At 43.6% G+C, this 72,089-nt stretch overlaps 2 protein-coding genes across 2 annotated transcripts in view; both read left to right on the top strand.

The window, feature by feature from the left end:
* Positions 1 to 2,145, top strand: part of hivep2a (HIVEP zinc finger 2a) — a gene marked incomplete at its 3' end in the record, with an annotated part of 134,001 nt that extends 131,856 nt beyond the window's left edge. Inside the window, exons 26-27 of the mRNA XM_080744793.1 lie at positions 223 to 504; positions 1,669 to 2,145. Coding sequence (XP_080600919.1) covers positions 223 to 504; positions 1,669 to 2,145 — 759 coding nt within the window. The remainder of the gene's footprint in view (positions 1 to 222; positions 505 to 1,668) is intronic.
* Positions 2,146 to 39,360: 37,215 nt separating this feature from the next.
* Positions 39,361 to 53,803, top strand: LOC308300896 (uncharacterized protein). Its single transcript, XM_080744792.1, has 7 exons — positions 39,361 to 39,578; positions 42,530 to 42,638; positions 44,767 to 46,234; positions 47,303 to 47,466; positions 47,751 to 48,888; positions 52,314 to 52,474; positions 52,587 to 53,803. Exons 1-7 carry the CDS (start codon positions 39,423 to 39,425, stop codon positions 53,405 to 53,407), a joined length of 4,017 nt encoding a protein of 1,338 aa, XP_080600918.1. The 5' UTR covers positions 39,361 to 39,422; the 3' UTR covers positions 53,408 to 53,803.
* Positions 53,804 to 72,089: the final 18,286 nt, after the last annotated feature.

Here is a 72,089-nt window from a genome sequence, read left to right as displayed (position 1 = left end):
CTTGTGAAATGGACATTCTGCATAATGACCACTTTCTACTTTTGGTACTATAAGTACATTTTGATGCCAATACCTTTTGTACTTTTACTCAAGTAAGACTTTAACAGCAGACAATTTACTAGCCATAACAGACTATTACTTCATTGCAGTATTGATCCGCTTACTCATTGTATAACACTTGAGTATTTTCCCACCACTGACATTGTCTCCCCCCCCACGCAGGTGCGCTCGCCCTTCCCCATGATCCCCATCGGCGGGATCCAGATGGTGCACTCCGTCCCCACCTCCGTCACCTCCGGCCACGCCCACGTGCCGCCGGGACACGCCCATAGCCACGCCTCCTCGTCACAGCAGCAACGCCAGCGGCAGCCGCCACCTCACCTGGCGCTGCAGAAGAGCACATCGGAGGAGTCCAACAACGCCAGCGACATCACCATCGGATCCTCCTCCTCGTCCAATGAGAGGGGGCCGGGAAGAGAGAGGCCCTGTAGGGACCCCTCGCAGGTAGGAGATGTTAATGATTAAGAAATTATTCGATTAACCCATTTAGATCGGGAACGCATTATGACGCATTGTTACTTTAACCATTATTGTATAGCTTTAGCTATTGAAAAATAGCAGATATACAAGCTCACAGCGCGGCACAGAGTGCCCCGCTGCGAGCTTGTAGATCTGCTATTTTTGAAAAATCTTTGTGAAAATGTATTTGAATATTTTTCACCCGTTTCTATAAATGTCTCCTATAGCAGAGCGGCACTCCCTGCCAGCTATTTTTCATTCACCATTTTCAGTCACCACATATCCATCTCAAGTACGATCGTGTACAGCCATGCATATCCACACCTACGCCGCGGTGTCGCAAAAAAAGTGTTAAGGTGGTTGCACACTGCACTGCGTGTTTTCGTTGCGTTTTGGAAATCCGAAATCCAAAAGCCAGGGAGAGAGAGAGGAAAGAGAGAGAGAGCAAGGGACTCAGTGCAACAGCTGCGAAAATCGGAAAAAATCAACCCTGGTCCGAAAATAAATACGAAACCGGCGGCAGTGTGCAAACGTGATTGACATAACGTGAGGTTGATTTTTTTATTCACGCGCTCCGAAATTCACTCCGATATTTGGCCCGAAAAACGCAGCAGTGTGCAAAGACCTTTAATCCGCCGTTCTAAAGATATTTTGTTAGCATGTTTACACTTGGAGACTTTCCACAGCACAGGAAACAGATAGCCTATGGGTGTTTTCCTGACAAATTTTACATGGGACTGAATGGAGATCCGGATCCGATTCTTTTGCTTGAATCCTAAAAGCACCCCGGTTTAGTGTGGTTCTTGTAAAGGAGCGCTTGTTTTTGGGGGAGATGACGGAGGCGCGCTGTCTCAGGCAACCTTGGCATGAAGGGGGCATGAGCCGACTCAGTGCCGCTAGAAGTTGTAAATCAGGGGGCCGTAATAGTATATCTTGCCCCCCCCCCCCCCCCCCCCTCCAGCATTTCAGCATTTCACCAGGTTAACATTCACCCTCGTCGAAATACTGGGACGTAGAACAAATGCTCCCGAATTTTCCTTTTGGTCCTAAAAAAACCCAGCTGCTTATCAAATAACCGATGAATCGATCGATAAGGTCATCAACTTTCAATTAACGAATTAACGGATAATTCACATCCCCTACTCGCAGGAGGAGAGGATGGCGTCATCATCGTCGGGACGGGAGGAGGAGTGCATCCGGACGTGCACGGACGCCATCGCCTCCCTCTGCATCGACCCCTCCGAGAGAGGAGGAGGAGGAGGGGTCTCCTCGTCATCAGCACCCTCTCCCTCTTCGTCCTTCGAGTCCCAGCGTGGCGGCGGTGGCTGCGGCGGCCCCCCATCATCCCCCTCCCCGTCCCCCCAGGGTCCCAGGTTAGGGTCCCCGGGGCCGGGGGTCCAGCACTTTATTAGGTCTCCCCACCACCGCCACCCTTCGCCCGACGTTCACTCCTCGTCCTCCCCACACCCCGACAGTCCCGGGACCCCCGGGACCACCACCCAGACCACCCATCAGCCGCCGCCACAACCACAACCACCGCCACCGCCACCACCCCCGCCCCCACCACCCGCCACCTCCTCCAAGCCCCACCTCAGAGGCCCCAAGTCGGGCGCGGCAGCCAGCTAACCCTCCTTATAGCAATGCAACGCACAAAAAGAGGAGCTAAAGAAGAATGGGGGGGCGGCCCCTTAAGAATGGACGGGGCTCCCCCTTATAGAACGTTATATATTGTCGTTGTCGGGTGGAAACCTTGTATGTCCAAAACCGTTTGTTTTGTATTTATCATTTTAAAAATGATTTAAACTAGTGAAAACAGCCGATCTACAAGCACACTGTGCTTGTAGATCAGCTGTTTTCACTACTTTTGTGCGATGGCCATGTGATGAAGCAGGGCTTTACTTTGCGAAAAGATTTACAAATTTGAAACTTGGAGATAGGAGGTTTCTGCCCGACACTGACGTTATCCAACATCAGGTGAACGGGTCCCTTGAAAAAAAAAAACTAACATCAGGTGAAATCTGGTGGAAGTTTTGACTCTTTTCTTTCTTTCTTCTTTCGGATAAAAGGGAGGAACGGATGAAGTGCAACGGAGAGAGGAGGAGAAGTGACTTATTTTTTTGCACACATGCACGCGCCCGTTGTATTCCCCCTACGTAACATGAACGTGTGAATACTCGGCCCGACGCATGCACGCGCACACACACACACACACACACACACACACACACACACACGCGATCTTAAAGGAGTAGTTCACCCCCAAAATGACTTTTTTTCTATTGATTACTCATGCCATGGAGACTTGAGTTCAATCATATTTTTTTTGTTTTAGTCACATTCCTAAGACAATAATCTTATTACAAAAACTCCACAAAGACTCCCATTGATTCCGGAAGGGGACCCGAATGCATTTGGGTCCCCATCCGGAATCAATGGGAGTACATTTACTATAATACATTTTTTGTCTTAGGAATGAGAAAAATACAAAAAAATTATATTGAACTGATGTCTCCATGGGGTGAGTAATCAATAGAAAAAAAGTCGTTTTGGGGGTGAACTACTCCTTTAAACAAGACACTGACGAAAAAAGACATCCCCTCATAGAGAAACACAACCTTTCAGAAACACCCACGTTCTACAGCAGCACACAAACTCAACCCCAGCTGGGTTCAAGCCACGGTAGTTTTGGATGTACGTATGTCTGTCTTACGGCATGCCTTGTTTTTTTTCTTCTACCAGTGGGGGGCGCCCTGCTGTCGGAAAACATTTACGACGAAAAGACTTTGTTAAAGAGAGGATCTGCATTATTATTACGGTTCTACATGTAAAAAACGTTAAAACGGATTCTACGAGCATAATAACGAGCCTGACCAAAATCGCTACACGGGACATTTTATTGGGGTGCGCGCGGTACGTTTTCAATGGACAACGATATAATGAATAATGTGTGTGCCTTTTCATTTACTTTTCTGTTGTTGTTGTTGTTTTTTTTGTTTTTTTTTTTTTTTTGCTTATATTCTAATAAGCATACAAAGCAGGAAGGTTTAAAAATGTAAATAGGATGTTATCACGTTTTGCGAATCAGCTTTGTAATAAAAAAAAATGCAATTCCCCCGAGCCCCCACCCCTCAACCTGCCTCCCCCCTCCCCCACCCCAACTTTTTTGGACACTTTTGAGTCTTGACGAGCGATGTGAAGTTATCAAAAATTATTATTATGACGATGTAAGGTTGCACTAAGACATATTTTTATATGAGTGAAATTAAATGGCTTTTTTTGTGTACAGCAGCGGTTCTATATATATATATATATATATATATAAAAAAACTATTTATTATTGTTACCATGTTTCATAAACTGTGCATTTTTTCTTAAATGTCGTGGATGCCTTTTTCTATGTAAAGCATGTTTTTTTTTGTTTTTTTTTTTGCTATCGCTTTGAATTAGGGCGAGGACGTGTACACTGTAAAAATAAATTGCTATTTGTTAGACCTATTCATATACGTCTAAGTGAGCGCACTTTACTTGGAGGTATATACAAAAATAGAATAAAAAATTTTACTAGAATATTTACCCAGCATATGAATACATATACTATAGAATCTGTCTATCTGTCTATCTATCTATCTATCTATCTTGCACTTAAACATTAAGAATGACATTCACGTAAACGGGATGGTTAGATCGCTTGTACATTCTCTCTGCAGCTCTTTGCATTTTTGCCTGTTTCTATCGTGATTTTTACTTTGTTGGTTTTTTCGTTTTCTTTTTTTTTTTTTTTTTACAATCAAGGCTTTTATCTCAGCATTATGTGAATGAACATGGACGTCGTGCATTGTTGTTCTTTTTTTGTTCCTTTTTTTTTTTTTTGCAGCGTTTGGCTTGCTCCAGTAGTGGTGACATACTTATGAGTATTGTTGTTATGACAATTAAAGTTACATTTGCTAGCCATTGTTGAGGTTCCCCTTTGTGTGGATTCATACGTCCTTCATCAAGACAGTTCCTCGAACATCGTGGATATAGAGTTGCTCCACCGGCTTTCGGTCAGTCAGTCAGTCTGTCCGTTACGTCACACTTTTGGCCCTACTCTTATCTCCGGCACCGTTGCCCCTATCCATGCCAAACTTTACACACACACACTCCTTGGCTGGCAGGGAGCGTGTCGCTGTTACTGCATGTCATCTTTTCGACACCCGACTCTAACCCTCATCCTAACCCTAACCTCCGTGGAGTGAGTCGCTAACCCCCCGGTAGAAATGATGGTCGTTCGAAAGAGCGCAATTTCCTCGGCTGGCAAACCACAACCTCCGCCCCTTATTTCTCACATGCCCCTCTTCTAGCGCCACCATGAGGCTGCTTTAATGGACAGTGCTCCTACAGATCTTGCCTAACAACCACGCAAAGTGGTACATACCATCTCGCAAACTCAATACATGCGACCTGGCGGTCGCTTATCTCCAGATTAGGGAGTCTTACTGGTATTGATAGAGGATATTTCATTGCTGTCGAGCATAAACCTGCCCAAATCCGTTACGTTTTCAGGAAAGGTGGGGGGCGTTATTGCTTAGTTAATTTAATTGTTAATTATTTTCCCTGCGTGGTTCGATAATTCATGAAAACCCACAAACACGCTTCAAAACACCTGGTTGTCCCTATTTCGGGTATTGGCATTATCGGTGAAAAAGGATGAGAATTTGTTGAAACGTTTCTAAATGTATTGTGAAAATAGCAGATATGTGGCAATTGTAGATCTTCTATTTTTTGCTACTTTTGCGCAGCCCTGATGATACATAAAATAGGGCGTTCATAAAAAAACTAAACGTAAAACCATAAAAAGATTAACCGTGGTAACGTTAATCGCTTGTCAATCGGCTCCTTTTCTCCTGCAAAAGCTTTCCCAACAATAACAGAAAACAGAAAAGACACTAGTATAGAGCCCTGAGGGACTCCGGTCAACCATAATAGGGTTCAAGTGGTTCAGTTAAATATGAAGATGCCAAGGTTTCTGCCCGATGGCAACAATATATATATCATAGTTCAAAGCTCAACATACATACAGGGACTCAAACAATGGTTAACGCTTGTATCTCTGCTTTCTGTGAGTTGCATTGCTTGAAGTATTACTCAAAAAGAAACGTTATCGGTTATTATAGCAGGGAAACATTCCAGTCGATGTAAATACATAATGGCCATTGGCACACGCATGCACCCGTCGGAGAAAAAAATAAATAAAATAGCGCGCTTGTGGACATCCATGCCCAGTTGCCCACGCACATATGGACGCATTTTGTGGCACATTTGAGCACATTATGGCCATAGCAATCAGTCCATCAAATCTTGATTTTTTTCCCCTCCTTATTTCTTTTAATGGCTTGCAGTTGGAATGCACACAAACCAAATAAATGCACCTTAAACGATCCATGAACTTGGCTATAGGACTGTCCCGGCACTCTCTCTCTCTCTCTCTCTCTCTCTCTCTCTCTCTCTCTCTCTCTCTCTCTCTCTCTCTCTCTCCCTCTCTCTCTTGCGCTCTCTCATATATATATATATCAGTTTTGCAGCATTTGTCTGAATGGCGTTTTAAGCACAGCACACAGCTACAGTAGTTTTGAGTGACAAGGAGATGTTTTTTGGGGGCTGGAGGAGGACCCAGGGCGGTCGGTCTAAGACCAGAACAAATCGTCTTTGTCGGGTAGAAACCTTTTATGTCCAAAGTCGTTTGTGTCGTGTTTATCACTCTAAAAAGCTAGTGAAAATGGCTGATCTACAAGCACACAACGCCTCGCACCGCGAGGCGTTGTGTGCTTGTAGACCTGCTATTTTCTCTAGTCTGGTGCGACGGTCTTGTATGATGAAGCAGGGCTTTACTTTACGAAAAACATACACATTTGAAACTTGGAGATACAAGGTTTTTGCCCGACAGGGACTCCACAGATATTCTGTCTTTGTCTTTTGACACTTCTTGTGATCCTGCACCTTCTGGAACTCCCTCCCGTTTTGTAGCGAAGCAATATTTAGCCAAAGCCCTCTGCTGCTTTTTCCGTACAAACTGGGCGGGGGTAAAAAAAGCAACGTTAGCTTCTTTTCTCGTTTTAATACTGGGAAGAGTATCGGGACACCGGGAAGGTGTTTTCAGTGACGGCAACTCTTTTCCGATTGGACAGCGTCGGGCTTTAGCCAGTCAGAATGCTCCGTGTGTGTGTTTCTGTATTCTGTATCGGTGTGTTAAACGACCAGTTTGATCCAATCTCCTCTTTGGAATTCTTTTTTTTTTTTTTTTGTTTGTTTTAGTAACTCTATCCCTCTTATATTCTGCTTATCATCACGACGATGACGATGATCATGTCTTTAAAATAAAAACCTGTCTTTCTCTCTTTCAAAAGGTATCAAAGCACAAAGTCATTGTACAGAAACGAGGACAACTTTTAAAAATAAAAAAGGACAAAAAAAAGGTTAACATGCATTATGAGAAAAAAGGGTAACTTTGTGATGGTGTTCTGTGGAATTACTACAAATATCATGTATGACCCCCAGTTTCAAACAAAGAATCGCAGTAGAAGTGGGAAAATAAAATTGATTGTTGTTTTCAAATAAATATGTCTATAATAATATTTCTCTTTTTGGTCTATTTATTGCCTTGATCATCTCATCCGTTTTCACTTGTTCATTCTCTTTCCCCATTACTAACCCTATCCCTATCTCTAACCCTAACCGCACGCGTAACCACGTATTCGGGAGTAATGAGACGTGTATGAGGCCTCTCTCCTGACTAGGGATGGAGCTCGTTAATTTTTATTGATAATGAGCACCTTATCGATCATGCTTATCGAGCCGGGCTTTTTAAAAACACAACACTCAGCTGTGTTTAGCCATTAGCTTACTATGCCTAACTCTAATCCTAACCCTAACCTTAACCTCAGTAAAACTATGCCTAACCCTAACCCTAACCCTAACCTCCGTGGGGTGAGGCGTTATCATTCCTGCCGACACTACGTTGTTGTCATTGTTGTGGATCAAAGCGACCGCAATTGTTCCGCCCCGCGCCGCACGACGAGTGCTCTGTTTCTCGATCTAACAGTTTCTCTATCTAACCGTGACATATATATATATATATATATATATATATATATATATATATATATATATACTATCTTAGCCCAAGTCACACTCTTGATATTAGACCTATACTAAAAGGGGCAGGATCAGCATGATCCTTTTCAAATATATAAGATATAAAAATATAAATGTCCTAAAAAACATATTTTAATAAGGTACCAATAATATTATAGAGTTTGGAGAGATTAGAGAAAGGATTTGTGCAGGCATGAACACATAGACATCAAAGGGGGCTTGAGCCCCTGCCCTTTTACCCGTCTGTAAAAGTTCCCTCTCCAGACCATGAATGAAGTTTTTACTCTGGTGAAATAAATGCAAATGCCCATTTTCCATACCTGATTCAAGAGCATTGCCTTGTCCAATCTCTCCTGGATTTGAATGCAGCATCTTAAGTTGAAAGAATAGCCCTTTCTCTGTAGAAATTATGCTTATGACTATGCTTAGTTCAGTGTGGTATAACGCACCGAAAATAGCCGACCTCCAAGCTCCGCTTTGGGGTCCTCGTGCCTACTGTATGTGTTCTCTCAGCCCTATAGCACATAGAACGTATAGGGCCCTTTAAGTGTAGGTTACAATTCTGTGTCAGTGCCATATTCAAAGTATTAGTGTCACTGCGTGACTGTGTATTCCTGTGGGTGGGGATTCCAGTCACAGCAATCAGCAGTCCCTGACCGTGACCGGTCACAGCTTGGTAAAAGCAGTAGTGTCTGCCTCCAGTAGTGAGGTGCATGCTGTGGAGCACGCAAGCACGCACGCACTCCTGTACAGTCTGATGGATTAATGGCTGGGAATGTGTTGAGCATACATCATTGCTGTTGGGCAGAAACCTCTTATCTCCATATTCAAACTTTTGGTGTTTTCTTTTTAGGCATATCGTTTTACTGAGGTTTCGTTTAGGAACAAGGTTAGGCATAGTAAAACTATGCCTAACCTTGTTCTGAGGTCACCGGATTTGACCCCGGGGCGAGCGAGTTATGGGGCGAGCGCTCTTGCATTGGTCCAGTGTTATTAATACAATTTACTTTTGGAATTGCTTTTTAATTTAGGCATTTAGCAGATGCTCTTAATCCAGAGCGACTTACAATAAGCAAGCATCAATGCAATAAGCAAGGTAATACGTCAATACATCAACAATAATACATCAAATGCATAGAAATATCAATCTAGAAAAAATAACGTTCAGTAAGCAGTATGCTACTGTAGGCCTACCTACTGTACCTACTGTACATCTGCTTACTTAGGTTTGGGGGTGGTGTTAGTTTTGTGGGGACATAGGGCTGAGGGGGGAACATACAGTAGGTACGCTTCCTCCCGCTCTCCCACTGATGAGTTAAAAGACAACTTGACAACTAAAGAAGTTTAAAATAGAAAGAATTTTAACAGAACAAGCCAGGGGTCTTCAACGTTTTCTGGCCAAGGACCCCTTAGTTGAGAGAGAGATGAAGCAGGGACCCCCACAACCTTATCACAGATTCCATATCGTTTCATTGTTTGACAGCACAATCATCAGTGTATTTTGGATTCATGTCAATTTGTGTTTTCAGATATTTAACCATTTGAACTTTCACTCTGTACTTAGTCTGCTCTTTTTCCCATCTACACCAAAGCTATTTGCTAAAAATAGCCGGTCTACAAGCTCACAATGCCTCGCGCTGCGAGACGTTGTGAGCTTGTAGATCTGCTATTTTTGGCTAAAGTTCTCAGAATATGGACACTAGGGTTCAAGTGGTTAATATAAAAAAGGAGAACAAAATGTTCTGTCACTCAAAGATATGGAGGACCCCCTGTAGTAACTCTGAGGACCCCCTAGGGGTCCCGGACCCCCTGTTGAAGACCCATGGTATTTACTCTTCTAAACCAAATCAAGCCCCCATTGGGGTGTTTAAATCGTATACGGCTGGATTTTGGATACCTCCTCTTGTGGCTTTTTGTCACTCATTCAGAGTTCATCGCTTCTTCCAGACAGTGCCTCTCAATGAACAGGCCTTGGCAAAGAAAAGACTGTAACCTAAAACAAACCGTTAATGGACCGTTCAGACAGCAGTGGAGTGTGTGTGGTAAACAGAACCAAACGATACCCTTCAGTGTTAATGTAACTGACAGTGTACAAACATTTGGTTCCGTTTGTATACACTCTGAGTTACAAAAGGATAAATTAACATTGAGGGTTTTAACCTTGTATATCTGGGGTCTGGGGTCTTCAACAGGGGGTCCGGGACCCCTAGGGGGTCCGGAACCCCTAGGGGGTCCTCAGAGTTACTTCAGGTGGGCCGCCAAATCTTTGTGTGATAGGATCATGTTTTTTACATGAACCATTTGAACCCTAGCATCCCTATTCTGAGTGGAACATTAGCCAAACATAGCAGATCTACAAGCTTACAACGCCTCGCGCTGCGAGGCGTTGTAAGCTTGTAGATCTGCTATTTTTGGCAAAGAGGTTTGTAGAGGGAAAAGAAGAGCAGACTATATTTGACGGTTCAAGTGGTTGAATGTCTGAAAATACACATTACTCCAAGATGATGACAGAGCTGTCAAACAAGTCTAAGCTGTCTAAGAAATCTTTTTAATCTCCAACACAAGTTTATACAATATGTAGTGGGGGTCCCTGCTTCATCTCTCTCAGCTAAGGGGTCCTTGGCCTGAAAACGTTGAAAACCCCTGTTCAAACACGTCTGTTAAAAACATCCAAAGGCACTGCGTGGCTCTTTTCTTACAGTACCCTATATTGTAGACTACTCGTACAGTATGTTGCAAAGTCCACGGAATCTTGACAACTAAAGAAGTTTAAAATAGAAAGAATTTTAACAGAACAAGCCTGCCAGCATAGTTTGACTGGAGTCTTAATACTTGCAAGTAATACCCTTTTGCGGTGCTCGCTCCTGTCAATCATGCTCTCTCTCTCTCCCGCTCTCCCTCGCCCTCCACCCTCTCTCCCCCTAAACCGTAATTTGAATGTCGGTCCTGTCACCACAGTCACGTCCCATGTAGGAAGATGGAATAAACCACTCTCTTTCTACGCAGGGGTGTCGCACCAAATTCTGGGCCCTGGGTACAAGGATTCACTGCGGGCCCCCCATGAATGTTCTTCATAGGGGGAGGGGGTCTAACCCATTTAGACTGGGAAGTGGGAACGCATTATTTTATGCTTTAACTATTGAAAAATAGTAGATCTGCTATTTTTTTGAAAAATCGTGAACATTTGTGCAAGTCTTTGAATATTTCAAATCCTTCTAAGGTTTTTTGAAAAACCTGTTTCCCATCTCAAAATATTTAGTTCCAGGGACCCCCCAGAAGCAACATTTTAGTTACAAATGCAGATCTACAAGCTCGCGGCGCAGCACTTGGTGCCGCGCTGTGAGCTTGTAGATCTGCTATTTTTCAATAGCTAAAGTATAAAATAAGTAAGGCCCCTCCACCTTGGGCCCTAGTAACTCAGTCCCACTCCCCCCCCCCCCTCCCCCTCCTTGTGACGCCCCTGTTTCTACGTATATAATTTCTTTCTCGGCTCCACTTTCTTGTCTTTTTTGACACATTTGGGTTGGTGTCAACGTTGGCTTGTCCCCCCCGCCCCTCCTGTCTGTCCTGCCTGTCTGTCCGTCTGTCCGTCTGTCTGTCTGTCTGTCCCTACGCGCCCTTTGATAGTCGGTGATCAAGAGAGTTATTTTCGTCGTGATTAGGCTTTTCATCCAATCAGCTTTCATCATTGTTTTGGTTGCCAGGGCTGTTTTGTGTGTGTGTGTGTGTGTGTGTGTGTGCGTGCATGTGTGCGCGCGTGTTTGTGTGTGCACACAGATGAGAGCGTTATGGAAATGTCCCCTGGGACTCTTTTTTATGAGGGTTGCGTGTGTCTGTGCGTGTGAACATTAGATGATGTCTAACACAGATGTTAGTGTCTATTCCGACTGCCAGTACAAAGGATTATGAAGTTTGTAAACTTTTATAGAGCGCACAAAAAACCCAGGTTGTAGAACCTTTTACATTTTTGTGCCACGTGCCTGCCATGCAGCTAAGAGATGCTTTAAGTCTTTGATCACCGGCTGCCGAATCTTCCCAAAATGTGGGGTTCAATACATTGGAGAAATGCACAATTTAGTTTTAGCCCAAACAATTCCAGAACATATTTTAACTATGCATGTTTTTTTCTGCCACATAGAGACTAGCCATGCACGCACGCACGCACGCACGCACACACGCACAGGGACCTTTTCCACCGGCAAAGAACCAGTTCGGTTCTTTCTCCCGCCTATGGGATGAACCAGAGGGGAGCTTTTCCACCGGGAACCGAGTTCGTTCCGAAACGTAAAAGTTTGTTTGCGGCCGGTTTGCAAGAGCGGGGAAATCTCGCTTTTGCGAACGCCCATCATTTCGACCGGAGGGTTAGCGACTCCCTCCACGGAGGTTAAGGTTAGGGTGAGGGTTAGAGTCGGGTGTCGAAAAGATGACATGTAGTAACAGCGACACGCTCCCGCAAGAACAAACCAAGGTTCCAAGAAAGTTGCCATCCCATAGGCGGGAGAAAGAACCTGAAACGGTTCTTTAGTGGCGTAAAAGGCCCCGCACAGACAAACACAGGGCCCCTAAACTCTTTTGCCATTTTTTACTATTTTGATTTTTTTTTTAAATATTTCAAATATTTACTCACAACATGTCGATGTAGATCGGCTATTTGAAGTATTTTAAATGTTTTTCAAAATAGTGAAAAAGGCAAAGAAGTTTAGGGATAAGGGGTAAAGGCATGGACAAAAATATAGCTCAGTGAGAGAGACATGCATGTCAACAACATCATGTCTCCATTTGACTTGTGGGAGGCCCAGCCTGTACGCTGTGGCTTTGTAATGTGTAGCCTCTATCACGGTATCACGCAGTCCCATCCACAGCAGTGGTTCTCATCCTGTGGGCCGGGACCCCCAGGGCGGGGGGTCCCCAGATGATTAACTTAATGTGCAACGTTTTCTAAAGTGACAATTTAAGGACAAAAAAAATGTCTAAAATGACAAATTAAACATTGGCCAAATTGTCAAATGTTAGAGGCGGAAATTGTGGAAATAGCCGATCTACATGCTCACAACGCCTCACAACGCGAGGCATGTAGATCTGCTATTTTCACAATAGAAGTGTAAATCCAAAATGTAATTCCTCAACTCTTAGTGCTCGTCAGGGTGGGGGGTCCCCAGTTAAAACATGATTATTTTGGGGGGGTCACAGCCTGAAAAGGCTGAGAAACACTGATCCACAGCATGAGGCTAAGACTCAGGACCCTTTACGGGTCCATGTCCACACCTCTGGGAGTTCAACCAGCGCTGAGGGTTTCCACAGTGCACGGTGGTCTAAAGTAACTACATTTTCTTAAGTACTGTACTTAAGTGCAATTTTGAGCTATTTGTACTTTACTTGGGTATTTCCAATTTCCAATACTTTTACGTCTACTCCGCTACATCTCGGATTCAAATATTGTACTTTTACTGCACTACATTTATTTGGAAACTTTAGTTACTAGTTACTTTGCAGGTATACATTATAATATTATAAAACATACACCACTTTAGTAGCCCTATTACATACCTTGGCTGTTTGAAAATAGCCGATCTGCAGGCAATCTACAAGTTCACAGCATCGCATCGCACCCGTTGTGAGCTTGTAGATCTGCTATTTTCAAACTATTTTGTACTTTTACTCGTGGTAGGCTACTTTAAGAACATTTTGATGCCAACACTTTCATACTTTTAGTACATTTTGAATTCTGGACGTTTACTTGTAACAGAGTATTTGTTTCTACATTGCATTTTGATACTTTTACATGCAATGGCTTTTTCCACCACTGCCGGTTCTGGTGACCTCCCACGGCGAAGGGGGAGGTTGAGTTATCTGGCCTGGAAGTCACGCGACGGCCCGGTGGCCCCCCCTGTGGTTCCAGCGAACAGCAGGCAGGGGGGACTCGTAGTGAACGGCACCCTGGGAAACATGCTCATTTCTGGTTGTGTGACACCCCAAACGGGCTTGTTTTCATGCCACATTGGTTAGGTCTGTGGCGGGACGTCCCAGCGAGAGCACTCTCTGTGTGTGCGTGTGGGTGTGTGTGTGTGTGTGTGTGTGTGTGTGTGTGTGTGTGTGTGTGTGTGTGTGTGTGTGTGTGTGCGTGTGTGTTCGTGTGTGTGTGAGAGGAGACACCATGTTCTGCTGTTTGTTGACTGTGAGCTGTAATTAACTCTAAAGATAAAATGGGCTTTTCTCTCCTCTGTCTGGTTTTAGGAAGTGGTGCAGTGTGTGTGTGTGTGTGTGTGTGTGTGTGTGTGTGTGTGTGTGTGTGTGTGTGTGTGTGAGTGTGTGAGTGTGTGTGTGTGTGTGTGTGGGGGGGGGGGGGGGAGGGGGTAATGTCCTCACATTACTATACTTGTGTCGGGCGGAAATTACATTTGTCCAAAATCGTTCGTTTTGTATTTGTCGTTTTAAGAAACGATTTAAACTAGTGAAAATAGCAGTGACAACATGTAGATCTGCTATTTTCACTAGTCTCGTGCGAGTCCGACAGTCTTGTGTGATGAAGCAGCACTTGGTGCCTATTGAGATCGGATTTCACCCAGGTTTTGTTTTTCATCTCACTCACTTCACGCAGTATACTGTCTTAGGAAAACATAAGCATCCACAAAGCATAAACACCAGTAAGACTCCCTAATCGGGAGATAAGCGACCGTAGGTCTCGCTAGAAGAGGGCCATGTGAGAAATGAGGGGTGGGGTCTCCGCGTTGCCTTGGCGGACGAATAGGTACCGGCCCCGGCTCTCCCGGACGCTCCTAGGCCGAGTTAGGGCATTTTATGTGAGCTGCAGTGGAGGGGGTCCTCCACTGGGGGCGCCACCACTTTTGCATCCGTTCTGGAGTAGCAGGAGTGGGTGGTCCCCGGGAATTCCCCGTGAGCAGCCCCGTGGGGGTGGTCATTTGGTCATTTTTGCACATTTGGTATTTTTTTTACACCTGGGGGTCCCCCAGGGACCTGGGGGTCCCTGGAACTCCGGGGGTCCTTGGAGGTTGTAGTTTGGCAGGTAAGGAGTGTGTGTGCAAAATCTGGCATGGATCGGGGCAACGGTTGCGGAGATATGAGCAGGGCAAAAGTGTGACGTCTGACGTGTGACGGACGGACTGACTGACTGACTGACGCACGGACACCTGGTGGAGCTTTCTGTAGTAAGTGCGACCTACGGTCGCAACTAACAGAAAGTATGTAGGCTACTTACCATTGATGACCATTTGGAATACAAGACAGTAACAAGGCAGCAAATCGGAACTTAGTAGCGGACAGTGGAAAATCACAGTCGTATGAGTGACATGTGATCTGGGCAGCTTTCCCCAGGAAATGTGCCAATCTCAATAGGCTCCAACGGTAGGTCTACACATTTGAAACTTGGAGATACAAGGTTTCTGCCCGACAGCGACAACATGTCCCAGCGACTGCATGCGTAGACATTGAAAAACTAGATATCGTGAGGACCTCACAAGAGAAATGTTTTTTTTGGTTTAAATAAAGATGTTTAGAGTTAGACTTAAAAGATCCAGGATGGGGTTAGAATTGCCATTTGGCATTTCGGGGTTAGGTTTAGGTTAGGGGTTTGCAGTTGGAGGTTTGGAGCCTGATTTATACTTTGTCTCGTGCAAAGAAATCAGCAGATCTGAAAGTTCACGATGTGTCACAGACAGTACGTGTTGTGAGCTTGTCGATTGGTTGTTTTTTAGGGGGTCTATATCTTCAATGCTGTCGTAATATTTTGATGTCCTAACAAGTCTAGTGGTACGAACACGTGTGCGACCATGTGTGCACGCATGTTCGCAGAGAGAGCTTCGTGGGGGGTGTGGTAGGTGTGTGTGTGTGTGTGTGTGTGTGTGTGTGTGTGTGTGTGTGTGTGTGTGTGTGTGTGTGTGTGTGTGTGTGTGTGCCCAGCACAAAGTGTGTGTGTATTTATGGGTGTACAGGATGCATGTGTTTTTACGAGGGATGCACATGTGGGCATGGTGGTCTCTCTCTGAGTGTGTGTGTGTGTGTGTGTGTGTGTGTGTGTGTGTGTGTGAGAGAGAGAGAGAGAGAGAGAGAGAGAGAGAGAGAGAGAGAGAGAGAGAGAGAGAGAAGCATCTGTTCTCTTGGAATAAACAACTTTCCATTTTTAGCTGCTCGGGGGGGGGAAAAGAGGTGGAATTAGCAAAATCCTGGACTCCCTCTGTGTGTGTGTGTGTGTGTGTGTGTGTGTGTGTGTGTGCGTGCGTGCGTGCGTGCGTGTGTGTGTTCCTATGTCAGGTTTGTCTGTGTGCTTTGCGTATGTGTGACAGGGTGAGGACATTTCCTTTGCAGATACCAACATGAGCTATTTTACATTTGGGAAAGAAGTCTTTTAAGAACATAGATGAAAATAGGGGAGAAGAGGAGAAGACAGGAGAGATGAGAAGTCGAGAGGAGAGAAAACGGAGTGGAAAATAAAGGGAGGGGGTGTGAGGGAAGGGGGGGGGGGGGGTAGAAAACACAGGAGAGCCATGAAGTAAACCTTGCCAGCTAGAGCAATGCTGCCATAGATATAGGCCTATACTGACACCTGCTGGTCGGATAAGGTATTGCATCCATTGGAACTGGTAATATGGATTGAAATGATAGATGAGATTTGCCTTCAAAGAAGAGAGTCATACAAGCTGGGGGGAAAAAAATAATGAAAAAAAGAAGAAGCCTTATGATGGTCGCTCGTTTTAGCTGGTTTGAGCTGGTTTTAGCTGGTCCTACGTTGCTTTACCAGGGTGGACAAACTGGTTTGATTGATTGATTGATTGAAGACTTTATTAGTAGTTTGCATAGGAAAGGTACATCATTGAATGGTCATGTGACATGGAAGCAACACCGTTATTTTGGAACAGTCCCAGAAACCCCTTGTTTAAACCATCTGTGGGCATCTACGTCAAATGCATAAAGCACATTGCAGTAAGGATATCCTCCCCAGAGGTAGGCAGTATCTTCAATCAACACAGCTGTGTGACCATAGCGCCTGGGGGGAACCTCAAGGTGACGTTCTCCTTCTCCAGGCGTCACCGGGGGCAACACTGCCCAGCACAAAGACACCGTGTCGAAGATGTGCACACCAATCTGATCACTGCTCGTCACTGACTCCTCCAAAAGTGTACACCTTCTGTCCAACTGTCACCGCGGCGTGCCTGCATCTCTTTATTCCTTTCAGATGGATCGGCCAGCAGAACATTTATACACACCAGAAGCAACACAGTTACAGTATAAGAAGACTAATCAAGTAGTCTTCTACAAGAGAATGCAGTGCTGCTGTGTATCACCGTCTCTTATACTGTATGTGTTCGGTGGCACAAACATCCAGCAACGTTTGACCAATCCCAGATGGGTTGGGTTGGGTTGGGTGTCGGTCAATCAAGGAAGCCTTATTAAATGATCACCATGATAGCAACCCCAACCAGAGGCAAGATTTCAGGGGGGAAAAAGTAAAAGAAACTAGTAAATGAGTTCATGCAGAAACTGCATGGACTCGCTGAAAACACACACAAAGTATACTGTATTATAAGAGTTACTACAGGGGGTCCTCCAAATCTTTGAGTGACAGAGACTTAATTAATTACTTGAACCCTAGCGTCCATATTCTGCGAACTTTAGCCAAAAATAGCAGATCTACAAGCTCACAACGGCTCACGCTGTGAGGCGTTGTGAGCTTGTAGATCGGCAAAGAGCTTTGAGGGGAAAAAGAGCAGCCTTAAGTACAGAGTGAAAGGTCAAGTTTATTAAGTATCCAGTTCAAGTGGTTAAATATCTGAAAACACACATTGACATGAATCCAAAATACACTGATGATTGTGCTGTCAAACAATGAAACTATATGGAAATCTATGAAAAGTCCCTGCTCCATGTCTCTCTCAACTAAGGGGTCCTTGGCCTGAAAACGTCGAAGACCCCTGCTGTAGAAAATGTACACATCCCTCCTCAGATGGACTTTCGATTCACCTCAGGCCCGTAATAGTAGTAGTAGATTAGCAATTGTTAGTGTAGTTGCCTCACAGGGCAACACAATATTGTTATTGCCGTTTTTACTCATAATCTCTCTAGTCTAAGGGGTTTCCCATGGAAGTGCTTGTCTGAGGTACTCATCATTTGATGTAACCATTCACCCAATCAGACATCATGATACCTTGATATTGTGACGTCATCCTTTTCCCGTATCTGATTGGCTCCCTATTAGAGTGAAGGGAGGGCAACCACACTTGCAATTTCCAATTGCACCTTTCTAGTTTCCATTACTTTAGAGATGGAACTTGAAATAGACCGTTTGTCAGCCTTCTGATTGGTCCCTGAGACTCCCTGACTGGCCAACCAGTCAGGGAGTGGAGTTTGTGCAGTGGAGAATGTTGCTTCAGCCTTTCAAAAACTGTCCGCACTGCGCGACACGGCAATCGCCCGGTACGGCCGCGGTAGGTGATAGCGATCACGCTCATCATAATGAATAAGCTTCAACAAACTAGTTCACATGGACCGTATCAATGGTCTAACTATAGTTACGATTGGGTACATATATTTTAAATGGTCAGAATTACGATTATGTGAGGAGAACAGATTATAGTTCTCCTCTTCCTACCCAAGATGTAATGCGCTTTCTATTTCTATACTATTCTCTCTCTGATCCAGAGGATTAAACTAATTAAAACATATATTTTCGGGGGGAAACTACTGTTTTGCTATGTAATTACTGTACCCTTTTCTTCCCTTTTTATTAATATCACGTAGATGTGTTTTTTTTGGTACTTTATATAGCTGTAATGAGGCTATGAAGGGAAAAAAAATCCCATCCACTTCCACTATAAAAGAATCTGCAATAGTGATTCTGTCCCACTGGGATTAAACAAATTAAAACATATATTTTCGGGGAAATCCCCTGTTTTGCAATGTAACTACTGTACCTTTGTCTTCCCTTTTTATTAATATCACCTAGATGTTTTTCCTTTGGTACTTTATATAGCTGTAATGAGGCTATGAAAACATAAAAAAATCCCATTCACTGCCACTATAAAAACAATCTGCCCAGGGAAAATGTCCCATCATAGTAACAGGGCAGAATGGGGCGGGATTTGCAAACTAGTCTATTGGGCGGTAGTTGCCAGGGTCTAGTTTACTGCCTTTTTTGTGCAGGGGGGTTACTTTTGCTAATTTTAAGTCTTGGGGGATGTGACCCTGTTTGATAGATTTATTTTGAGGGTAATTGTTACGACCACAGTCTAGGCTAGGGGAACTGGGGTAGGCTACCACATGACAATGACAATGTGGGACCCCCCCCCCCCCCCCCCAAATGAACCACAAGCAAGACAGGGCTGCAGCCATACCATACACTGTCTTTTTTTTTCTTTTTTTTTTTTAACATTTTTTGTATTATTCTCAGAAGGGAGAGGGAATCGTTACCAAAACAAAACTCTACACAAGACAGCAAAAATAGTTAATATAGAGTCACAATCATTTCAACCACTTCTACCATATTTTATACTTTGGCTATAGAGAAATAGCAGATACACAAGCTCATATATGTCACTTTGTGCCGCACTACAAGCTTGTAGGTCTTCTGTTTTAGAAAGAATAATGAACATCTTTAACACAAATCTTCTCTTCTGGGGGTCCCTGGCACAAAATTATTTCAGTTGGGGGTCCATGCAAGTAGCCTATATGAATTTTGTCAAAACTCCAATGTTGGAGATAGATTAGAATCTCAACTTGCCAGCCACGTACACTTCCCATTCACATTGCTTGTTCATTGCATAAATCACTGCACTACAATGAGCATTATGTTTGAAATACATGGCCAGCGTGATTGGTGAGTAGGCTATATCTTCACGTGTAAAGGAGAATGATGTCAATTCCACCCACCCATGGGTGCACATTGTGAAACATACAGCAAGGTGGGGTCCAGGGACCCCCAGGGGTCCTTGAAGCTAGGAGCCCCCAGCTAAATTATAGTATACAATATACAACTTACAAGTGCCCCTTTAATGTGGCATCAATATAATTTCAACCACTTTATAAACTCATCTTCTATTTGAAAATAGCAGATTTGCTATTTTCAAAAACAAAATATGAAAACAATGTCACAATTTGGAATATATTTTAAACACTTTCTCATTGTCTTAAGGTTTGTGTAAATCATGTTGTTGAAATGTAGGCTAGGCCTACTAAATAAACTTGCCTTGCCTAAATAGCTTGGTCTTTTAGTGAGTTAATTACACGCCTCCTCCACCAGGCGGCGCAATTGCATGCAGGCAAAGGAACCCAAGGATCCGGGTTCCTTTAGAGAGCAGAAATGAGCATGCGCGAAGGAAAGGAAGTACCTCCGTTGTGTAGTTGTTTTCATTTTCATCCTGGCGTGGAACAATAACATTGATTAAAAGCACTCAAACATGTATGAAATACAGGCGTTCAGGTCGTGGGTGAACGAACAGCTGTTGTCGGCGGGAGAGGAGACGCTGCGTGTTTTTGAGAAACAGCATCAGTATCTTTATGACGACGCGTCCAAGCTGAAGCATGTTAAATTGTTTGTGGCACAGAGGCTGCACGCTGCCTCTCAGGTCCTCTGCGACCAGTTCCAGAGAGAGATGGACGAGGTGCACACTCTGCTGGAGCACTACAACACTCTGCTGCTGGAGCTCAGGATGACCACTGCAGGTTGGTTTAACACTACAACACACTGACCACTGCAGGTTGGTTTAAACTACAACTGACCACTGCAGGTTGGTTTAAAACCCATTTTTTAGTAGGGGGAAATATGGGCAAAAAATGGCCAAAACGTTATGCGTTGGATTCAAGCACCAAATTTGGTACAGACGTCCCTTGGGTCATCCTAAAACATCCTAGAAGGGGTGCCCACAAAATCTTAAACAGGAAGTGAGTTATGGACAAAATAAAAAATGGCCGCCCAGGCGCCCAAACTGTTGACTGTTGACTCAAAAGACACCTAAATAATCTCCAAAAAGCATGACATTTGGCACACATGTCCCTTTGGTCATCCTCAGACCCGTAGAATGGAGAGAGTTACGACACTTACGTCGACTCCCATTGTAAGCGTCTTTTCGTCTTTTCCCCCCTTTTAAAGACGTGATTTAGTCTACTTACCAGCGAGTGAAAATGCCTCGGTTATAATGGGGGCGGACGGGGCTGAAGAGCAGCAGAGGCTCGCTAAGAATGAGAACAGGCTCCATGCGACACCACTTTCAGTCTGCGGCGAGATCAAAGCGTGACGCCACTCTCTTCTAAACCATGCTGGTCATCCTAAGACATCCTAGAAGGGGTGCCCAAATAAATCTTAAACAGGAAGTGAATTAATGACAATATTGAAAATGGTCGCCTACAGTGTTGGCTATCGTCTCAAAAACCTAGATTCTCAAAACCATAGAATCTCATAGAGGCATACACTTTGGCACATGTGTCCCTTGGGTCCTAAGACATTCTAGAAGGGGTTCCCAAAGGAATCTGAAACAGGAAGTGAGTTACTGTCACAATTGAAAATGGCCGCCTACAGTATTGGCGATTGACTCAAAAGACAACTAAAGAATCTCATAGAAGCATACAATGTGTCATACATGTCCCTTGGGTCAACCTAAGACATCCTAGAAGGGGTGTTCAAAATAATCTGAAACAGGAAGTGAGTTATTGACTAAATTGAAAATTGCCGCATACTGTGTTGTTGACAGATGAAGCTACATAAAAAAGCTCATAAAAGCATGAAATGTGGTACAAATATCCCTTGGGTGATCATGTTTTGGGGGATTGGAGGTGCCATGCTTTTGGCTGCTTTGAAGGCCAGCATCAGTGTTTAGTCTGTGCGGGCAGCAACATGGAGCCAGTGGAGGGAGCGGAGAATGGGGGAGATGATGTACACAGAAGGTAGACTGAAAAATACACCAGGTTTATGCAGACTTTGCAGTTGTCAACTGTTTAAACAGCCAAATTACTTCAATATGGGTCTCTTCCCAAACAAATAAATAACCCATTCTATAATATGGAACACTTAAAGGTATATTCAGTGATTGTATTTCATTCAAATAAAAATCATTCTCCTTACTAGAATGTGTGCTGACCATATAAGGACTTCCACCATGGCCTGTGTTGCGAGCATAGCTAGATTCGGTTTTCAGAGGTGGCCAGCCAGTCCTCGACCAATCAGGGTAGAGTATGGCCGTAGTTATGTTATGATGTTTAGTTATGATGGTCAAAATAAAAGTTTTGAGAACCACAGTCACTCACCATGCATTTAAAAAGTATTTATGTCATATTGTTTATGTCCCAAAAACGTTTTTCAAAAGGTTTGAGGCTAAATTACCACTCCTGAATAGAGAGCCTCTCTCATTTTTGAATGGCTCTCAGAGCATTTCAGCTGCAGTACCACCTTTGGCCTGAACTGCGCCACCCCCCCCCCCCCCAAATCTTTTTGAAAAGAAAAAAAAAAAAAATAATAAGTTTGAAAAAAAAAATTTTTTTGAAAAAAAAAAGTTTTTTTTTTTTAAATATTTTTTTTATGATGACGTCACAATCGGCAGATGACGTCACAATCGGCAGCAAATCTGGATAGCCTGTTTTGAGAACCCGTAGGATACTTTTAACCTTCGCCTTCTCAAAACCAGAGAAAGACACAACGGTCAGAAATGGGACTTTGTGAGGATAGAAGGTGCTAGTGGGACCCCCAAAAAAGGTTTTAAAATAGGAAAAGTGAAATTTCATGGTGTATCACCTTTAAGAAAGTCTGCTAAATGCCTAGATTGTAAACTACTGAACTCATAAAATGCCACAGTCTCGTAGTAAATCAGTATCATACATATCCTGAAGCTGGAGACGTAGGCCTACCGATATTCAGTGATTGGGTCTAATGACCAAAATGAGAACATTATAATGGTGTAAAAAATCTATAAAAAACTAAACATTTCCACGCTGTAAGGCCAGTTAGGGACAAGATGACCCCCGGCCACTTTCATTATCACTGAATACACCTTTAATGCACAGTACATGCCAAATAATTTCCCTTTGTTTTCTTTTGCGTCAACTGCTTTAGGGGATCATTTTCTAAATTAGACAAAAACTCACTTCCTGCTTAAAGCATATTTGGTCACCCCTTGTTGGATGCGTTAAGATCACAAGCCTGAGAAGGAGGCAGGAGGAGCTGGGAGAGGGTTGGGGAGGGGTGGGCAGGCCTGCTGAGCAGGAGGTGGGGAGGAGTGTGGGGCCAAAACTGGCTCAATAGCGCAGTCCTCCCACTTAGGACAAGGTGGTACTGCAGCTGAAAATGCTCTGAAAGCCAGGATGAAGCTCTGTATTCAGGAATGGTAATTTAGCCTCAAACCTTTTGAAAAACGTTTTTGGGACACAAACGATGTTATATGAATTATTGTTAAATGCATGGTGTAGACTGTAGAAAGTGTAAAGTGCCTTTGTATCATATGTCAACACTGTAGGCGGCCATTTTAAATTAGTCACTAACTCGCTTTTTGTTTCCGATTATTTTGGAAAACCCTACTAGTATGTGTTAGGATGACACAAGGGACATGTGTGCCCGGTTTTGTGCTTTTATGATATTTTTTATTTGTCTTTTGAGTAAAACGCCAACATTGTAGGCAGCCATTTTCAATTTTGTTGACTACTTCCTGTTTCAGATTCCTTTGGGCACAGCTTATAGGATGTCTTAGGCTGGACTCACACATATGCGTGAAACAGCTTCTCCGTATCGTCTGAGAATGGCCACTGGGGGCGCCGTACTAATGCATTGTCATACGGAGAAGATGTTTCACGCAAATGTCTGTACGGCGCCTTAGGACGACCCAAGGGACACATAGGTTTTTGAGTCAATAGCCAACACTATAGGCGGCCATTTTCAGTATTGTCAGTAATTCACTTCTGTCGTAAGATTTCTTTGGGCACCCCTTCTAGGATGTCTTAGGATGTCCCAAGGGACATGTCTTTTGATTCAACAGTCAGCTGTTTAGGCGGCCATTTTGAATTTTGTCCATAACTCCTTCCTGTTTAAGAATTTTTTGGACACCCCTTCTACGTTGTACCAAATGTCGTGCTTGTATCCAATGCCTAACGTTTCAGCCCTTATTTCCCCATTCTATTTGTGGGTCACAGACCATTTTTTATGGGTCACAACTGGAGTGAAAATCTAAATTTATTTTCCTACAAAAAAAAAAAGAAAAATGTTTCCAAACCTTTTGAAATAGGCTATTATATATCATTTAATTGAAAATGTACTTGTTTTTTTTTTTTCTTCTTTTATTTTTTATAATTGTATATATTTTCAAACAAACAGGCAAACACATTTGAGAAATTCCACAATGAATGATGATGATGATTAGGAAGTAGTGAAAATATCCCATCTACGTGTGAGCTTGTTTTGGATTGATTGATTGAAGAACTTATTAGAAGGTTGCATAGGAACAAGTACAGTTTCATGACAGTACAAATCACTGGTACAAGGTCAACTGAAAGGAGATCCTAGTAAGCTTTACAGCTTATTTACATAGGAAACCTTTATGTATCATGAATGACAGTCGGATAGAACACAGTACTATGCAGAGGATAACATCAATAACAAAAAAGAAAAACAAGAAGCAGTTATAAAGAAGGAAAAAAAAGAGAGAAAATAATAATATTTACCGTGGAAAAGGGAAGGTAAGAATGGGCATAGTCTATTTAAGATAGTGCTTTGTTAACTATCACTATAGCAACCAAGTAAGTAAGTAAGTGGTTCCTGTGTAAATAAGCCGTAAAGCTTACTAGGATCTCCTTTTAGTTGACCTTGTACCAGTGATTTTGTGCTGTCATGAAACTGAACTCTATTGCAAACTGCTAATAAACTCAATCAATCAGTCAATAAAACCAATATACCAGAATAAACATACACATGTCAATATTTCAAGTGGGGAACATCAACATTTGTTTACATCTTGAAGATTGTTGTTGACAGGACATGCTGATCATTTCACATTACATGACAGTGTTGTTTGCTATTAAATGTGAAAATATCAGTCAAGGTCCATAATATTTAGCAAATATGTATTACATTTGATATTAGCATGAAAGAGGAGGATACTCTTCATCACAAACATTCCCCTTGGGTAGGGTGACCATATTTTCTCGCAAGTGCCTGCTTATCTTAGAGTTTGTGCGCTCACGCGCACATGCACAGCTGCTCCAAGCCATCACACGCACATACACATGGTTAATAATGTTATATTTGTGTTGTTGTACATGCCACATAAATGAGGGGAATATTAACGTGACTCGGCGGCCAGACGATTTAGGTGAAACAGAAAAGAGATAAGTAGAAAGTGTCTAACTATTAGCTATTTGGCAAACTGTTTCCGGGGCAATGTGAGACTATTCTATACTAGGGTTGTCGCGATACTCGGTGTTATCGGTATTACCTGTGTGTGGGCTCGCCACCTTGATCACCGGCAACACCGTTTTATTATAATCATAGGCTTTTACATGCAGTGAGACCTGAGTGGACAAACAGCGGTGTCAAATTTCACTCCACTACTTACTTGGTGGTTGATTGATTGATTGATTGAAGACTTTATTAGAAGTTTGCATAGAAAAAGGTACAGTTTCATGACGGTACAGTTCACTGGTACAAGGTCAACTAAAAGGAAATCCTAGGAAAGCACTTGGCTTATTTACACAGGAAACCATTGAACATTGAATGACAGACGGTGGGGGGGGGGGGGGGGGAAGGGGGGCTTGCCTTCCAATCCAAAGTTTAGTTGAAAGCTACAGCTTACACTTCCATGTGTAGGCTATGTTGTGCGTGCTTTAATTCCCAACAACCTGTAGACCATGTGCTCTCAATTAAATAATTAGTCCATGGTTGCATCTTCAACAATGCAGATGAAGGCTGTTTGAGCTGACACACTTCCCTTTACTTCCTTGTTGGTCTCGGGGAGGAAAATAACTAGAAAGATGCAATTGGAAATTGCAAGTGTGGTTGCCTATTTATTGAGTAGCCAAATTGCCATGTGCAGCTTGACCAATCCTCAAGCTAGCACCTCTCCCCCTTTGACTCAATTTAGTCAGAGGCCTTAGGGTTTTTTCGTGCTAATCAGTCTAAAAGCGCCAAATTTTGCACAGATGTAGCCCAGGGCTTGCTCTAATGATTTAGCGAGGGCGCCCGAGTCGGCGACCTTCGGGGTCGCCACAGCGGCCAAATCAAGTTGGGCTCCCATCGACTTTCTATACAGGAGGAAATTACCCAAATCTGGGTATTTAAGTAGGATGTGAGGGGTCTAACTAAGGGTTTGTCATGATGCTGAATCTATTGCAAGCGTTTGTTTTGCACAAAAATCATTCCTTGGGCTACAAATGGCCCCAGAAAACGCCCACAAAACCAGGGAGAACTGTGAAAAGTGATGACTCATCACTTTTCATCACTAAACCATAATTTTCTTGATTTGGCCACTGTGGCAACCCCGAAGGTCGCCGACTCGGGCACCCTAGCTAAATCATTAGAGCATGCCCTGAGCTACATCTGTGCAAAATCTGGAGCTTTTAGACTGATTAGCACCAAATTACCATTCTATCTCCATAAGGCCCCCGACTAATTACTCACAAATCAAAAACTTACTCACAAATAAAGTTTATCTAGAATAAATAAAGTTTCCCCTCTCCCCCTTTGACTCAATGGTCTTACTCACAAATAAAGTTTATCTAGATTAAATAATGTTTTCCCAGGACTAGTGTGTTGCCCTGTTGGGCAACAGAGTTTTGAGGTCTGCACTCTGCTCTGCTGCCTCGTTTAATTTCTCTGTGCATACAGTATGTGCTGTTTTTACTTTCGGTTTCGCTTTGGTTTAGATGCTGGATATTTGCCAGGCATGTCAAGTCCTGACACCTAGTGGGTTAGAAATGTAAAACCGCGACAACCCTATTCTATACAGAGGCAACATTTGGGCGAAATAATGAATACAACTGTATACTGAGGAACGGAAAGTAGACTGTGACATGGGTGTTCTAAATGTGAGGCTACAGGTAGTACATTTTGGCCAAGTGGTGTGGTGGAGCGGCCATAAAATGACATACCAATGACCAGAAGAAATGCATTGGTTAGGCGATCATATTATTAGAAGTTAAACTAAGTGTTTTTCATAACCACCCACAGATAAAGAAACAGCCTTACAGAAAGATGTAGAGGACAGCCAGCCGTCAGACAGAGTAACACCTGGCAGCAACCTGATGCCAACGACGATGGTCTCTGACGTTCCAGAGACATCCGCCTCTCATGACTGTAACTCAATGGGAACCCAGGAGCAGTCCTCTGCTCTCAGCATGGACTCCAGCATCCTGGCCAAAGACTCTAATAAAGAGTCTGGAGGTAGTAAGGATTCCCAGTCAACCTCCTCTTCCAAAAAGGTTGAATTCTACACAGGAAGACTGACAAGCGTCGAAAAGGAGCTTCCAGTGGAGTGTCCCGCAGAGGTCATGACCCCGCAGTTGTCCTCTGCTCTTACTATGGACTCTGGAGTCCTGTCTGTACGCTTTAAGGCAGAGCCTGGAGATAGCAAGGACTCTCAGTCCTCTCCCACCAGGCAGCGGTCCTCTCCCAACAAGCAGCGGCTTCCAGCTGAATCTCCGGCTGAGGTGATAACTCCGCATCCGCCTCCTGCTCTCATCATAGACTTAAGCCTCCTGGAGGAAGACTCTGATGCCGAGCCTGGAGGTAGCAAGGACTCTCAGTCCTCTCCCACCAGGCAGCGGTCCTCTCCCAACAAGCAGCGGCTTCCAGCGGAAACTCCGGCTGAGGTGATGACCCCGCCTCCGCCGCCTGCTCTCATGATAGACTTCAGCCTCCCGGAGAAATATTCTAATACCGATCCTGGAGGTAGCAAAGACTCCCAGCCCTCTTCCACCCAGGGTGAACTCTACTCAGAAGAGACAAGCACTGAAAATAAGCTTCCTGTAGAATCTCCCGCTGAGGTGATGACCCTGCATCCGCCGCCTGAACTCCTCTACTCATTAGGGCTGAAGAGTTTACATCAGAAGCTTCAGGTAAAATCTCCCAATGAGGTGAGGAACCAGCAGCCATCCTCTGTTCTCGGTATAGACTCCGGTATCCTCTGTAAAGACTCTACTGCCGAGCCTGGAGGTAGCAAGGACTTCCGGTTCTCCTCACCCTCCACCCAGGGTGAATTCTACTCGGAAAGAAGTGCGGAGCAGCAGCCTCCAGCAGAATCTCCCGCCGAGCCTCCCGTGGACGTCCATTCCGCACCATTCACCCACGTCGCCTCCAACAACAAGGAGTACCGCCGTCCCCGAAAAGCCTCCCAGGGTGGACTGTACTCGGAAGGCCTGACGAGCATCAAGCAGCGGATTCCAGCAGAATCTCCGGCTGAAGTGATGACCCCGTATCGGCCACCTGACACAGTAGGTAGCAGTGGGCAACACTCAGTCGCAAAAAGGGCGAGGGGAAGACCGAGGAAAACTGCAGCAGCAAAAGCAGCAGCACCCAGCGGGCAACCCCTTGTCGCAAAAAGAGGTAGGGGGAGGCAGAGGATAACTGAGGCAGCAAAAGAAACAGCACCCAGCGGGCAACCACTTGTTGCAAAAACAGGGAGGGGGAGGCAGAGGACAACTGAGGCAGCAAAAGAAACATCACCCAGCGGGCAACCCCTTGTTGCAAAAACAGGGAGGGGGAGCCAGAGGATAACTGAGGCAGCAAAAGAAACAGCACCCAGCGGGCAACCCCTTGTTGCAAAAAGAGGGAGGGGGAGGCAGAGGATAACTGAGGCAGCAAAAGAAACAGCACCCAGCGGGCAACCCCTTGTCGCAAAAAGAGGGAGGGGGAGGCAGAGGATAACTGAGGCAGCAAAAGAAACGGCACCCAGCGGGCAACCACCTGTCGCAAAAAGAGGGAGGCCGAGGATAACTGCAGCAGCAAAAGCAGCAGCACCCGTTGTCAGGAAGACGGAGAGCCTACGGGACTTCACATTGCTGAACCCACACCTAATGACCGTACCTCGTGTCACCATCACGGACTGCATGGAGCGCAGGATGGAAGACCTGGCCAGAGAGTCACTTGAGAAGACCAAGTTGGGCATCATGGCCAGACGGGCGAACAAGAAGTTGTTGCTTGCTCCGCTGGTCAAACGCACCCGGTAAGCGGCACAGTCTCTTTCTGATCTGTCATGTCATGTCTACTTTTGTAATACTATATATACTATATACTTTAACATTAGCATGACGGTGAAAACACCATCTACCACACAGATGGACTTAGGTCAAAATGAACTGTTGTGTTCCTGCTATTTCATTGGCCCAGTCGTTCCCATCTGAGCTCCGCACAGATCAACACCCTCTCCTCCGCACAGCAGGGATACCATTAACCTTTCAACCCCCCACTCAAACCTGACATGTTGAAGCCACGAGTACAGACAGAAAAAGGATAGTTGCGTGTATTAACCTTTGATAAAGTCGTTAATACCTGCAGATTCCTGACATTAAATAATCTGTACTTTTGGTCTTTTTCAACTTAAAGGAGCTATAGTCAACTTTTTCATTGTAGGGCCGACGATTTGTTTACATCCTAGTCTATAGACTAGAATGTAAACAAAGTGTCGGTCTGACAATGGCCAAAATGATTATTTTATCATTATTTTACGCTTTTTGTGGTCATTTTTGAATAGAAACACATATATGAAGCTTATTTTTTTATAAAATATTTTCGAAACATTATTTTTATTTTAGCATCCGTCTTTCAAAAAAAGTTCACTATAGCTCCTTTAAGACATGGTTCTTGGTAATTTCAAACTATTTCTTTGAGTTACAGCTTGGCTGTCCAGGATAAGAAGGGCTTGGATGGCGGAGTGGCTGACGGTGGCGGCAGCAGCAAAATGGAATACTCTGGCTTTGATCACCTGGGCAAGAGTGACAACGACAAGGAGAGAACCCAGGAAAAGGTGTCGAGGGAGGCAGCCGCGGCGACTGCTGCTCTGAGCACAGGTAGGCCTGAGACCACATGGACATAAAGATATCTAACATCTGTTGTAGAATCTATTTTAAAAATGTGGTTCAAACATTTAATAACTCTTTAAATGTCATATTTTAATCAAGTTTTGTTGTTGCTGTGCCAGCCATTTTCAACATTTTGACACCTCTGGGACCCCAAATAATATGTTGTACTTAAACTACAAATGTACATTTTAGCTCAAAAGATCTACTCCTCTTCTTTCCAACAAAAAACAATAGTAAGTTCCTGGCATGTTCCTATCTTTAGTTTTCGGCTTGAATAGAGCATAAGCAAAACCTGCCTTCTAGTCATATATAATCAATGTTCAAATTAACATTAACATTAAATCCAGCTGCAGGATTTTTTTTATACCACCAGAGGGTGTTGTCTACATGTTTATCCGTTGGGGGGAAAAGCCACAAAGAAAGTTCTGTACTCCCCCGGGAGTCCCTCTTTTGCAGGTATCAAAAAAGCACCTCGGTTATGGTGGAGACAACCTCCCCAGGTTAACATTCACCAGGTTAGCATTCACCAGCGTCGGCAGGTTAGCATTTCAACATGTTAGCATTCACCAGTGTCGGCAGGTTAGCATTTTACCAGGTTAGCATTCACCAGTGTTAGTTTTTACTGAGGTTTGCATCGGCTAGGCGGTCGTATTATTAGATGTTAAACTAAGTGTTTTTCATAACCACCCACAGATGAAGAAACAGCCTTACAGAAAGATGTAGAGGACAGCAAGCCGTCAGACAGAGTCACACCTGGCAGCAACCTGATGCCAACGACGATGGTCTCTGACATTCCAGAGACATCCGCTTCTCATGACAGTAACTCTGAACAGCAGCAGTCCTCTGCCCTCAGCATGGACACCAGCATCATGGCCAAAGACTCTAATGCAGAGTCTGGAGGTAGTAAGGATTCCCAGTCCACCACCTCTTCCAAAAAGGTTGAATTCTACACAGGAGAACTGACAAGTGTCAAAAAGGAGCTTCCAGTGGAGTCTCCCGCAGAGGTCATGACTTCGCAGTTGTCCTCTGCTCTAACTATGGACTCTGGAATCCTGGCTGAACACTCTAATGCCGAGCCTGGAGGTAGCAAGGACTCTCAGTCCTCTCCCAACAAGCTGCGGCTTCCAGTGGAATCTCCGGCTGAAGTAATGACCCCGCATCCGCCGCCTGCTCTTACTTTGGACTCTGGCGTCCTGGCTGAACACTCTTATGCTGAGCCTGAAGGTAGCAAGAACTCGCAGGCTTCTTCCACCCAGGGTGGACTGTACTCAGAAGGCCTGACAAACGTCAAGCAGCAGCTTCCAGCAGAATCTCCGGCTGTGATGACCCTGCATCCCCCACCTGACACAGCAGGTAGAAGCAGGCAACCCCCTGTTGCAAAGAGGGGTAGGGGGAGAGGGAGAGGGAGGGGGAGGGGGAGGGGGAGAGGGAGAGGGAGAGGTAGGCAGAGGATGTTGCACGCTCTGCAGGTCTACTCATCAGGGCTGATGAGTTTAGATCGGAATCCTCTGGCAAAATCTCCCAATGAGGTGGGGAACCAGCAGCAAACTCCTGTTCTCAGTGTAGACTCCGGTATCCTCGGTAAAGACTCTGCTGCCGAGCCTGGACTCCCAAGCAAGGACTCCCAGTTCTCTTCACCCTCCACCCAGGGTGAATCCTACTCGAAAAGGCAGAGAAGCACGGAGCAGCAGCCTCTAGCAGCGGAATCCCCCGCCGAGCCTCCCGTGTATGTCCCTTCCACACCGTTCACCCGCAGGGCTTCCCGGAAAGCCTCCCAGGGTGAACTGTCCTCGGAAGGCCTGGAGATCATGACCCCGCAGTTGTCCTCTGCTCTTACTGACTCTAGAATCCTGGCTGAACACTCTAATGCCGAGCCTGGAGGTAGCAAGGACTCTCAGTCCTCTTCCACCCAGGTAGGACTGCACTCGGAAGGCCTGACAAGCGTCAAGCAGCGGCTTCCAGCAGAATCTCCGGCTGACGTGATGACCCCGCATCCGCCACCTGACACAGCGGGTAGCAGCGGGCGACCCCCTGTGGCAAAAAGAGGGAGGGGGAGGAAAACTGCAGCAGCAAAAGCAGCAGCACCCAGTAGGCAACCCACTGTCGCAGGGAGGGGGAGAGGGAGCGGGAGGGGGAGGGGGAGAGGAAGGGGGAGGGGGAGGGGGAAGTTGCACGCTCTGCCGGTCTACTCATTAGGGCTGATGAGTTTAGATCAGAAGCTTCCGGCAAAATCTCCCAAGGAGGTGAGGAAGCAGCAGCCATCCTCTGTTCTTAGTATAGACTCCGGTATCCTGGGTAAAGACTCTACTGCCGAGCCTGGAGGTAGCAAGGACTCTCAGTCCTCTTCCACCCAGGTAGGACTGCACTCGGAAGGCCTGACAAGCGTCAAGCAGCAGCTTCCAGCAGAATCTCCGGCTGACGTGATGACCCCGCATCCGCCACCTGACACAGCGGGTAGCAGCGGGCGACCCCCTGTGGCAAAAAGAGGGAGGGGGAGGAAAACTGCGGCAGCAAAAGCAGCAGCACCCAGTAGGCAACCCACTGTCGCAGGGAGGGGGAGAGGGAGCGGGAGGGGGAGGGGGAGAGGGAGCGGGAGGGGGAGGGGGAGGGGGAAGTTGCACGCTCTGCCGGTCTACTCATTAGGGCTGATGAGTTTAGATCAGAAGCTTCCGGCAAAATCTCCCAAGGAGGTGAGGAAGCAGCAGCCATCCTCTGTTCTTAGTATAGACTCCGGTATCCTGGGTAAAGACTCTACTGCCGAGCCTGGAGGTAGCAAGGACTCTCAGTCCTCTTCCACCCAGGTTGGACTGTACTCGGAAGGCCTGACGAGGGTCAAGCAGCGGCTTCCAGCAGAATCTCCAGCTGAGGTGATGAGCCCGCATCAGCCACCTGACACAGCGGGTAGCAGTGAGCAACCCCCTGTGGCAAAAAGCGGGAGGGGGAGGCAGAGGAAAACTGCAGCAGCAAAAGCAGCAGCACCCAGCAGGCAACCCCCTGTCGCAAAAAGGGGGAGGGGGAGGGGGAGGCAGATGAAGAAGTTGTTGCACGCTCCGCCGGTCTACTCATCAGGGCTGATGAGTTTAGATCAGAAGCTTCCGGCAAAATCTCCCAATGAGGTGAGGAGCCAGCAGCCATCCGCCGTTCTCAGTATAGACTCCGGCATCCTCGGTAAAGACTCTGCTGCCGAGCCTGGAGGTAGCAAGGACTTCCGGTCCTCCTCACCCTCCACCCAGGGTGAATTCTACTCAGAAAGGCAGAGAAGCGCAGTGCAGCAGCCTCTAGAGGAATCTCCCGCTGAGCCTCCCGTGGACGTCTCTTCCGCACCGTTCACCATTAGGGCCTCCAATGTCAAGGAGTACCGCCGGCCCCAGAAAGCTCAACTGTCCTCTGATGGCCGGGAGGTCATGAACCTGCAGTTGTCCTCCGCTCTTACTATGGACTCTGGCATCCTGGCTGAACACTCTAATGCCAAGCCTGGAGGTAGCAAGGACTCTCAGTCCTCTTCCACCCAGGGTGGATTGTACTCGGAAGGCCTAACAAGTGTCAAGCAGCGGCTTCCAGCAGAATCTCCGGTTGAGGTCATGAGTCAATCCTCTGTGTTAAAAAGGTCGAGGGAGAAGAGGGAGTGCCCATGGGACTGCACATTGCTGAATCCACACCTAATGAAAGTATCTAATGTCACCATCCCGGACATCATGGAGCGCCCGATGGAAGACCTGGTCAGAGAGGCAGTCGAGAAGAATAGGTTGGACGACCGGGCCAGAGAGGATAGCGAGAAGAAGAAGTTGCAGCCTCCGCCAGTCAAACGCACCCGGTAAGCGGCACAGTCTCTTTCTGATCTTTCATGTCATGTCATGTCTACTTTCTTGTTGACCTCGTCTGTAATATTGTTGCGACCACAGGTCGCAGTTAACTATGAGAACCGGCACATCTTGTCCGCGTATCTGGCTATCCGCCTATATTAAGCCCATATCTTACAGGTCTTCATATGGGAATGCCCATATATGGAGGCTACATTAGCCACATACCACAATAACAGAATCCATATGGCCAAGACAGATGGCCAAGACAGCCCATATCTGTGTGGCTGGTTCTACAGACAGGGATATCCATGTATGGGCATAAAAGGGTATGATGTCAGATGTCATAGACATGATAGGACTTTCACATAACGGATAACTGAGTAAGCATGTTTGGGCTCTCACAGCATATCTCCATATAAAGTACATGGATCTCCATATATGGGTACCAGGGGTCTCCATATATGGGTAACTGGTTCGATATACATCACTGGCCAGATGGAAAAGAATTGGCGCGCCCTTCCCTGAGGTGTCTTACTAGTGGTATGTACTTTAACACTAGCATGACGGTGAAAACACCAACTACCACACAGACGGACTTAGGTCAAAATGACCCGTTGTTTTCCTGCTATTTCATTGGCCAGTCGCTCCCCTCTGAGCTCTGCACACATCAACACTCTCCTCCGCACAGTGAAGTTCAGTCGCTTTTAGGTTGTAAAAAATGAGGGAATTTGTTCTCCATTGGGAGTGGTAACTGAATCTGAAAATAACTGAAAATTCAGTGAAATAATTAGGCATTTATATGTCCCTAAACTCCCTAAAGTTTGTGACGCCGTCATCACCACAATATAGACCTGCAGACATTCATTACAAGTTGGTGGGTGTTGAACAAAACAGCCGGCCCCATTCTTTTCAATGAACATACCCACACTGGCGGTGTCAGACGCTGCAGGCACATCTTCACGCCTCGTCCGTAGCCTGTGTGCTCCCCTTAGATACCTGTGTGTTATATTCAAGAAGGATAAGTAATCTGGACTTGTCTTTTTCAACTTAAGACATTGTCTTAGGTCAGGGGTCTTCAACGTTTTCAGGCCAAGGACCCCTTAGTTGAGAGAGAGATGAAGCAGGGACCCCCAACAACCTGTTCATAGATTCCATATACCGGTAGTTTCATTGTTTGACAGCGCAATCATCAGTGTATTTTGGATTCATGTCAATTTGTGTTTTCAGATATTTAACCACTTGAACCGTCAATACTTAATAAACTTGAACTTTCACTTACTTAGTACGTAGTACTTAGTCTGCTCTTTTTACCCTCTACACCAAACCTCTTAGCTGAAAATAGTCGATCTATAAGCTCACAACGCCTCGCAGTGCTTGTAGATCTGCTATTTTTGGCTAAAGTTCTCTGGATTTATTTTTTCTATCACACAAAGTTTTGGAGGACCCCTTGTAGTAACTCTGAGGACCCCCTAGGGGTCCCAGACCCCCTGTTGAAGACCCCTGTCTTAGGTAGTTTCAAACTATTTATTTAAGTTACAGCTTGGCTGTCCGGGACAAGGAGGGCTTGGAAGGAGGAGTGGCCGTTGGTGGCGCCAGCAGCAGCAAAATGGAATACTTTGGCTTTGACGACCTGAGCAGCGATGAGGAGAGAACCCAGGCCAAGGCGTCAAGGGAGGCAGCCGCGGCGACTGCTGCTCCGAGCACAGGTAGTCCTGAGACCACATGGACATAAAGCTACCTAACAGAATCCATTTTAAAAATGTGGTTCAAACATTTAATGGTTCTCACTCATTTGATATTTTTTTTCCTAGACTTCCTGAAGAAAGAGGCGGTTTCCACTGAACATCAGGAGAGGAGCCCCATTCCGGTCCAGGAGGAACCAGAGCCTCCTCCACAGATTAAAGAGGAGCAAAAGGAGCTAGTTAAAGGGCCAGAAGAGGCGGGGTGCTCAGCATTGACATTACCAGCACCGAAGAGCGAAGATTATCACGAAGACAGTTGGACAGAGCCTCTATGCAGCACCTCTAGTGAACACATGGAAACACAAGACGCTGGAGCGTCACAACCAACTGGTGAGTCACAGCCCCTCCGTTTACGCTGGTCTGATTCGGACAGTGACGACAGCGACGAGTGGGAGGAGACCAGAGCCAGTACCTCTACCGGAAGCGTGACAATACGAGCCGAAGCAGAGGACGGCGGGGCAACTTCGCGCAATTCCGAGACCAGGGAAGGACAACGAGTGTCGGCCAGCAACAACGGTTCCCAGGGCACGAAAGCATCGAAAGAACCTCCATCCAAGACGAGCGCTGGAGGAGGGTCAAGTTGTACGGTTTGTGGTAAATGGTTTCGTCAAAAGCAGAGTCTGACCAGACACGAATGGATTCACACAGGTCAAACACCCTTTAGTTGTACAATTTGTAGAAAGATCTTTAATCAAAATGAACAGCTTCATAAACATATGATCACGATTCACCCAGGCAGCAAACCATTTAGTTGTGCAGCTTGCGGCGAAAGCTTTACTGTAGATGCATATCTGGAAGATCATATGCTCAGTCACGCTGCCTTTGGTTGTACGGTTTGTGATAAAGTCTTTAGTCTAAAGAATGATCTGAACACACATATGAGGACTCATACAGCGACAGCTGCGAAAGCTGCAACACCCTTCATTTGTACAGTTTGTAACAAAGGTTTTCTCCTTAAATGCCATCTGGCCAGACATATGGCCACTCATACAGGATTAAAGAAAAATAAATTGTAAAGAAAATAGTTTGAATACAGTTTGTTGCAAAGGCTTTGGTCAGAGGGTTCTGAGGAGACAGAGAGTCATCTATACATGGAGGAAACCCTATTTATGGCAATGGTTTTGGTCAAAGCCACCTGGATGGGAAATTTTGATTTAAGAAACTCACTTATTGATTCACTTGGGGATAATTTTACCCCCTGTACCTCCTTATCCTCCCAACACCGATAAGTATATACTTACAAATCCAATATTGTCCAACACTTAATTTCCTATTCCGATATCAACCGATTTGATATACGTCAGTATGATTGGCTTTCACCAAAAGTCAACTAATTGTCAACATCACATATCTAATCCAATATATGGTATCAATATAATATCAATATTATATCTAATAAATCTAATATAATACAGTGATGTTAAGTTTTCAATGAAGTGAGTCGTTGAACACCATTGGTGGTCATTTGAATGAGCCCCACTAATCTTAGATTAGATGTTGGCCTATTTGACAGTGCAGAAGCATAATTGCCTTGATGCATATAACATTAATGAGCATCAACATGTGTCAGCTAGACACAGACAAACACACCTGGCCTCTACAGTGCTCTAATTTGAAAGTGACTGGAGTCTGTCTCATTTCTCTCCAAAACCCTTGTATATGATGGAATATGATTAAGGATTACTGTGAATTATGGTCAACTCACATTTCATTTGCACAAACACCTTGCAGTAAGAAGTCCTGTAACTTTAATTACAGGTAATTTAGCTACCTCATTGTTGGGGTTATTTGTCGCTGTGAAGTTTGTTCTCTACATTTACCCCAACTATTGGGAGCGGTATAGGGGCGCCAAATCAATCAATCAATCAAAACTGACTGGGCGGGCCACAAGCAAATTCTGATTCCCCTTCCCACTCAGCTGCGAAGTTCTAAAATGGTACATCTATATCATGAAAAGAGACCAGAGCTGGTCCGTATAGGAAAAAGTCGACAAGTCGACTTAATTACAAAAGTCGACTCCCACCAGAGAAAGTCTAAAGTCAAAGTTGAAAAAAAGAAAATACTGTATTGTGAAAATAGCAGATCTACATGCGCACTACGCCTTGCGTTGTGAGGCGTTGTGAGCAACAATATGTGTTATGCCGCAAATGTAAGTTTAACATAATGTGTTATTTTGATTAGATTTTTACACTTCATTTGAAGGTGTGGAAGAACATGTAACTGTTTTTATACACCTGCTGGACATTATATACACGTGGGAGAAATAGTCATTTTTATTTTCTATGGATTTCTATGGATGCTTTTTCATTCTCTTTGCTCAATTGCCTTTTGGACTCTCTTTCATTCCTACGTCATTATTACTTATTACTTATTTGTATCTTTAGATGTGTTGTTTCTGTTGTTTTGCTGTGTTTTATATATACTGTACCACTGCATTGTCTGAAGGAAGCTAAACAAAACTAAGTGTTACTCTTATCTACCTGTAAAAAAGATGTAACAATAAAGTACAACCTTGAACCTTGAATGGTAGAGCGATGGTGTTTGCCTGCAAGCTGCACAACTATATTATGTTCATTGAGTTTATAGTTTATTTTTATACATTTTGTAGGCTACTCACTAATAATCAATAGGTCTATTTTCTCTTTTTTGGGGTTTAGTTTAACCCATTCAGGCCGGGAACACATTTTGCTGTTTGGGAGGGGCTTACAGTACATGTACAGTATGTAGCAACATTTGTTTTGTAGGCTAATTTCTGATTTAGCCCTATTCTATAGGTTAGGCCTAAATGGGTAAGAGAGATTAGATGCATGCCCAGTACCCAAAGTATAAATTAGCAGATCTTCAAGCGCACAAAGTGTCGCTTCGCGCCGTGTTGTTGTGAGCCTGTAGATCTTCTGCCATTTTCACTACTTTGTTTTTTAATTCATGGACTTTAAACAAATTTAAACAAAATGGTCCTATATAAAAATGTGTCTGTGACCCACAAATGTGTCCCGACCCATGCAAAATGGACTACAATGAGCATTGAGTTTGAAATACAAGGCCAGTAGACTATAGGCTATAACTTCATACAACCGATTCATACTCCATGAATGGGGATTTTGTGACGAACCGAACCAAAATGTATCTGGCTCTAAAAATGGAGTAGGCCTATTAGGTGTGCCAAATGTAGTTCTAAGAGCGGCCATTTCTTGGGTAAACACAGCCTTACACAGGTGTTATGATTAGACTATAGCATTAGTTCTATGCAATCAAACAATTGAAACACCTGTGTTTTGACCCAAGAAATGGCCGCTAAGGACTACAATGACGTAGCCGCTGGCACACACTATAGGACTATGCATCAGGCCAGAGAACGAATGCTGTCAATTCCATCCCACAGGTGCAAATTGTGAAATATACAGTATCAAAGTGTGCAATGAACAAGCAATGGGAAATGTAGGATACATGTAAAGTCGAGATAAATAATAATAATCAATAGTCAATTAAATGATGAAATTGAGTTATGTGGTTTGACCAACAGTTAAGATCCAATAAAGGTTTAGTCAAAAGTACTTTTTAATACTTTTCATTGGTCCTTGAAGCTATAGGAGTCCCCCCAGATAAATTAAAAGTTAATGTGGCATCGAAATCATTTCAACCACTTTAAACCTCATCTGCCATTTAAGAATAGCAAATCTGCCATTTTCCAAAACACTATTATAGTGTTTTGTGTAGGCCTTTATCATTTTTGAATGGCCATTGTTGTTGTTATTCAGTGAGTAATTACACTCCTCCTCCACCAGGTGGCGCAAAGCATCCAGGCAAAGAATCCAGGTTCCTTGTATCGAGAGCAAAAATGAGCATGCGTGAAACACATCCGGAAGTACCTCCGTCGTGGTGGCGTGTGGTGTTGTTTTAATTTTTCACAGTGTCCAATTTGTAAAGGTTACAGGCCAGCATTTATCTATTTAGAATTAGATATGTATATATAATTTTGTTATTAAAACACAGAAACATAATTTTCGTTGTATGGCTTTGTTTAAATGTTTAATTTATATTTTTTAATGTTTTTCAATGGCTTCAGGGATACTCTTATTCTGAAGTGATCTACCACCGGAAGTCTTAGACTTGCCAGCCTAGATTTGCCAAATGAACACAGCTGTGTGAAACAACCATGAAACAACCAACAAAGTAACTTCAGACAGACCGCAGTCACCGCAGCTCTCATTGACCAAACCACACAAAAATGTATAAAATGCAGTCGTTCAGGTCGTCGGTAAACGAACAGCTGACGTCGGCGGGAGAGGAGACGCTGCGTGTTTTGGAGAAAAGGCATCAGTATCTTTATGACGACGTGTCCAAGCTGAAGCATGTCAAAGTGTTTGTGGCACAGAGGCTGCAGGTAGGGCTGATTATTATGACATTTTTACATGATATGACGACTAATTGTCACTCAAATAATTGCCATTAACGACTTAATTGTGTTTTTTTCATTGACAATTACATTTCTTGTTTGGCTTTTTGGGGTTTGAAGTTGCACATGGCGGAGGACAGAGGTGGCCAATGGCCACTGGCCATTCGTCCGGTTTTAGCCGGAGGACAGTCCGGTTGTTGACCCTGCTATCTGGCCGGACACCTGAGTGATTGATTAGGCTATGGTGCATGTGTTTACATTTGCCTATCTCGGCAAATCTCCTGTTTCATTGTTGGTATAGAATCTTAGCAGATATACATTCCCCACGTCGCCTACGTGCGTGCGTGCATTTCGTTTTGCTCCCTCCAAACTTCCCAAGTAACTGTCCAGTCGCTCCTTTGTTAGCCCTGAATACAGGACGGTAATATATGACCGTCCTATTCAGGGCTATACTCCTTTGTTTGGGTGAAACCGACGACAAGTTGTTTTAACGCAGATGAACTGCAGCAATGGTTTCCTGTGGAAATAAGCTTAGTCCTGTCTAGGATCTCCTTTTAGTAGACCTTGTACCAGTGAACTGTACCGTCGTGAAACTACCCTTTTCTATGCAAACTTCTAATAAAGTCTTCAATCAATCAATCAATCAATCAGCCAGCAGATTTGCCCAAAGGTCTTCGTTTATCCAACATTGCGACCGGAGGGCAGTTTACCATGAGAAATGTCACAGCTTGTCTCCGTGTGATCACTGTGATATCACAGGTGACATCACCTAGCCTATGTAAAAGTCCAAATATGGGTATTCCCCCAGAATCCCTTTCATGACCATATATGGAGATCCCTGATGTCATCAATATTAAGCCCGTATGTAACAGGACTTCATATTGGAAATGCCCATATATGGAGGAATACAGCCCATATCTGTGCGGCTGGTTCAGAGTCAGACAGGGATCTCCATGTATGGGCATAAAAGGGAGGTACTACTGCAGTACATGGATCTCCATATATGGGCAACTAACTGATCCAATATACATCACTGGCCAGATGGCCAAGAATTATAAATTGGCGCATGTCGCCCTGAGGCGTCTTACTAGTAAAGAATACCAGAATTGATGAGTATCATGCATTTGGCACTGTGTGTAACAGACATGGTTGATATCAGCAACGAGCAGACAAAATCAACAGCATGCTTGGGACAGACAATGACTGAATCATGTTCTGCACAGCTGCAGGTTTTCCTCTCGTCGTCTTCCCCCCCGTCGGATCCCCATAATAACCCATTCATTCATTCACCAATTGTGAAAAAGATAACAGCAGCTGAGCTATGCACTCGGTACCCATATGTCTCCCCTTCTCTTCCCCTCTCTGTTTTATTATTTGCCAGTCGTGTGGTTTAGTTTTCAATTGGGACAATCTAACGCAAGAATAATTGCAAAACATATATACAGTGTAGGGCTATCACAAAATAAAATAAAATAAATCAATAGGCTAATTCATGAAGGGTCTTTGGGTGCATAAATAAAGGTTAAATAAATAACGTTTCGAGCTTGCAGATCTGCTACTACTATTGACGCTTTTGTGTGACGCCATAGTATGATCAAGTGGGGCGTTCATTTTCAAAAGATAAACCCACAACAAGTTAGAATAAGTAGATGAGATGTATTTGCCAACGAAAGCAACAAAATATTGAAATAATGTATTAGCAAGAGCTTACAATAATAATAACTGACTACATTGGATCCATTGGAATACATGGTTCTTCTTTTATTTCCATTTGCTTTAAAAGTAACCCTTTTGGACATAGCAGGTTTCTACAGGACATGGATGCTGCTGTTCTGCTCGGGCTCAGAGCTGCAGACAGCCGTGTTGTCTTCAGCTCCATATTAGTTCATGTTTATATATGAGCCGTGACAAACCACTCTGCTCTGTGTCTACACAACCTCTATACAACATCTATACAACCACTCTGCACTGTGTCTGCACAATATACAACCTCTACAATACAACCTCTATATCACTGTAAGACTCCCTAATCGGGAGATAAGCGACCGTCAGGTCGCATGTAAAAATCGGCCTGATGGTGGAGCTAAATGGGACAAAAAATGGGGCTAATGTTGATGACATGAGTCTAGACATACGGTAAACCATCCAACATAAAGTTATCTGCACATTTCTAAAGTGAGAATTTAAGGGCTTTTTAATGCCTCTAACATAACAAATTAAACATTGGCCAAACTGTCAAATATTAGAGGCAGAAATTGTAAAAATAGCCGATCTACATGCTCAAATCGCTGTGTAGCAATTTGCGTGGCTTTAGGGCAAAATGTGTAGTAGGAGCAGTGTCCAAAAATTTGTTTTGCAAGAATCGGCCTCACGGTGGCGCTAGGCTATGTCCAAAAAGGGTTACTTTTAAATAGGCTAATTCATGAAGGGTCTTTGGGTGCATAAATAAAGGGGGTCACCAGTCTGAGTTTAAACCTATTTTACACTATATATTCGAAATAGCCGATCTACAAGCTAAAGCTTGATCCACTTTTTTTTTCAAAAAGTGTACAAATCTGGAATAAGATTGCCCTGGCGGGCACAAAATATTTTGAGAAGGGCGTCTGTGACTAAATAGGCCTACATATTTATTTAGGGGTCCCATACAGCGTGCCTGGATATGACACATAACCTAATTATACAAAGCAATGACTGACATATTTGACAACTTTATACTTAAAAAAGAAAATATCATTGATAGAGGAATTGGCCGATCTACAAGCTGATGTGAGGCGTTTTGAGCTTGTAGATCTGCTATTGCCGCTATATTTGAAAGTGTTTTTGAAAATATGTGAAAGATTTTCAACATGGAAACGATTGTGACAAAATAATTGCCATTATGTCAAATAATTGCCATTTGACGATTATGTGACCCACAATTGTGACCGACCTGACTGCAGGCTGCCTCTCGGATCCTCTGCGACCGCTTCCAGAGAGAGATGGACGACTTGTACACTCTGCTGGAGCACTACAACACTCTGCTGCTGGAGCTCAGGATGACCACTGCAGGTTGGTTTAACCCATTTAGGCCTGAACACATTATGACGCAATATTTTATGCTTTAAATATAAAAAAATAGCAGATATACAAGCTCACAGCGCGGCACCGAGTGCCGCGCTGCGAGCTTGTAGATCTGCTATTTTTGAAAAATCGTGAAAATTAGAATTTTGACCCGTTTCTATAAGTGTCTTTTGAATCCTTCTAAGATTTTTGGAAAAAAAACCTATGTTTCTATGTCAGCAATCTGGCCAGCCATCGTCAAAGAAAAGGTCCTTTTCACTTAACTGGAGCTCAGTTAGTCTGTTCTTGAGAGACTACTATGTCAGTGGTGCTCAAACCTTTTCATGTGAAGGACCCCCAAAATGATATTTATTTGGCCACGGACCCCCATCTCAAAATATTTAGTTCCAGGGACCACCCAGAAGCAAAATTTTAGTTGCAAACGTTCGCTTTGAAAATACATATATTCAAAGATATGCACACACTTTCACGACTTTTTCAAAAATAGCAGATCTACAAGCTCGCAGCGCGGTACTCGGTGCCGCGCTGTGAGCTTGTATCTGCTATTTTTCACTGGGTAAAGCATTCAATAATTTTAGGCCTAAATACAACACACTGACCACTGCATGTTGGTTTAACTCAGTGATTCTCAACCTTTTCAGGCCGCGACCCCCAAAATAATCATAATTTAACTGGGGGACCCAGAGGCATTACGTTTTGTATAACACGGTTCACGGTTGTAAAAAATGGCACTATCTATATATATCTATATGCTCACAGCACCTCACGTTGCGAGGCGGTGTGAGCATTTAGATCGGCTATTTTTTACAATTTCTGCCTCTAATATTTGACAGTTTGGCCAATGTTTAATTTGTTATGTTATAGTCCTTAAATTCTCACTTTAGAAATGGGCAGATAACTTTATGTTGGATGGTTTACCGTTGAGTGAGAAAACAATGTTGCACATTAAGTTAATCATCTGGGTACCCCCCCAAATATTGGCCAATCCAACCAAATCCTACATTCAATCCTTTCGACTACACATACCACACATACACACACATTTGAAATGTTTATTTATGCCCACATAAGCAGAAGTACACGAATGTACAAAGGACATAAACAATATCAGTGCAGTTAGATCACACACGCGCGCGCGCACACACACACACACACACACACACACACACACACACACACACACACACACACACACACACACACACACACACACACACACACACACACACACACACACACACACACACACACACACATTTACAGATACTAGTTAGTCAGTTATTGATGAAGCTGCTTCATGAAGCTGCTTCACTAGACTCATGTGAAAGCTGTTTAATAATTAGTTTTCCAGTCGATGGTGGTTAACATCTGCGTACCACGCCGTTGTAACAATATAAACTACTAGAAATTCACGGGTGTAAGCGCCTGCTCATCCTAGAGTTTGCGCACTCAACACGCACGTGCACAGCTGCTCCAAGCCATTGCGCACACATACACACATGTGTGAGTTGCCTGTGTTTTCCAACTCCGGACAAGCCAGTAGAAGCAGATAAATGGGGAGTGGCGTAACATGCGCAACGACACAGAAGCTTACTTCTGGGGCAGAACCAATGTTTGGTGCAGCGTGTTTACGTCCGGACATTATTGAGCGAAACAGCGGTTAATAAAATGTGGCTAAGGCAATGATGTGGTTAATAATGTTTTATTTGTGTTGTAAATGACACATAAATGAGGGGAGTATTAACATGACTCGGCGGCCAATAGTGGAATACGGACATTACCGCTATTTAGGTGAAACGGATAATAAGAGATAAGTAGAAAGTGTGTGCTAACTATTAGCTATTTGGCTAACTGTTTCTGGGGCAATGTGAGGCTATTCTACACAGAGGTAAAATTTGGGCAAAATAACGAATACAACTGTATACTGAGGAACGGAAAGTAGACTGTTCAGAGGTGACATGGGTGTTCTAATTCTGAAGCTACAGGTACTACATTTTGGACAAGTGATGTGGTAGAGAGGCCAAAGAATGACATACCAATGACCCGATGAAATGCATTGGTTAGGCGATCGTATCATTAGATGTTAAACTACGTGTTTTTTCATAACCTCCCACAGATGAAGAAACAGCCTTACAGAAAGAAGTAGAGGACAGCCAGCCGTCAGACAGAGTCACACCTGGCAGCAACCTGATGCCAACGACGATGGTCTCTGACGTTCCAGAGACATCCGCTTCTCATGACTGTAACTCAATGAGAACCCAGCAGCAGTCCTCTGCTCTCAGCATGGACTCCATCATCCTGGCCAAAGACTCTAATGCCGAGTCTGGAGGTAGTAAGGATTCCCAATCCACCTCCTCTTCCAAAAAGGTTGAATTCTACACAGGAGAACTGACAAGTGTCGAAAAGCAGCTTCCAGTGGAGTGTCCCGCAGAAGACATGAAACCGCAGTTGTCTGCTCTTACAAGCGGCAAGCAGCGGCTTCTGGCAGAATCTCCGGCTGAGGTGATGACCCCGCATCCGCCTCCTGCTCTCATCATAGACCTCAGCCTCCTGGAGAAAGACTCTAAAGCCGAGCCTGGAGGTAGCAAGGACTCCCAGTCCTCTTCCAGCCAGGGTGAACTCCACTCAGAAGGGCTGACAAGCACTGAAATGAAGCTTCCTGTGGAATCTCCCGCTGAGGTGATGACCCTGCAGGTGTTCCCTGCGTTCATGATAGACTTCAGCGTCCTGGAAAAAGACTCTAATGCCGATCCTAGAGGTAGCAAGAACTCACAGTCCTCTGCCACTAAGGGCGAACTCCTCTGCTCATCAGGGCTGGTGAGTTTAGATCTGAAGTTTCCGGCAAAATCTCCCAATGAGGTGAGGAACCAGCAACCGTCCTCCGTTCTCGGTATAGGCATCCTCTGTAAAGACTCTACTGCCGAGCCTGGAGATAGCAAGGACTCCCCGTCCTCCTCACCCTCCACTCAGGGTGAATTCTCCTCAGAAAGAAGCGCGGAGCAGCAGCCTCCAGCCGAATCTCCTGCCGAGCCTCCCGTGGACGTCCCTTCCGCACCGTTCACCCACGGGGCCTCCAACGACAAGGAGAACCACCATCCCTGGAAAGCCTCCCAGGGTGAATTGTCCTCGGAAGGCCAGGAGGTCACGACCCCGCAGTTGTCCTCTGCTCTTACTATGGACTTAGGCATCCTGTTTAAACACTCTAATGCCGAGCCTGGAGGTAGCAAGGACTCTCAGTCCTCTTCCACCCAGGGTGGACTGTACTCGGAAGGCCTGACAAGCGTCAAGCAGCGGCTTCCAGCAGAATCTCCTGCTGAGGTGATGACCCCGCATCCGCCACCTGACACAGCGGGTAGCAGCGGGCGACCCCCTGTGGCAAAAAGGGGGAGGACGAGGAAAACTGCACCAGCCCCACGGGACTGCAAATTGCTGAAAATGACTGTACGTCAAGTCAACATCACGGACTTCATGGTGCGCAGGATGAAAGACCTGGCCAGAGAGCCACTTGAGAAGACAAAGTTGGGCAACCTGGACAGACGGGCGAATGAGAAGTTGTTGCATGCTCCGCCGGTCAAGCGCACCCGGTAAGCGGCAGTCTCTTTCTGGCATCTGTCATTTCATGTCTACACTTGTGTTGACCTCCTCTGTAATATTGTGGTATATACTTTCACACTAGCATGACAGTGAAAACACCATCTACCACACAGACAGACTTAGGTCAAAATTACCTGTTGTTTTCCTGTTATTTCATTGGCCCAGTCGCTCCCATCTGAGCTCTGCACACATCAACACCCTCTCCTCCGCACAGCAGGGATTGGATAGCATTAACATTTCAACCCCCCACTCAGACCTGACATGTTGTAGCTGCTAGGACGAAACAGAAAAAGGATAGTAGACTAGGCTATAGTATAGTAGCATTAACTCCAAGTCATTAATACCTGCAGACTCTTGACATTAGTAACCTGGACTTTTGGTCTTTTTCAACTTAAAGGGATATTACACTTTCAAAAAACTTTTAGGTCTAATCAGGCTTGTATGAACACCCTGAACAGTTTTTAATTTGCTTCATTCAGTATTTAGATATTTGATGTAAATGTTACCAGCTCCAACACGCCCAGGCCCTCTCCACATACACACCCATTGTAACTTCAAACTCCATTTTAACCATGATAGATTCATTAAAAACACACATTATTTTTTCTGGTGACTCATAATACCTTCCTAATACGTGAGCAGACCGTGTTTTTTCAATAACTTTTTTCATTTATTTTCAATAAAATATTATTGTATTTAATGTTTTCCATTTTCCCAAAGAATTATTAAAAATAAAAGAAAAAGGTTATTGAAAAAACACGGTCTGCTCACGTATTAGGAGGGTATTATGAGTCACCAGAAAAAATAATGTGTGTTTTTAATGAATCTATCATGGTTAAAATGGAGTTTGAAGTTACAATGGGTGTGTATGTGGAGAGGACCTGGGCGTGTTGGAGCTGGTAACATTTACATCAAATATCTAAATACTGAATGAAGCAAATTAAAAACTGTTCAGGGTGTTCATACAAGCCTGATTAGACCTAAAAGTTTTTTTGAAAGTGTAATATCCCTTTAAGACATGGTCCTAGGTAATTTCAAACTATTTCTTTGTGTTACAGCTTGGCCGTCCAGGACAAGGAGGGCTTGGAGGGCGGAGTGGCCGACGGTGACGGAACCAGCAAAATGGAATACTTTGCCTTTGAAGAACTGAGCAGCGACAAGGAGAGAACCCAGGAAAAGGTGTTGAGGGAGGCAGCCGCGGCGACTGCTGCTCTGAGCACAGGTAGGCCTGAGACCATGGACATAAAGCTACCTAATATTTGTTGTAGAATCTATTTTAAAAATGTGGTTCAAACGTTTAACATTCAGCTGGTTAGCCTTCACCAGCGTCGCTAGGTTAGCATTTCACCAGGTTAGCATTCACCATTCACCAGCGGCGGCAGGTTAGCATTCACCAGCGTTAGTTTTACTGAGGTTTGATGACATGCCAATGACCCGATGAAATGCATCGGTTAGGCGATCATACTATTAGATGTTAAACAAAGTGTTTTTCATAACCACCCACAGATGAAGAAACAGCCTTACAGAAAGATGTAGAGGACAGCCAGCCGTCAGACAGAGTCACACCTGGCAGCAACCTGATGCCAACGACGATGGTCTCTGACATTCCAGAGACATCCGCCTCTCATGACTGTAACTCAATGAGAACCCAGCAGCAGTCCTCTGCTCTCAGCATGGACTCCATCATCCTGGCCAAAGACTCTAATGCAGAGTCTGGAAGTAGCAATGATTCCCAGTCCACCTCCTCTTCCAAAAAGGTTGAATTCTACACAGGAGGACTGACAATTGTCGAAAAGCAGCTTCCAGTGGAGTCTCCCGCAGAAGTCATGACCCCGCAGTTGTCCTCTGCTCTTACTATGGACTCTGGAGTCCTGTCTGTACGCTTTAAGGCAGAGCCTGGAGATAGCAAGGACTCTCAGTCCTCTCCCACCAGGCAGCGGTCCTCTCCCAACAAGCAGCGGCTTCCAGCTGAATCTCCGGCTGAGGTGATGACTCCGCATCCGCCTCCTGCTCTCATCATAGACTTAAGCCTCCTGGAGGAAGACTCTGATGCCGAGCCTGGAGGTACCCAGTCCTCTTCCACCCAGGGTGAACTCTACTCAGAAGGGCTGACAAGCACTGAAATGAAGCTTCCTGTGGAATCTCCTGCTGAGGTGATGACACCGCAGGTGTCCCCTGCTCTCATGATAGACTTCAGCATCCAGGAAAAAGACTCTAATGCCGATCCTAGAGGTAGCAAGAACTCGCAGTCCTCTGCCACCAAGGGCGAACCCCTCTGCCCATCAGGGCTGATGAGTTTAGATCAGGATCTTCTGGCAAAATCACCCAATGAGCTGAGGAACCAGCAGCCATCCTCCATTCTCAGTTTAGACTCCGGCATCCTCGGAGACCTCGAAGACCCTTCTGCCGTGCCTGGAGGTAGCAAGGACTCTCAGTCCTCTTCCACCCAGGGTGGACTGTACTTGGAAGGCCTTACAAGCGTCAAGCAGCGGCTTCCAGCAGAATCTCCGGCTGAGGTGATGACCCTGCCTGACACAGCAGGTAGCAGCAGGCAACCCCCTGTCGCAAAAAGGGGGGTGGGAAGGCCGAGGAAGAAGAAGAACGAGAAGAACCTGTTGCATGCTCCGCCGGTCAAACGCACCCGGTAAGTGGCACAGTCTCTTTCTGTTCTGTCTACTTTTTGAAGCGGTGAAAACCGCTTCCTATGAGTGGCTTTGTGTGTCCCACGCCCATATATGGTCATTTTAGTCCAGAATGAACAGGCTTTTTCAAAAACAGAATGTCCGTTTAATTACCATATATGGTGATCTCAGTCCAGAATGAACAGGGTTTTTCAAAGACACAATGTATGTCACCTCATGTCCATATATGGTCACTCCAGGCCAGAATGAACAGTTTTTTTCTGTCCCGTACGTGCAGAATATCAGTCCAGAATGAATAGGCTTTTTCAAAAAGCAAAATGTGTGTCCCATGTCCATATATGGTCATTTCAGTTCGAATGAATAGGCTTTATCTGTCCTGTACGTCCAGAATATGTGTGCGGTGTCCCTCCCGGTCAGATGAATGGATACTTTGAGGATTGGTCAAGCTTCACATGATAATTTGGCCTTCAGGTTTTATCTGTCTTGTACATGCAATAGGTCTCACCTATTGCAGCAATGACAAATAGCCGCATAAGAGCAAAAGCAAAGGCACAATAAGAATATACAGATGCTAACAGAATGGTAAAAAGGAGCATTAAGGCAGACAAGAGTAAATACATTGAAAATCTAGCAGAAGTTGAAAAATGTACAAAGATAACAGAAACTGAAATAATTATAGAGGGATGCAGTTGACAAACAACTAAGAGACCAGCAAGCAGGATTTTTTATATATTTTTTTAAAACCTATTATACCGGCTGTCATACCGGCTCTCCAGACAATTCTATACTAAGATTCACCGCTTCACTTCGAACCGAGGTTTGATTTTTTTTTTACCTCCTCTGTAATATTGTGGCATATACTTTAACATTAGCATGACGGTGAGAACACCATCTACCACACAGATGGACTTGTTTTCAGGCTATTTCATTGCCAATCGCTCCCCTCTGAGCTCTGCACGCATCAACACCCTTTCCTCCCCACAGCAGGGATACCAACAACCCCCCACTCAAACATGACATGTTGAAGATGTTGAAGCTAGTACCGCTAGTACAGACAGAAACAGAATAATAGCCTAGGCCAGGGGTGGGCAATTATTATTTCCATGGGGCCACATGAACAACAGAAAATATTGTGCAGGGCCGGGCCAAAAGGCAGTGCTCCCCGCAAGATGTGCTTCCCACAAACTAAACACACGGCTTTACCTCCGACTTCAATAAATAAATACTTAGCAGTCCAATTTTTGTTGAAAACCCAGCATTCGACATTGACCTTTTTACCCACTTTAGCCATTTTTGATGGGTAAGGTAAGGCAGGTCGTCTTGACGTGTGACCAGTCTGACCACCTGCTTGTTATTGAGACAACATCCAATGATCACACACACGTGCTGATGTACGCATTGCGTCCATATGTACGTGAATAAAAAACGTCAAAATAAAAGAAATGCAGCTTTAGTCCATGCATGAGGTCAAATTTGAAAATGTGTTTATTTTGTAATTTGCCATTAACCCTACAAGGGCCGGTCAGAGTGAACCAAAGGGCCGCATACGGCCCCCGGGCCGCACAATGCCCAGGTCTGGCCTAGGCTATTCACGATATTCCTGGCCCCGCCCCCGGCTTCCTGTTCATATCCTGAAAGAAAATAAAAAACATCATTTGGTTTCCTGTGTCCTTGCATTAAAGTGTCAGTAGAGGCGCTCTGGGCTCTTGGCTCTGAATGAACCGGTGTTGCCATGTCTGCTTATAATAAGCAATTGGTGTCGTTGTTTATTGGGCTTACTTTCTAATATTTTTAAACCAGTGGTTCCCAAATCTTTTCATATCAAGGACCCCAGATTAACAGATTTGTCCACAGTCGCAGACCCCCATCTGAAAATATGTGGTGCCAGGGACCGCCACACAGATTTGTGTTGTTAAAATGTTTCAAAAATATTCAAATTATTTTCGTTTTTTCTTTCCTCTATATTTTTTAAATAGCAAATATACAAGCTCACAATGTGTCACAATGTGACACATTGTGAGCTTGCTGATCTGCTATTTTCAAATGTAAATGTAAAGTAGTAAAACTGAACCTAGTTAATTCTATTGGGCTTATTATTCATAGACCTGGCCGCTTGTCTCTGGCAATATCTGGCAACAGACAATTCCCTGTCACTTCCTTGGGATCTCTTGTTCTTCGACTTGGGAGGAAGTGAAAAGATGTTTAAAAATGCTCCAGCGCCCTCTGTAAAAGGAAAATGGCAGCCTCCATAGAATGGCCAGGAATATCGTGAATAGTTGTGTGTAATAACTCCACGTCGTTAACACCTGGGGAGCCAAACTCGTTCAGGGACGAGTTATGGCCACTAGGTGTCCCCCTGCCACAGGAAGTTATATCGTTCACAGACGTGGCAACAAACAGTTAACTTTTTGAGACTGGAGCTGCCCTTTGAATGACCCTAGTGCATTACGTCACCCACTCAATGCAGGCAGCCCCTCTGGGGAAGACATCACGGAAGGACTTATCATGCTTTACATTCTACTTTGAAACATAAGAACGGCTTTATCTCAGAATTACATGAAAACTGCCCCATGGAAGCAGAGAGCTGATTGTTTTCACGGCGACACTTTACCGCGATTTTACCGCGATTTTTGGATTTTAGTTTCGCGAGTGTTTGTAAACAAATGGATTATCCTCCTCAATCTTCTCTGGACACGCACGTGCACACGCACGAAGCTTGCGAGGCACGTCAAAACAAAGCGTAAGTCAATGGTGGCAGCAGCAACAGCTATAAATGTTATAAACCTTAGCAGCCCATGTGTTAATACCTGCAGTTCAATCGCTTTTATGTTGGAAAAAACATGAGAGAATTTGTTCTCCATTGGGAGTGGTAATTGAATCCATTATGTAAAATAATTAGGCATTTGTATGTCCCTAAACTCCATAAAGTTTGTGACGCCGTCATCACCACAAAACAGACCTATTAGCAGACATCCATTATTATTACAAGGTGGGTGTTGAGCTTTAAATATGCACACGTGGCTATGAGCGAGTTAACAACTAACCTACACGGTTGATAATTCCATAGGATGATTCTGTGACCACCACAAATGACCATATAGACTGATCTAAAAGGAATTTATGCATGCAGGAACTTCCGCATACGTCATCGCCCATTCCTTGGGGTCGTCCCAAGCCCCCAGAACGGCTTGTAAATACTGAAGCTACTACTAGCCCTACTGGCCAAAGCTGGAACTGCAGGCGGGGTAAAAAATACATGTGCGCGCAAAAGAGTGTGCCGCTGCGGTCTGCCATCGGGTTCAAGGGTTAGGCTCATTCCCCTTTAGACACCCATGTGTTATATTCAAGATGGATAGGTAATCTGCACTTTTGGTCTTTTTCAAGACATGGTCCTATGTAATTTCAAACTATTTCTTTGAGTTAACAGGGAGGACAAGGAGGGCTTGGAGGGTGGAGTGGCCGACGGTGGCGGCAGCAAAATGGAAAACTTTGGCTTTGATCACCTGGGCAACAGTGACCGCGATAAGGAGAGAACCCAGGAAAAGGTGTCGAGGGAGGCAGCTGCGGTGATTGCTGCTCCGGGCACAGGTAGGCCTGAGACCACATGGACATAAAGCTACCCAACATTTGTTGTAGAATCTATTTTAAAAATGTGGTTCAAACATTTAATGGTTCACACTCATAATCTTTTATTGCCTAGACCCCTTTCTGGCCCAGGAGGAACCAGAGCCTCCCCCTCAGAGTAAAGAGGAGCAAAAGGAGCTAGTTAAAGGGCCAGAGGAGGCGGGTTGCTCAGCATTGACATTACCAGCATCGAAGAGCGAAGATTATAACGAACACAGTTGGACAGAGCCTCTATCCAGCACCTCTAGTGAACACATGGAAACACAAGACGGTGGAGCGTCACAACCAACCGGTGAGTCACAGACTCTCCGTTTACGCTGTTCCGAATCCGACAGTGATGACAGCGACGAGTGGGAGGAGACCAGAGCCAGGACCTCTGACGGACGTGTGAAAACACGAGCCGCGACCAGGGAAGCACAGCCGGCTTTGAGAAGATCACGCAGGGGACAAAAATCGGATGGAATTGGAAAAGAAAACAGGTCCCAGGACACAAAAGCATCGAAAGAACCTCCATCAAAGACGAGCGTTAGAGGAGGGACAAGTTGTACGGTTTGTGGTAAAAAAACAGCACATCTGGAAAACCATATGCTCAGTCACGCAGCCTTTGTTTGTACGGTTTGTGATGAGGTCTTTGGTTTAAAGGATGATCTGAACACACATATGACGACTCATACAAACTGCATGACGACTCATACAAACTTTGGTTGTACGGTTTGTGATGAAGTCTTTGGTCTAAAGAATGATCTGAACACACATATGACGACTCATACATCGACAGCCGCAACACCCGCGACTCCCTTTAATTGTACAGCTGCAACACCTGCAACACCAATTAGTTGTACAGATTGTAACAAAGGTTTTCTTCATAAATTTCATCTGGCCGGGTCAGGGACCTAAGCGAGAGATCTTGAAATGTGGGCCTTCTTTACGGTCTTTGAACATTTTTCTTTTCTTTGCAAACCCATTCAGAACGGGTATACACTATTGTGTATCATTATTCTATGCTTTAACTATTGAAAAATAGCAGATATACGAGCTTGTAGATCTGCTATTTTTGAAAAATCGTGAAAATTTGAATTTTGACCCGATTCTATAAGTGTCTTTTGAATCCTTCTATGTCAGCAATCTGGCTAGCCATCGTCAAAGAAAAGGTCATTTTTCACTTAACTGGAGCTCAGTTAGTCTGTTCTTGATAGACTACTATGTCAGTGGTTCTCAAACCTTTTCATGTGATGTACCCCCAAAATGATATTTATTTGGCCACAGACCCGCATCTCAAAACATTTAGTTCCAGGGACCACCCCAGAAGCAAAATCTTAGTTACAAACGTTCGCTTTAAAAATACATATACGGTATTCAAAGATTTGCACACATTTTCACAACTTTTTCAAAAATAGCAGATCTACAAGCTCGCAGCGCGGCACTCGTTGCCGCGCTGTGAGCTTGTATATCTGCTATTTTTCTTTAGTTAAAAGCATTCAATAATCCCAGGCCTAAATTGGTTAAGTGAGCCTTCTTTACGGTCTTTGAAAATTTTTCTTTTCTATGCATTAATGTGATGCAATATTACATTGAAAGTTAAAGAGATATTCCACTTTCTTCATTCAGTATTTAGATATTTGATATTCATTTCCCCCTTCCAGGACCTTCCTATACAAACCCATTATAACTTCAAACTCCATTTTAACCATCATAGATTCAATTAAAACACCTGTCCTTTTTTCTGTTTTTTTAGATAACATTTTTAATTGATTTCTGTTCATTTGGGGGTAAAAAAAGATTATAAAAAATGAATGAGAAAAGTTAGAAAAAACACGGCCTGCTCACATATTCGGAGGGTGTTAGGAGTCACCAGAAAAGGACAGTTCTTTTCATTGAATTTATCATGGTCAAAATGGAGTTTATTCTGGGTTTGTATAGGAAGGTCCTGGAAGGGGGAAATGAATATCAAATATCTAAATACCGAATGAAGGAATTCAAAAACTTTTCAGGGTGTTCCCAAAAGCCTGATTAGATGATAAAATGACAAAAGTTTTTTTTGAAAGTGAAATATCCCTTTAAATTCAAAAATGCAAGTTTACCTCACTTATTTTTGTTTTTATATTGAATGTCAAATTTGAGCCTCGAATGGCCGTTTTCTCTGAAAATGTGTTTTGTATAAGGATAACAATATGTGTTATGCCGCAAATTTCAGTTTAACATAATGTGTTTTTATTTTATTTTTACGCAGGTGTGGAAGGTGTGGAAGAAAATGTAACCGTTTGTATACACATACCTGGACAAGTGGACATTATATCCATGTAGGAGAAATGGGAGAAACGTGGGAGTTTATAGTTTATTTGTATACACTTTGTACTTTGGCGTATTAGGGCAGCAACAAAGTTCCTCCACTTGCATCTGTCTTTGGCCATCTTCTCTATGGTCCCCCAGCTCAGCTTGTGTTGCTGGAGCTCCTTCTCGATTGTCCTGCGCCATGTTATTTTAGGCCTCCCTTTCTTCCTTTTGCCCTCTGGGGTCCAGTGTAATGCGACTCTTGTTCTTGTTTGAGATGGTCTTGGGCCAGAATATACACAGGATGTTGTGCAGGCATGTGGTATGGAATTAGAAAGTGGATAGTTTATGGATGTCGCTTTCTGTACACTTTGTAGGCTACTCATTAATAACCAATGGGTATATTTTCACTTTTTTGGGGTTGTTCAGTTTAATTGAGATTAGATTCTTGCCCGGGACCCAATTTAGTGAAAATGGCAGATCTACAAGCACACAAAGTGTTGCTTCGTGCCACGTGAGCCTATAGATCTTTGGCCAGTTGCACTACTTTGTTTTCTAATTCATGGACTTTCTTAGATTTTCCTTTTATTTCTTCATTACTGAAATAACCTTTTTTTTTTATTCATGAAAGATTTTGTAAGATTTTGAATGCTTTTTGAAAAGGTTTTGAAATATAACAATTAAATAAAATGAACCTATAAAAATGTGTCCACGACCCTCAAATGTGTTCCTGACCCATGCAAAATAGACTACAATGAGCATTATTATAGGCTATAACTTCACAAAACTGAAGAGTAAAGGATAATGAATGTTGTCAATTCCATCCCACGGGTGCATATAGTGAAACATACAGTATTTATTTGTGTGCAATGAACTAAAAAACATCACATGGATGCACCTGGGACGTATCATCAATGATGTAGCCCGGCGTCATCAGGATTTCGGGGTCTCGCAACATCACACCCCTCAATCGGCGAATCGGGTGACCCAGCCGGGGTTGTTCAAGTCCCGACCTACGTCCCAGTAGCTACCCACGATCAGTCCTATTAGGGAAAGACAGGGCCACACTGTCTGCTGCTCTTTAACTACTCTGCCGGGACTGGGAGGTAAACCAATCTGGCGCGTGGAAGGACTATTAGCCTGGCATTAGCCAGACTGATAATATGGATTCTCACACACACGTTCGTTCCTCCACAGTTTCAGTCTGGACTTCAGCCCATATAGGGGTAGCATGAGAAATCAGAAAATTACCGGGCCAATCAGTGAGTACGTTACAATTGTGAAACGCAGTCACTGATTGGCCCGATCTTTTTCAGATTTCTCATACTCGCTCCCTATGGGCTGAAGTCCAGACTGATACTGTGGAGGAACGTGTGAGTGAATCCATGTTGTCATCAGTTTGGCTAAGTTCAGGCTAGAAGGACTAGGCTCTGTGAGTTGACTCCTGTCCGGGCTCTCACCAGGTCCAGGACCTTTGCGTTGTACCAGACTCCCAGATATATTATCTCATTTTCTCAGTTTGACTCAGTCAAAATGTTACTCAAGTAGCCTAAGAGTAAAAAAGTACTTGCTTTTAAAAAATAAGTAAAAGTAAGAGTAGGCTACATTTCTTATTTTTCACAACAATGAATGACTGTAATTCTTTCACATGAAACACCTATAAAAACATAGAAATGACTGAGTAACCAGAAATATTAAAATAATGTATTCATACACTATTCCATACAAGATGTAACAATACAGACACCTTTAACTAGTATGTTCACTAGATTATATTTATTTTGCATAGGCCTACTAAGAAATGTAAATTGGCAGAAAATACAGAAATTCCAGTGGTGGAAATACTGTCCACTACTGGCTATTTGAAACTATCGAATCTGCTATTTTCAAAAACAAAATAGCCTGGAAAACAATGTCACAATTTGGAATACATTTGAAACATTTTCTCCTAGTCTTAAGGCTCGTATTGTTTTGTGTAGGCCTATATCATTTTTGAATTGCCATGGTGTTGAAATCTAATGTGTTTTATTCAGTGAGTTACCGGTAGTTACACTCCTCCTCCACCAGGCGGCGCAAAGCATCCAAGGAAAGGATCCAGGTTCCTCTTCAGACAGCAAAAATGAGCATGCGCGAAACACGTTGATCCGGAAGTACCTCCGTCGTGTTGTTTACATTTTTCATGGTGGAAACAACAACATTACAGACAGAGCGCAGCTCTCATTGATCAAACATGTATGAAATGCAGTCGTTCAGGTCGTCGGTAAACGAACAGCTGACGTCGGCCGGAGAGGAGACGCTGCGTGTTTTGGAGAAACAGCATCAGTATCTTTATGACGACGTGTCCAAGCTGAAGCATGTCAGAGTGTTTGTCACACATGTAAGTCTATTACCCCACCTGACCTTTTTACTGTATTCAATTTATTTTTTATGTTGTTTCCCGTCTCGATGTTTGCATAATACTGTGTTTTATTTGGTAAAATAAAAAAGGGTTAGGTTAGGGTTAAGTTTAGGCATCGTTTTACTGAGGTAAGGGTCTGAATGATGTATGAGTTGAGGAAAGGGAATCCCAATTTAAATAAGCCCAAACGCCTTCTTGTGGTCTTTATCCTTAGTTTAATTTGACCATGTACCAGTTTTGATTGATTGATTGATTGATTGATTGATTGATTGATTGATTGAGGAATTAGACGTTTGCATAAGAACAGTACAACTCACTGGTACAAGGTCAACTAAAAAATAAAAGTAAATGTTTCGCCTTATTTACACTGGAACCACTTCATGTATCTCATAACATTGAAAGACAGACAGATAGAACACACAGTACTATGCATAGGATAACATCAATTACCAAAGAAGAAAGAAAGGAAGAAATATATAAGGTAAATAAAATAAACAGAAGAAGCAGATTACAGTGGAAAAGGAGAGGTGAGTATGGACTTAGTCTATTTACAAGTTTCGAGTAGCAGGCGTCTGCAGGTGACTTTTTAGACCAATTTTGAAGGAGGTGTTAGGGATTTACACTCCTTTTAGGGCTTGCGGAAGGGCGTTATGATAGTGGTATAGCAGGAGAACGAATTTGAGCCTCTTTTAGAGTCAAATCTAGGTTGAACGTGATTAGTGGAGCTCTGGTGTTGTAGTTGTGGACATCCGTGACGTTTGTGAAGTATTTAGTCAGGTACATGGGTATCTTGGTGGTGTAGTGAATCGTGTCCATCAGGCCCATTGCAAGATGCTGTCAGCTACTGTGAGCCACCCCACGCTTATGTGGTCATAAGCGGTGAGGTGGGCCCGAGAAGAAGGGCCAAGCAGGATCTAATCAGTTTGTTTTGGGCTGTTTGGAGCTTTAACTTTAAGGGATTTGGGGCATCGCGATACCATACGAGGATTCCATAGTCAATAATGGGCAGAATAAGTGCACCTCCTAGAGTCTCCAGTTTTTACTATTGACCACTGGGCAATCCTCTGCAGGAAACTAATTCTTTGGTTGACTTTTTTTGATTACCTTGGTCGTCATTTTTGCACTAGAAACGTCATCCCAGGTAGATTTCGTTTTTTCTTGATATCACTGTATCACCTTCCTACTTTGATTGTGAAATTACTGACTTTGTTCAGATTATGATAAGATCCATAGAGGATGGATTCGGTTTTGCCTAGGTGTACTGACAGTACCTGTCCTATGCAAACTTCTAATAAAGTATTCAATCAATCAACAGAGGCTGCAGGCTGCCTCTCAGGTCCTCTGCGACCTCTTCCAGAGAGAGATGGACGAGCTGCACACTCTGCTGGAGCACTACAACACTCTGCTGCTGGAGCTCAGGATGACCACTGCAGGTTGGTTAAAAAGCACTTAAAGGGATATTTCACTTAAAAAAAAAAGTAAAAAAAAACGTTGGGTCATTTTATCATTTAATCAGGCTTTTATCACTCTGAGCTAACGCGGACAGTTTGTGTAGGCAGATGGGCGGGCGCGGCGAATCTCTCCGCGAGTCTCTGGCCAATAGCATATGTTCTCCCCCCACCCCCCTCTGCTCCTCTGCTCAGCGCAGAGAACGCTGCTGCGTCATGACGTCAACACATTCGGTGCGACACTCTCTGCACTCTGATTGGTTAGGGAAATTCTACACTTCCTACAACAGTGACCATAACGCGATCGTCCAGGCTTCTTTTTCTTCCAATCGCCAAAAGAACCCTGGGTTTACGAGGCTAGGCTTTTATTAAAACTCTGAACAGTTTTTAATTTGCTTGTTTCAATATTTAGATGTCTGATGTAAATGTTATCAGGCCCTCCTCCTCCAGGACCCCTCCCCATACACACCCATTTTAACTTCAAACTCATCAAAAACACCCATTATTGCTTTTCTGGTGACTCATACTACCCTCGTAATACGTGAGCTGGCCATGTTTTTTGTTGTTGTTTTTTTCCATAACTTATTTCATTTATTTTTAACAATTCTTTGGGAAAATGGAAAAAAATCAATACAATAAAAAATCTGTTCATAAAAGCCTGATTAGACGATAACATGACAAAACTTTTTTTTTTTTTTTTAAGTGAAATATCCAGGGGTTTCAAACTGTTTTGACTTGGGGCAAACAAAAAAGAACACTTGGAAGACCAGACTCTATCCACACAATTTGATAGTGTCTATCTATGCGAGGCTAGCTGCGGGCTGCATTAAGTGAAGGTGGCCGCATTTGCTCCCCAAGCTTCCGTTGCCCATGTATGCGCTACGGTCTCCCTGTATCTCCAGCTCTTTAATAAACAGAACATACATGTTCAGGTACAGTAGATGACACAATTTCAGCCTGTCAGGAGAGAGTAACCCATTTATCAGCTTCACCTTTATCCAGTTCTATTTTTGTCTGCTCATTTCTTTCAATCAATCAAGCCTTATTTATATATTCAGACAGTATTTTGAAGTGCAGTTCAAAATAAGTGCTTCACAAGAAAAGAAAAGTTAAAAATGAAAGAAAGAAGGCAAAAAAGCAGAGATGCATATACATTTATAAAAATGCATTTAAGAAATACTTTAAAGAACAATTAAGTCAGCAAGAGCTGGATTTCTCTTCATCTAAGTAAAAGCAGTGCTAAAACGATGAGTCTAAAGAGTTTTGTGTCATCACCTCAATTTCTTTTTTTTTAACCTGTATCTGGACTGAGTTCTCTATCCTGATTGGATAAAATTGGTATTCTGACCTTAACATTAGAGAAAACAGTAGAGAAGACGTCTCAAGAAGATGTTAGCAAGACCGATGGGGTTGCAAAAGGCATAGCTGTCATTAAAAAATCATTCATAACAACCAAAGAAACAATCCATGAATATGTAGATTCTAATGGGCAGGGCCCTAAAGGAGGAAATGAGGTCAGTGAAGATGAAGAATCTAATGAGACAACAGAGGAGCCAGACGTGAAAAAACTCAAACTCAGTGCCGATGATGGAGATAAGGTAGGAAAGCCAGATGGCAAACGAATGCGGGGACAGAATAAATCAAGACCACACATGAAACCTAACAGCTATGATAACAAACAACTGTGTACCTCAATCATTCAGGAACGTGGGATTTGCTTATATGGAGACAAATGCAAATTTCTCCATGACGTTGCGAAATACGTGGCTGTCAAGCCTGCTGACATCGGCGAAAGCTGCTACCTCTACAGCACCTATGAAAAGTGCTTCTATGGTCTGGCCTGCCGCTTCGCCAAGGCACACACTTCACCGGATTTCAAAAACACGGTGAACGAAGAACGTGTTATGGCTTGTGAAGGCACGACTCCAGTGAAGAACGCCTTGGATAGAGACCTCAAGAATCAGCTCAGGGAAGTACCTCTCAACGATCGCCAATGACAGGAATCAGGGAAAGCAGCATGGTAATACTTGTAAAGTTGAAATATCCACTCGGAGTCCTGCTGGTGAGGAACTACATGCAACAACTGCACCAGAAATCGAGGGTAGCCAGGATGAAAAAAAAAAGGCTCCACAAAAGTATGGTTTAGTGATGAGTCATCACTTTTCACAGTTGTGTGGGGTCCGTTTTTAGCCCAAGGAATGTTTTATGTGCAAAACAAATGCTTGCATTGGATTCGGGATCATGAAAAACCCCTAGTTTGACCCCTCACATGCTACTTAAAGCAGATTTATGTTTTTGTATTATTTTACTGTATCCACAAGTTTCCGCGGAAGTTTACTGGAGACTATCAGGACCAAACTTCCGCGTTTAACAGCAGACATACAAGCTCACGTCGCGTCGCAGATGCAACCCGTTGTGAGCTTGTAAATCGGCGGCGGAAGATCGATGCAGACGTTTGCGCAATGCACTATGGGGCGTAGGAAACTCGTGGATAGAAAGTCAATGGGACCCCAACCCTATTATTTTTTTATTGAGTGGCTAACGTGCTTTTTGGAAAAAGTAGGTCCAGAGGAAACTTTGTGCAAAATTTGGTGCTTGTATCGTAAACCGATCGATTCTTCCAAAAATTTCCTGCACTAAAACCATTGTGAACAATGGCGCGATGGTCCCAAAATATGAGTTCTATTTCAACCATTTTCTTTTGACCAAATCGACAAATGGGCAGATGACAACATCAAGAATAATTAAAAACACCTAGTTAAACTCTAACTAGGTGTTTTTAATTATTGTGAATCCATTGCAAGCATTTGTTTTGCACAAAAAACATTCCTTGGGCTAAATATGGACCCCACCAAACTGTGAAACCATCATTTTGTGGGGTCCATTTTTAGCCCAAGGAATGTTTTTCGTGCAAAACAAATGCTTGCAATGGATTCAGAATAATTAAAAACACCTAGTTAGACCCCTTACATCCCACTTAAAGCAGATTTTTTTTTATTATGTTTTTCCTTTATAGTATAGTGTATAGTAAGTGAATGAGACCCAACATTACCCTAGCTGTCCGATTCTCCTAGGGATTTTGAATTTCACACTTTATTAGATATGTTACTAGACACCCTTACGAACACATTGGTGAAGAAATTGTTTGGTAAGAATGTATTCCCAGGTTTTATTAATATCCCCTGACTATACCCCTGGTCTATAGTCTAAATGTTTAAGGGGAAAAGGCTAATTATGAATGAAATACAAATGACAACAAAGATGTTCCGCATCCCGACCTCCTGAAAAAAAGAACATTGAGACTGTTTAATATTTTATTTTGGTGAGTTTTATACAGAGGTGGAAATACTGTATGGTTACTTGACAATATATACAATAAAGCCTTCTGACACAACAAAAAAATCTAAATAATAACTTTTGATTGGTCCGTGCAAATGTTTGTGTTAACACAAAGTGAAACATAGTAGTGGTTTGCACCGCTCGTAAATATAAATCATAAAAAAGGGAAAACTATTTATATTTTTTTAAATAGCAGACCTACACGCTCACAGCTCAATGGCAATTTACTGCACAGCAGTATTAGCCTATATTTTGACTTTAAATTAACCATAAAAAAGGATGAATAAAGTATAAAAACGTCATCCCTAATTCCTATGATCACGGCAGCAGAGCCTGTCTGCTCAAACACTGCAGACCCTCAAGCCCAATTTATCGCGCGCAGAGAACGGCCTGGAATAGTGGACCTCCAAGCTCACAAGTGGTCGCATGGATGACTCGTTGTACGATTGTATGTCAGCCATTCTGACGAAGTATATAATAATTCGCTGGGGAGCGCCTGTCCAGTCAGCACACTGGAGAACGTTGAATAAAAAATGAAACCAGCGACCCCCAAAATAGGTTTGAGGATCTGTTGGGAATTGATTACATGAAACCACTGTCTTGTAAACAAACAATTGGCTTATAACAATTGATTCCCAGGACAGATTTCCCACCTGATTCTAATTCTTAATGCATACTGTATGTGCTCCCTGCTTGCCTACATATTATTGATTAGAAACTTGAAAGATGCAATTCTGGGTTCCCATTTAAGTCAATGGGGTTACTCTATAAGGTTTTTGGTGTCACTCTATAAAGGTGTGGTGAGTAACCTTATAGAGTAACTTTAAGCCAATGCGGAAGCAGCATAAAGGTGACGTCACCGAGAATGCTGCTTCCTCATTGGCTACTGTTGCAAAATCGCTACTTTGTCCTTTGAGTTGATTATTATGGTGATGTGGAAAGAAATTATGAAAACCCAGAGTGACAAGTCATCAGCAGCAGGAAAACAGACAATGCATTGTAGGAGAACAGACTAAAACAACAAACAGGTGTTGGAGTTCAATATGCTCTGTGTTTATTCACTCAGACAAGATATTATATACATAGTAGTAAGTTCGTCCCAGTGTTAGTCACGTGGGGTAAGTTGAACAAAAGGTTAAGAAACATCAAAAGATACATTGGTTAACCTTTCTGAGTAAACGCTCGCTGTGGTTCACAAATACAAGGCAAGTTGAATAGGAGATGGAGCGACGTGCAACCACAGTGCAGGAAACCTTATCTGGGTTGCGGCTCCTAACAGAAGGATGGCAGGAAGTTAGATGCTTGCATTCTGCACGTAACTATAGAGCCTACTTGTACAGGCATCTCACTCAACAAGCAACAGTCTTTCTGAGAAACATTAGAAAAACAAATGGAAACTTATTGAGAAACACCGCCTGAACCATGCCGCACCAGACAGTAGATGTCTCAGACAGAGGCCACAGAGATCACAGGAATAAAGCAAGAACTAGAATGAATTTGTTTAAGTGTGATTGCATTGTTTAATCACAACAGCTACAATTACTCTATAAAGTTGGAAGAGAGCAATAGTGTGAGCAATAGTGTGTTGCCTATAGCAACCACACTAATAATACTAGAAGAAGTGCTCTTCCAAGCACAGGTCTCTCTGTATAATAGGCAAATGTAAAAAGGGTGGCATGTGTTCTTCATCAATCTTAGACCTTTCATGGGGCCACCATGAGGCTGATTTGAACATTTTGCAGGGTAATTTCTTCCATGGCCTTTTGCGAATGTGCGTGCACAATTTCATTACAATTGCACGCTGTGTTTCTTTTTTTGAGGCATTTTGTTCGAAACAGATCAATCCTGCAAAGTTTGGAGGCCAATCTTAGCCAATCAGGATGGAATATTTAATATGGGACAGATCCGTTTTGATCATATGACTGTAGAGATACTGTGTACTGATTCGTGTTAATTGTGGGTAAAATCTGAAGGAGTAATATCCAAAAATGTGTCTTACATAAGTCTGCCTCCTGGTGGCGCTATAAAAGGCTGATGTGAAAATGCAAGGAAAGGGTTTTTCCTTGGCCTATAGGGAGTGCGCTTACAAAGTTTGAAACTGATCGGTGGAGTTATAGGTAAAACCACAAATCGGCCTGTTATAGCGCCATCATAAGGCTGATTTCAAAGATATGAAGTGGCATTTCTTCCTCGGCCTAGTGGGAACGTGTGTGCGCGATTTCATGTTAATTGCACTCTGCGTTTGTGATTTGAGGCATTTTGTCAAAAATGGACCAATCTTACAAACTTTGAAAGCCAATATCAGCCAATCAGGATGGAATATGGACAATCGATCACATGACTGTAGAGATACTGTCTACCGATTTGCGTGACTTTTGGACAAAATCTGTAGGAGTAGTGTACAGAAATGTGTTTTGAAAACATCGGACTCATGGTGGCGCTAGAACAGGGCCATTTGAAAAATGTGGGGCAGAGGTTCTGAAGTGGCATCCAAGGAGTGTGTGTGCTCATTTTGGCAGCGACCGGGCCAACGGCGCCGGAGATTAACTGGTAACAAACTTGGAGGACGGACGGACGCACAGACGCACGGACAGACAGGGACGAAAACATACTCTCCCCCTGCCTTCGGCTGGTGGAGACAATAAAAGTAACTGCCGATGAGATTATTAGGTAATAATGCATGTCCTCCAGATAAGAAGTTGTGGTATATTTTCCCTCAGTTTCATAATCCCACCTTCATTCTCCGTCTTTCCAGACCAGTGTGTGGAGTCCAGCCTGCAGGTGAAGATGAGTTCACCAGTGCCATCCAGGAGTGTTTCTGTTAAACAGGAACTTGAAGACCACCTGTATCTCAGTAAGTTTCATGCTCTCTCTCTTTAGATCAGGGGTCCTCAAATACAAATCTTGAAGGTCCACAAATATTTTTTTGAAACAGGTCCGGGTCCGGGGAAAAATAAATTATATATATATATATATATATATATATATATATAAGCCTATATATCCCTTTCATACATTATTTTACATTGGCTAATGTTTTTTTTAGTAGTTTGTTGATGCAGTAATGGTCTTTTTCTGTTTCTTTCTTTATTAAAAGGGTGTTAAGTCCTTAATTATGACTTTACTTTCATCTGGCCTGGGGACTCCTCCAAAATCATTTGGGGTCCTCTTTGACCCACAAGTTGACTCACTTAAAGGAGCTATAGTCAGCTTTTTCATTGTAGGTGTACATCCTAGTCTACAGACTAGGATGTAAACAAAGTACGGGCCCTGTAAATGTAAACAAAGGGCCAAAATGATTATTTTATCATTATTTTACGCTTTTTGTGGTCATTTTTTAATTGAAACACATATATGAAGCTTATTTTTTTATAAAATATTTTCGAAACATTATTTTTATTTTAGCATCCGTTTTTCAAGAAAAAGTTGACTATAGCTCCTTTAACTAAAGAGTAACAACCCGTTGAAGGGAGAACAGAATGTAATAAATCAAGGTGGAGCAGAGATATTTATTTTACGAAAATTATTTGTTTGCGCTAGTGTTTGTTTCTTTTAGCAAACTGGGATAATCTTCGAATGATTTATGCTTGTGTCGCAACGTGAATATCGATCCTGAAAACAAGGTGTCGCGCGTCGGAGACGATGCGTGGAGAGAGCCTCCCCACTCCAAGTAATGCGTGTGGCTCGCTTTGCTGCATGGCTCGCTGGCTGCATATCCATGGAGAAAGAGAGAGGCAGCCAGCTGTGGCTGCAGTGTGGCACCTCGCGAAAACTCTCTGCAGAGAAGATTATAATCCTCATCCTGCAAACGTATTCACGTTGATGTTGTGCTTGTGCGCGAATGAAACCCACTGATTTATAACTAGTTTACAGCCTGCAGCTAATCGCTGCTGCTGCGTGCTGCCCGCTTCGAAAACTTCCGCACTCCGCAGTGAAATGAACAGAGGCGGTCAGCGCGTCATTGTCATAGAGATGACAACCCATAATAGTTTATGCCCCGGCATCAGCCAATCAGCGTGCCGTTCTCTCTCTCTCTCGCACACAGACTTCAGAGCGCATGCAATGAAAGAATGAATACAAGGAGAAGTGGAAACAAAACGTGGAGTTTTTTTTTTTTTTTTTATGTAATTCGTCCTGGGTCCGGTCGGCGGTGCCTCGCGGTCCGGACGTGGACCGCGGTCCGCCTATTGAGGACCCCTGCTTTAGATCATCAACCTTTCTTCAGGCCAAGGACCCCCTAGCTGAGAAAGAGATGGGGCAGGGCCCCCCACTACATATTAGGGACTTTAAGCAACAGCGGTTTTCAGGACGGCTCTGCTAGGCGGAAGTACAGCTGCTATGGGGTGATCACTGTAGCAGTCAAAATCGTTAAGCAAACAGCCGTCAGCGACAGGGTCCCACCCCTTTTACTGAACTCTTTGGTTCCCATGGTGACGCGTCTATGCAGCAGACGTTGTAGACGCTACGTGGAAAGATAGTTTCTGCCGTAGTAGGTTGGGCTGCGACGGCAGACAGGTTCATCTATCGAGCACTGATCCATTTCCGGTTGCTGGAGTGGACTGCCATAGCTGTCGTTGCTTAAAGTCCCTATTGTATACATTTTGATGCAGATTGAACTTTTCCATAGATTTCATATTTTGACAGCACTATCATCAGTGCTAGATTAATGTTAATGTGCATTTTCAGACATTTAACCACTTGCAAACTAGTAAACTTGACTGGTGGCTCTGTACTTGATCTGCTCTTTTCCCCTCTACAGTCTACACCAAAACCTCTTTGCTAAAAATAGCAGATCTACAAGCTCACAACGCGTCACGATGCAACGCGTTGTGAGCTTGTAGATCGGCTATTTCCACTATCAGTGTTCTTTTTTAAAAGGATATTTCACTTTCAACAGGGAAACACCTTATGGGCTTTTCTCCACATACACACCCATTGTAACTTCAAACTCAATTTTAACCATGATAGATTCATTAAAAACACCCATTATTTTTCTGGTGACTTTTTCATTTACGTACTTTTTCATTTATTTTTAAAAATAAAATAAAAAAACACGGCCTGCTCACATATTAGGAGGGTAATATGAGTCACCAGAAACAATAATGGGTGTTTTTAATGAATCTATCATGATTAAAATGAAGTTTGAAGTTACAATGGGTGTGTGGGGAGAGGGCCTGGTAACATTTACATCAAATATCTAAATATTTAATCAAGCAAATTAAAAACTGTTCATAAAAGCCTGATTAGACGGTAAAATTACCAAACGTTTTTTTTTTTTTTTTTTTTTTTAAGTGAAATATAAAGTATAAAATATGAAGTATAAAGTTGTCAAATATGTCAGTAATTATTTTGTATATTTAGGTTATGTGTCATATCTGCCTAGGGGTGGGCGATATGGAAGAAATACGATATCACAATATGTTCCCAATCTGTATCATGATACACAATCTTATCACGATTCTTTTTCATGTTGGTTTTTATGGTTATTTTTCAAGTTTCTTAAAGGAGCTTTAGTCAACTTTTTCATTGTAGGGCCGACACTTTGTTTACATCCTAGTCTATAGACTAGAATGTAAACAAAGTGTCTGTCTGACAATGGCCAAAATTATTATTTTATCATTATTTTACGCTTTTTGTGGTAATCTTTGAATAGAAAATGAAGCTTATTTTTTTATAAAATATTTTCGAAACATTATTTTTATTTTAGCATCCGTTTTTCAAGAAAAAGTTGACTATAGCTCCTTTAACCTACAGTACAAGGTAACAAAAACTAAAAGAAAAAGGAGTAACCGACCATTTAGACCAGTGATCCTCAAAGTGGCATCCAGGGACTCTCTGGGTTCCTTTTTGGGAGGTCAACATTGAGCCTTACAAGTATGTAACTCTGACAGCATACAAATGAAACCAAATGGACCCTTTGGTCCATTTCGTTTCATTTGACCTCGACATTACTGGTTTAGACAAAAATGCAGGATATATACGATATCTCTGAAAAGGCGTATCGTCTCAGCGATATTTATCACCATGTCGCCCACAGCTATATGTGCAATACGGCCATGTGCAACTTCAAAGCCTACAAGCCAAACAGAAATGTAATTGGCAACAACAAAAGCACAATTAAATCGTTAATCGCAATTATTATTATTTTTTTAATACATTTTTTGGGTCTTTTTCTGCCTTTATTGATAGATATACAGTAGGCTGACAGGAAACGGGGAGAGAGATGGGGGGGAGACACGCAGCAAATGTCGCCGCGATCGGGACTCAAACCCTCGACGCTCCCAGGCCGGACTACTGGTGACGTATGACTCCAGTGTGGGACAAGGTTTCAGCCATAGACTGTAAAGAAATATGGACGAAGGGACTGAAGTCACGTGGCCCCATTGGTTTCTACAGATCCCACTTTGAAGCCCGGTACCTGGTGAATTTCAAATCCACCATCTTGGAACTTCTGGTCCCGAAAAGCAACCGGGAAACAAATGCCATTGGCTGGAAGGGCAGTGAGGGCGGGTCAACACTCGGTAGAAGCAGTAGAAGCCCTAGGATCATCATCCTACATCCTAGTTTATCATACATTTTGAAATTAACTGGGCCATCATTTACAAAAACGTACATCATCATCATCATAATAGAATTTGAAAGCAGCGGATAGTACATTGTTGTGAGTGAAAGTATAAAGCCTACACACCTTTTTTAATGGTAACCAGCGTGAACTATGTCCTAGGATGAACTCGGTCTGGGATCAAACCCAGATCTTCCTATCTCAGGGCGGGCACTCTCAACCACAAGGCCTCTGAGCTGGTTTCCATTAAAGGACCAGGTCACCTCTGGGACAACCAGATGTTATTTTATTGTTGTGTGGGACATGATCAACACAATCCTGAATTATCTTTTGTGTTCAATCTGTGTTTTTAGATATGTTAGTATTTCAGCATGCTACAACTGGTCACATGATGCATTTTGCATCATATGACCAGTTGTAGCATGCTGAAATCGGCTGAAATACTAAAATATCTAAAAACACAGATTGAACACAAAAAATAACTCAGGATTGTGTTGATCGTGTCCCAAACAACAATAAAATAAGATCTGGTTGTCCCAGAGGTGACCTGGTCCTTTAACTGCCACACCAGCCAATCTTGAACCTCCTTCAGCTCTCATACGACTCAAGGCGGGAGTTCGCTTTGAGGTGGAAGCCAATCAGTGCAGCCGCGGGCCGGGCATTGTGCTGATTTGGGCGTTGACGTCACCCAGGTAAATCTGTACTTCGTCTAACGCTATATAAGTAGGAGTGCCTACCGCCAAAATCAATCGAAAAAAATAGACGAGTCACAAATAACATAGTTATTAGTTAGTTTTGCATCGGCAGTCATGGCTGACCATCGCAGAGACATCAAGCTCATAAACGACATGCTATCTTTCAATAAGTTGTGCCGGCAGAAGCGGGTGTACAAGACTTCCACCCATCTCGCGAAACTCGTACCCGCACGGCCAAGTCCCAAGTTCGGCTCCTCGAGCACACACCTGCCGGGGCAGAAAAAGAACAGCCAGCCAGTGCCCGTCTCGTCCGCCCCATACATGCGAAGCGGACCGCACTCATACATGCAACCTCCAGCACAGACCCAGACATCCTGGGAAAACCTGAACAAGGGATACAAAATGGAGAATCAGCTGCTGAAGCAGTGGAACTCCCAGCTCGCCGTCGAGCTGGAGCGGATGACCAAGCAGATAGAGGAGATGGAAAAGGAGAGACAGGAGCTGTGCGCACAAAATGACAATTTAGTGGAGGGGCTGAAATTGGCTCGCCGGCAAGCCGCGGCTATCAAAGTGGAACATATCAAAGTGGAACAGTAGATACAGGGTGAATTGTATAGATGATTTTATTGATGAATCGAATGACTGAGGCATTCATCAAGTTTGTATTTTTTTCAAATACATATTTTTCATGTTTTATTACAACGAAACGATGCATCACTTAAGCCCTATTTTACACTTCATCGTGTCATGCAAAAATAGTGGGATTGGCAGATCTACACACTCACAATGCAGATTGTGAGCTATCTCTATCTTTTTGAAGGATTTTGCCCAACACAGGGATTGATTACTAATCAATTATTATCAATTATGTTTTTTATTGTCGATTAAAGTGATGGTTCAATTAGCTGTTGCACCCTCTGTTGCATAGTGCTTTGTTAATTGCGCCGGCTGACAAGGCAAAGGGTGCTGTCTGTATTTGGCTCAAAGCCCTGCCTTTGTACTGTTGCTCACATACATACCCTGTCAGCTGGCCGGATACAGACAGCACCGATCACCTTACTTGCGAACTCTGCTGGCACACAAGTAGACCATTCATGGCTAGGAGTGCACAAGCTGCAAGTTGGCACCTCGACAGAGTGCAGACTAGTTACCTGCGCCAGCAGAGTGCACAAGTACTGCGTTCGGCTGCGTAGGTAGGTAGGTAGTTTTCTGTGACTAGCCCGTAGCCCTATCTGGGACCAGCATTTTTGGCAACGTCGTCATTAACAGCCAATGATGGATCATAATATGGTACCATTTTGAACATAAGATTATATATACTGTATAAATTGCTGATTTAAAGGTAGGGTAAGTGATATTATTTCGTTAAAATAATCGATAAATAGCTCTATATACTGATAGTACTCTAGCCTAGAGTGTCTGTTCAGTAACAGGAGTCTCCAGAAAATGCATTTTCAGGTCGGGATACCAATTTCATCCAATCAGGATAGAAAACTCAGTCAAGCTACAGATTAAACAAGTGAAATCGCAAGTGATGACACAAATACATTATCTGAGAAAATTGGGACTGGAACACTAGAGCATTGATTACTATCAGAATATAGTTGGTAGCGCAGTGGTAACGCTTCGCCTCACAGCTAGAAGGTCCTGGGTTCGATTCCCGCCGGGGGACGCTGTGGGTGCTGGTGTTTCTCCCTCCGCGTCATCAGCGCCCACACCCTAGGTGGGGTCAGCGATAGGGCCTTTCTGTGTGGAGTTTTCATGTTCTCCTCGTGTCTCCTAGGGTAGGTACCCTCACAAAAACATGCAGTAATCCTGATCTCAATAATGCCTCCCCCTGGCCAGCCGGGGCGCTTGATGGAGGGGAAATGAACTGGTTGGAATAACGTGTTCCTTCCACGTGCTACATCCATCCTGGGGAAATCCCCCCTGTCAGGTGAAAAGAAACAACTTGGACTACTCATGCATTGAAGGAAGCATGAGGTCAGTCCGTTCTCTCCCCAGGCGTGGCAGAGGGAGAGCAGAGCCCAGGATTATAGGCAATTGGCACTGGGACAAAATGGGTTGCAAAATCGTGGGATAAAAATTATATATAAAAAATATATACTTTTAACAAAAAAAACCAATTTGTTTTAACCACTTACCCTACCTTTAAGTAAGGGAAAGATTGAAGGAAAGATAAGTATAAGCGATGTTCTTATCAAACTCATTAGCTTCAAAACTATTCTCTAATTGACAGGTGCGGAAATCCAACAAAATGCTAGGGGGGGACAAAAAATAAACGAATTATCCTTCGGATACGGGCATCTTTTTAACGGTTTTATGAACGTATTATTTATCATTTACTTATTATCACTGCTGCAATAACCACAGTAATAAACTCGTATAGGCTATTTGATCAAGAGCAAAGCCTACACAAAACAGAACTTTAATCACCAGTAAGACTCCCTAATCGGGAGATAAGCGACTGTTGGTCGCTTATCTCCACAAATAGGCCAAAAGTTTGTTTTACCAATTATCAAGAACATACGGGCAGTTGACAGTTTGCCATGGTTACTCATTGAAGTTGAATCTCCATATATGGAGATAACCTACGCATCACACTAAGTCTGACCTCACCAGCCCATATTTGGGCATGAGCAACTTATGTCTCCATATATGGAGATATGATGACATCACACAGTCCTCAGCCGATGATGTGGCGTGATGTCATACAATACACAAACGAGCCCTACAGTATAAAGGGGCAATTCTTGCCAGGAAAGAAGCATTTCTTCGACTCAGACCTTATCGCCAGGGTTGGCTTATAGCAGCTGTCGGTAGATAATGCCGGTCTTATATAAGGGTCATTTGTGTACGGTGTGAT

Source organism: Nannobrachium achirus (assembly GCF_963921795.1).
Source record: "Nannobrachium achirus genome assembly, chromosome: 16".
In the NCBI taxonomy this organism is placed as follows: Eukaryota; Metazoa; Chordata; class Actinopteri; order Myctophiformes; family Myctophidae; genus Nannobrachium; species Nannobrachium achirus.
The sequence above is the reverse complement of the archived record's forward strand: the minus strand, read 5'-3'. Positions and strand labels throughout refer to the sequence as shown.

Coding starts and splice junctions, on each gene's coding strand:
- LOC308300896 (XM_080744792.1), top strand. CDS start 39,423: ATGTATAAAATGCAGTCGTTCAGGTCGTCGGTAAACGAACAGCTGACG. Junction 39,579..42,529: donor TTGTGGCACAGAGGCTGCAG/GTAGGGCTGATT, acceptor ACCTGACTGCAG/GCTGCCTCTCGGATCCTCTG. Junction 46,235..47,302: donor CCGCCGGTCAAGCGCACCCG/GTAAGCGGCAGT, acceptor TTTGTGTTACAG/CTTGGCCGTCCAGGACAAGG.